General features: G+C 41.9%; 1 protein-coding gene and 1 pseudogene across 1 annotated transcript; both read right to left on the reverse strand.

Annotated features, from left to right (window-relative positions):
• Nucleotides 1-9,022: 9,022 nt before the first annotated feature.
• MCUR1 (mitochondrial calcium uniporter regulator 1) lies at nt 9,023-26,709 on the reverse strand. The gene is made up of 9 exons (XM_070457070.1): nt 26,139-26,709; nt 19,872-19,991; nt 16,677-16,780; nt 16,031-16,132; nt 14,997-15,038; nt 14,165-14,236; nt 11,558-11,611; nt 10,091-10,205; nt 9,023-9,122 (listed from the first exon to the last, which is right to left on the reverse strand). The coding sequence occupies exons 1-9, from the start codon at nt 26,575-26,577 to the stop codon at nt 9,067-9,069; spliced, it is 1,104 nt and encodes a 367-aa protein (XP_070313171.1). The 5' UTR covers nt 26,578-26,709; the 3' UTR covers nt 9,023-9,066.
• Nucleotides 26,710-30,356: 3,647 nt separating this feature from the next.
• On the reverse strand, nt 30,357-31,268 carry LOC139031528 (intraflagellar transport-associated protein pseudogene; annotated as a pseudogene).
• Nucleotides 31,269-65,222: the final 33,954 nt, after the last annotated feature.

Consider the following 65,222-nt stretch of genomic DNA (forward strand, 5'->3'; position numbering starts at 1 on the left):
ACCTGGGAAATCCCATGGACAGAGGAGCCTGGTGGGCTACAGTCCATGGGGTCACAAAGAGTCGGACAGGGCCGAGCGACTGAACAACAACCGGGCCGTGCTGGGCATTGTTTTGACCCTAGGAAAGGACACCAGTCAGGGACCAGTTCTTCGAAGATGTTTCTAAAAGGTCGCTGTGAGTCTGGAAAGGACAATAAAACCACCAGCTTCACCCTCTTTATTTTACAAAGAAACTAGAGCTCAAAGTGATTCTGTGGTGACCAGGCCAGCATGCCCCGGTCTCCTGATTCTCTGGGGGAATTATGAAACGTTTATCTTGTCTACCCAGGCCTGGGTTAGTCCAGATTTGGAGGCGTGAGGATGGAATCACCAAGTTCCCGTTAGAGCTGAGTGGTGAGGTCCACGAATGGCGGACTTCCTGCCTGGTATTGCGCCCCCTTCTGGCCACACGCTGACTCGCTCCCTAGAAGAGGCCTCTGTGGTCAGCATGGGCCGCTTCTCCACCGCCCACGTGGGTACCGCCTCTCTCCTGGCGTCCTGGGGATGACAGAGGAGCAAGTCCTGACGCTGACTCTGGAGTACTCAGTCCACGGGGTGGGCCCCAATGCCTTTGAGGAGACAAACTCACAGATGGCCACTTCGCTCCCTGGACTGACCGGGAGTTGGCTTTGCCCCTTGTAAAACATTACAAATAGAAGAAGGATGACTATGTGGCATCTAGTTCTCACTGAAACCTGATAAAAAGTAATTTAGGACTTAACAGCCACCAAAGCATCACCTCAGGAGACTAGTCAGGAGTCATGAGGCCACAGGAGGAGCTGGCCTCTCAGATCCCAGCCCGGCCGCCGGTCACGGCTGTGTGACTCATGCAGTCAAAGGGACAAGTCTCAGGCCTCAGGGCTTCATCTGTAAACCGGAGGTGTAGAATGGACATTAAAAAAGACCAAAGAGCAAACCAACAACACAGCTTTAATGGAGCTAGAAGGCAACTTACAATTTACCCATTTAAAATGTGCCATTCAGTGGTTCTCAGTACTTTCACCGAGCTGCACAACTGTCACCAAGATTGGTTTTTATTTTGTTTTTGCTTTTCCAACTTAATTTAGAAAAACAAATCCAGGTCTCAGTGCCCTTGTGCCCCCTGTCCCCCACCCCCAGCCTCTGAAATTTTTTTTTTCAAAATTGGATTTTAGAATATTTTCATCAGTCCAGAAAGAAAGCCTGTAGAATTAGCTCTCACACTTCATCTCCCCCCATCCTCAGCCTCCAGCCCTCAGCAACAATCAGTCTACTTTCTGTCTTTACGGATTTGCCTATTCTTGTGAGGTTGGGTATATGTGTGTACAATACATACATATTATTTACAAAATTTGACATATATAATTACATATATATAATTTTTTTAAATGCACAAGAGATTGGGTTGAAAGCATAGTGTGACCTGTAAGGGTACCAATTCTTTCTCCCTCATTTTTGAGATCTGAAATCTTGCTTGGCTTGAGACGAGGAGGAGACCCTCAGTTTCCAAGCAAGAAGGGTTTTATGCAAATAAGATAGAATTCAGATGAGATGTGAATTTCCCAGGGGGCCTGGGTCAGGATCTGGGGAGCCCAGTTTTCTGGGAAACTTTTGAAAAGAGGCTGAAATTTGTTTTATTTTCTCATGTAGTGGTTGATGTCGTTAAGAATGAAATATCCTAGTTAATGATCATGTCACAGAAAGAAGGGTGCTGAACTAAGCAGGAAGGAATTACCTAAGGCCTAAACGTCAGATGAAGCTAAGGCTTGGACAGTGGGCTCCATGCCAACAATAATTCTTTGGTAGAAAGACCTCCAAAGAGAAGTATGAACAGTCACAATTACCCTGGGATTTATATGAAGGGTTGGTGTAGTATAACACTTATTTCCTCTAGGTTATCTATATTCCTCTAATATCTACTGCAATCTTTATACCAGCCATTCAAAGGATGATGTTCTTTTGCTGGGATATGGCATGGTCTGTCTCGGTGCTCTGGGGTGGTTGCTAGGGAACATACTAAGGGGAATTTACTTGTTTGGGTGGTGGTGTAACTAATATGCCTAGTAATCACTAGCAAGTGATTTCAGTTATTACACATGGACTGCATTATGTTTTCCATGAATGTATGGTTTTACAGTTTACAGAACGTGTTCATGTGTTTGGCGTCACTTGATCCTCACCAACTGCTCTCTGTTGGCTGGGGTCTCTATTCCTTGGAGTTGGGCAGCTTGGGCTTGAATCTGGAGTCACCGCTTAGTAGCTGGGTGCTCTCAGACAAGTTTTTCCACTCTCTCTTTCTTGATTCCCTCAATATAAAACAGAGATCATTATAATATTTACTTCCTAGGGATGCAATGAAGATAAATGGCAACCCACTCCAGTATTCTTGCCTGGAGAATCTCATGGACATAGCCTGGTGGGCTATAGTCAATAGGGTCACAAAGCGTTGGACATGACTGAAGTGACTGGGCATGCCAAGGTTTTAGAACTGTGCCTCTAGGACAGTAAACGAATGCCCGATTATTATTCCCATTATCATTCTTGTTGTTGATGCTATTATTTTAGAAATGTGGGACTGAGGATCAGCAGTGTTAGGTGGCTTCCCCAGAGCAAAGCAAGGCTGGCGAGGCTGGAGGCTGAAACCAGGGCTCCTGACTCACCCTACTCGTGGTTGTGAAATGACCTGCCTGTAAAAACTGGTGTGTAGCGACCAGACCAAGATATTGTGCTGCCCTGACAAAATAATCATGGTTTTATTCATTGGAAGGAAGACGTTAGTAGACTTTTGTCTGTCTCTTTTTCCCTTAGAGTTTTCTTAAACTTTGTGGACCTGCAACTGCTTTGCTTCTCCCACTTGCTGGTGTTCATAGCCAAGTCAAGGCATTCACGTAAATATTTATGCAGAAAACCGAGAACTCAGTCCATGCTTGGTTCAACAGTCACTTTTTTTTTTTGTTCCATGAGCCCTGACCTTGTGATTTCATTGCATACATGCATCAGTAGACTTTCTTCAAGTACACCTATCCTGGGTCGCAAGAAGGAATTAGATACACCAATAATTTGCAGTATTTCACAAAGAACATATTGTCCCGTAGAGAGCAAGATGCCTTCCAGGTCCACCCATCCTGAACAAGCCTGAGGGCTGTTGTCTCAGTCATCCCTTCTTGACCTTGAATTATACCAAATATAAACTTATTTTTCACACTTCCTACGACCACTCGAATTTCAGATCAAGCTAGTCCTATGGCTGTCTTTACTGTGTAGCCTGTTTTATTAAATTTTCCCGAACATTGTAAACAACATTGTTGAATGTCAATCCAACAACCATTTCCAAACTCCTTCCTTGCCCACCTCCTACCAGAGGGGCTGGAAAGCTAAAACATTCCCTTTGGTAACTTGTCTTGCTGCAGATGGCCATGTGACCTAGTCCTGGGCTATGAGAATAAGGGAATTTCTGTGGGAGGGGTGGAAAATCTTTCTCCCTGATTAAAAGGTGGGAGACTTTTTATGAAAAGAACCCTTTTATGCATCTCTTTTTGTCTTGGATGCTCCTGTGTGAGGGTGTGATGCCTGGAGTTGTGGCAGTCATGTTGTGGTCAGCAATCCCATGACCGAAGTTGAAAGCTAATGTACAGAGACCCTGATGCTGGGAAAGAATGAAGTCAGGAGGAGAAGGGGACGGCAGAGGGTGAGATGGTTGGATGGCATCACTGACTCTATGGACATGAGTTTGAGCAAGCTCCGGGAGTTGGTGATGGACAGGGAAGCCTGGCGTGCTGCATTCCATGGGACCGCAAAGAATCAGACATGACTGAACGACTGAACTAAACTGTACAGAGGAAGGTAAGAGTGGAAAGATGAAGGGTTAAACTGCCAACCAGTCCTGAGGATCACCTATTTCTAGACTTGAGTAGTAAAAGTCATGAGGTATAAATCACTATTAGTTTTATGTTACTTAAAGTTGAAAGCATCCAACTGATACAAATGTGGAAAAAAAAACACCAACAATTCTAAGTGCTCTCTTAGATCACTGAGTATTTTGATTCCCCCAAGCTTCCATCTTTTCCCCACAAAGTTTTACCACTGTTTTCACAAGTAGCAGTTCTTGAGGTCTGAGCTAGACACTGCCTGATACAACACTTCCGGTTCATGCAGGCCATAAACTAGTATAAAAGTTAAGAGAACTAGTGAATAATATCTCTGTGCTAGGTAGACACTAGCTTTCATGCTGAGGGACAAGAAGCTGCTAAGCAGCAGTTTTTCTCCTAGGGGAATCGGTGTTGAGGAGTCGGAGATGGTCGAAGAGAAAAGTTTTTTAAAATGCCTTCCCTGAGAGATGGTAAGTGCAGAAACACCACGCTGACCTGAAGTTGTTGAGTGCAGCTCTTGGGCTTTATGTTAAGCTGACTTGAAACTTCAGAATCATGAACAATAGGTCAGGGTTTACTGAAACACAGATTGTGTGCGAAAAGAAAGAAAAAATAAACTGAAAGGGATAGTTAGGACCTTGTAAAATGTGAGCATGTATCAACTTCTTACTCCTGAGTGTTGGCCTAAAAATAGTTCTCCATGTTCCTGTGAAGTGCAAAAGAGTGGAAGTTCACTGCTCCGTATTTGAAACTTAAGAGATGCCTGAGCTCAGACCCTGTGGCTGACAGTGGCCACCGCGACCCCTTGCTGGGGTCCTAGTCTGGTCCCCCGTGGAAGCTGCAGATCTAGAGTAGAAACATTGCTGCCAGCACAACGAACAGTGAGACTGCTGTGGAACGCCAGGGGTTTAGAGTCCACAGATAAGGCTGTTTTTAGAAAATGCCATTCTTTAAAATAATTTTCTTAAAGAAATCAAAGAGCCGTGGTAAAAAGCAGGTTTTTAGTTAGTCTACAGGCCACAGATGTGGCAGGGGGACTGAGGTGAGAAGGCAGACAGAAGACTGACGTCTGGAACGTCAATGGCACGGTTTTCACAGGAAGGCTGCGTTTGTGGATCGTTTAGGGACTTTGAGACACCGGACAGCCCCCTCGAACCTAGTCAGTTCTTGGCGACTCCCTAACTGGAGGAAAAGGTTTCTGGTTGGAGAAAATGAAAGGGGCCCAAAATTAGTTTCCAGGCACTCTCTTGGTTACCCACTTCTTCAAGCCATTCCTCTGCTTCCCTCTAGAGCAGGCGTCTGTCACACAGAAGCTAAGCCTGGGCAGGTGACTCAGAATCTAAGCCCCACCTTTCACAGGGGGCGTTTGCGTGGAACAGGTGCGTCCTGTGGAAGGAGCGCGGAGAACCCTCCCAGGACCCCTCCTCTGGTTGCTCCTTCAGCCGCTTGCTTCGGTCCCTTCCTTCCAGGCCCTTTCATGGCGGAACTCTCCCATGCTAAGTCGCAGGGCGTGTGCTGACAGCTCCACCAGCGTGAAGCTGGTCTGAGAGAACTACCCACCCCGGTAAGAAGTGAAAGCGTGAGGTGCCGGGAGGTGAGTTCCCATGGTATCTCCGTCTCGCTTTTCCTGAATTTTGATCATGTAGGCCAAGGAAAGCAAACTCTTTGCTCAAGCTCATCTGATTCAGATTTCTATCACTTGTAACTTGATCTTCCAGCTCTTGTAGAAACTTGCATATAAACCACATTTGCCCTCAAACAAGGAGTTAAAACACTTCACCACAAGCATGCTAGTAAGAGTCTTTTGAATAAAAATTTATTTTTTAAATCAAATAACTACTTTCAAATACATCCTGTATGCAAATTCAAATATGTTTAGGTTTTAGATTTTTAAAATAATACATCATTATCATATACAACTGGAAGGAAAAACAGTAGAAACAGTGTGGGCAGAAGTTGTTCCAGCTTTTCATATTCAATGTGAACAAACAGAACAATATTCTAATCACATAAAATTAAATATTTTATTTTAGATCATAAGACTATTAGGGCCCCTCTATTATACAGTAAAATGTAACCGAACATTTGTTTAAGTAATGAAAGAGTTAAGAAACCATTTGGGTTATAATGAGAGGAACATAAGTTATAAATCCGCAGGAAGGTTGGTATTTTCCAAATGAAATCCTGATAAAAGGCTAAACAGGCTCAAACACTTTCTATAAAAAATAAATCACTCCTGATTAACATGTTTTTGCTTCAATGTCAGAAAAGTCACAACGCATGTGATGAACGCATGTTAAGAGCCAGTTTTCTAGACGTGAGTTCCATAGTGCCGTCTATACATTTGTTCAGGAATGAGGCCAAAATTCTCCGAACTCGGCGTATCGGGGGGAGAGGTCCCTGCCAGTGCTGACACAGCTAGTTAGCAGGAGAGCGGCAGAGGAGCCTGGGACGGAAGGGAGAGCTCGCCACTGCGGCAGCAGACACAGGGCCGGGCCACAGACACTGCGGCCCAGGAGTCTGGTTTTCAAAGAGCTCAGGGCAAGATGGCTGGTTCAAGCCTTTCTTCCTGAACTGGAGACTTCTCGACTGAGGTACTTGACATCCATAAGCGGAGAGACAAAGACCTTCAGATGTAGTTTTGTTAGCTACCCAGCTGGAAAAGTCCTTAGTGGAGGGCCGAGACCAGCATGGAAGTCAGAATTCACGTTTCCTCTAAAGGACCACACACACAAACAGGCTGGCTTGTGAAGGGAATAGGAGAGGAGTTGGGCTGGAGTGTAAGCTCTTTCAAAAAAGATAAAAAGCAGGGCAGTGGAGAGAAGGTATGGAGGAACCTTCCCAGCGGTTTGTGCATGAACAGGAAATAAGGACTCAGGCCACTTCACATTCAGGGTTAGGAACCTGTGCCTGGAGGGGTGATCTTCAGGACCTCGCTATGGCCAATTCCCCCACGTGCTAGACCCAGGGAGTTTCGTCAGGCATCTTCTCCCTTCCGAGTGCTAATGCTGAATTTCCTCTAAGCCAGGTGAGCTCAGGAGCTGTCACACGGCAGCCAGCCCCAGCCACTCACAGGCTCACAGATGTCCGGGAGAGCCGGGAAGGGTATGCTTGTTATTTCTGGCTCCTGTGCTTTCAAACAGAATATATTTGACTAAACAGAGAACACAGTCCCGAACTCTCCTGGTCTCCATCTGCGCCTGCAGTCCAGGCCACCAAGAGGAGAGTTCGTTGTTCCCGAGGCTGGGGAGGTGCGGGCTGGTACTTCGGAGGACTCCACTGCAGCCAGTGATGGCCCGGACCAAGTGACGGGCGGGTGCGGCCCACCCTTACTAGGAGGAATGTCACATGGAATGCTTTTGGCAGAGGACAGAAAGTCATCCAGCCGAATGTTATTTAAAAAATATTTTATCAGAATATAAGGTCACTTTGCGAATGTCAGTATTCGCTTTGAAACAGAACCGCGGACAGTGCTGTTTCCTTTTGTCGGAGCACGGGCGCTCCATCCTCCTCCTGGTTCTCCCTAACCAAAGTTATGCTGCAAAGGTGGGTGTAATGGGAGGTCACTTCCCTCACTCTTTAATACTGGGGGCAATTGTTAAATGAACAGTATTTCCTGGAGAACCTTCTCAGAAAGGGAAAGAATATATTGATGAAGTATCTTTTGAGGCAGTTAAGACAACTTTGGATCTAGTTGAAAAAAAGATTATTTTTCACTTTGAAACTGACACCACGAATGCCAAAGTACTTGATTTTCATACTTATCTGGAGCTCAGAATCTTTAAGCTACACAAATGTTCTCAAACAAGGTAATGACTTACAAAGTTTAGAAATGGCATCCGAAGGACAGAGGACAACTTAGTCACCACTGTGGATGGAAGAGTGATGATGGGTACCTTATTTACCAGTGTGATCCAAAGTCCCTATGTGGTTTTTTCACTGAACCAGGTATGCACAGATATGCACATGCACATGTGAGAAAGAGGAAGGAGACATCTGATGTCATCATTTCTTGAATGCTTATTCTCTTTATGTGCAGGTCATTCAAGTAAGACGAGAATGTGCATTTCCAAACACCGCCCCCCGCCAGTTGTATCTAGTAATCTGTTTTAAATGCAGAGGTAAGGTCGCTATGAGAATATCTTTAACAACCAAAGAAATCGACTCACATTAGGCTGATACCTGGGAGGACAGTTCTCTAATTTTCAAAGCCTATGACCTGAGCTTGTAATGGGTAAAGGCATCTTCATTAAAGATATTTCTGAGCAGTACATACACTATCTAACTATCTCAGTATTGCTACAGACATTATACCGTGTGCTTCCCTTGTATTGTGTAAAAAGTTGAAGGCCATTAGGGTGACGATCACACATACTGAAGTTGACTTTCATGCTGAGAGGGAGCATGTTTTCTAGGGAGACAATGTCATCCCTGGAGCATTATGAGAGCTCCATATCAGGAGGGAGAGGAGGAGGGGCTGAGTGAGGGGGAAGGAGGCAGAGGAAGTGGGCACAGCAGGAGGTTGAGACCGTCTCCATCCTAATCCTAATACTTCATTAGACAACAAGATTTTCCAGCTGGAAGGCACATAAACAATAAGCGGAATAATAACCAAGATAATGCAAACTAAAAGAAAAAAATCTCTCTCTGGTGTCAAGTACAGTGTAGCATGAGGCTATCGACTGACTGGACTTGAAACACAACCTCTAACACAGGGACTGGCTGACATCAGGATCTGGGTCAGCAGGTGAACAAGATGAGATGCTCTTGGTTTGGTTACCTTGATTCTTCAGCACTTAGTAAAGCTCCTGTGCTTTTACATGGAGACCCCAAATCCTTGATGAGACAGAAGATTTAAAATTGCAGAGGTATACACATACTTATTGTTGCTATGTCCTGCAAGTTAGACTGAGTTCACTGGTCCAGGGGAGTGGAGTCCTCCTTGCTTTTTCCACCACTCAAGAGTTATAAAGTTAACTAAATAGAAGAGATGAAAGAAGCAGTTATGAAATTTCTCACTTCTTTGCCTTGGTTATATGTCCGTCATTTGCATAAAATAAATAATGTGCATTAAATTTTAAAAATCAGCATTATAATTAGAAATGAGAAAAAAAAAGTACAGCAAGAATCTGGTATTCTTAAGGCAGAACAATAGAATGCTCTTTAAATAGACACTTTATTATATCCACAGGCGATAAAATCCCAGAGCTACTGTTAGGCACGTAAATACAGATCCTGGAAGAAAAAAAAAATTGTGCACAGTATTAGTTCTATTAAAAGTTACTTGCAGGAACATCATTTTACTAAAAAAAAAACAGGCATTTATCCTCCAAGAAAGTAAAACCAAACCCAAGAAACCTGGCTTGCTCACTGATGTGCCACACTCCACAAAACACCTTCCTATTAAAAAACCCCTCATCGGATATCATCATCTCCAAAGTACAAATGCGTTCAATATCCAAGGAAATTTCTCAATAAATGTAAAGAATCCCAAGAATTCTGTGGTCACAAAGTAAATGCACAGGTACCACAGAGGGACACATCCTTTAACTTCGTGAGCAAAATTCTACTTATAAATATTACTCTACTTCAATATACTGATCCAAAACGTTAAATTTGAGTTAAAATAATGGTTAAGTAATTTTTTTTTTTTTGATATGTGAATCTTTCCCTCTTTTGGCTCAAAAATTGCGAAAGCAAAAGAACTCCTTATAAGAAGTGTCACCCACTGAAGCAGAAAGATCACAACTCAACTGTGTGTGAAATATTCCATCTTGAATGTCACTGAAAATAATTCCCAATAACTACAGTCTGATGATAGCATCTCATCAAATTTAAGATGCCATGAGTAGTAGTAAATAAAGTCATGCGCTTTACAAGGAAAGAAAAAAAATGACATTAATAGTATGATACTTTATCTATTGGAAACTGTAAGATGCCTTCTAATTTCAGAAATGTTAAAGCATGAAAAACATGCGCTAGAATCAATGAAATGCAATATCTGTCTGTGACTTAATTTATCCATTTATCTTGGGAATTCCCTAGTGGTCCAGTGGTCAGGACTCTGCATTTCCACCTCAAGGCACATGGGTTTGATCCCTGGTCAGGGAACTAAGATCATGCATGGCTCGGCCAAAAAACTTTACAATTTTATTTATTTTACTTTCAGTTCATTTTAACTATCTAAATGTAAGATGGCTTACCTGCTAAATATTTAATATTATCAAGCTTGTGCGACTCAAGCATGGTTTTAAGGCCAGCAACCTCGGTGTCTATCTTCCTGTCTGTCTGCGTGACGGCCCGATCCTGCTGGGCATGCTTTTAAAACAAAGAGATTCACAGCATTAAACCATACTGGATTTGTTCCCTCTGCTGACAGTCCCCGAGTCCCTTCCTGGCAGAGTGCAGTCAAGGTACACCCATGGTCAGATTAAGGAGACCTGGGCTCTGGTCTTGAGTTCTACTAGCTTCACGCTATATTGTGTTAGCCAGGGCCTTACCTATCTCTAGGCCTGTTTCCTTCAGTTTGAAACAAAGATAAAAGTAACACTGGCTCTGTCTTCACAAAGGCTGTTTAGAGAATCAAGTGCGATTACTGATGGAAGGAACCTTTTATAAGTTATAGGCAGCTTTGCAAGTTTAGGAAGTTGGTGTGTTCTCAATAGCAATGAATATACCTCCTCCTTCTGAATTCCTCTCAATAAAAGGTATACAAAACATGCTTTAAAAAATGAATGGAGTCTTAGGTAGGTAATCTAAAGGCAACAGTGCTTGCTGGACACTATTTCTATTTACATTTTTAAAAAGTTTTCTTCTTTTATAATTCAAATACCACGTGTTTTATTATGAGGCTTGGCTATACCAAGGGCCTATATGAGTTCTTTCCCAAATATAATAGTTAAACCAGATACATAGCTAACACCCAAAGGGTAGTGAGTTTGGCTGACGTTATAAAGGGTTTGTAACATTTCATTAATGTGAATGCGTAAAAGCATAGGAAATACTTCACTAAAAATCCCAGGGCAAGTAAGTAGTCCCCTGTGGTGAATAGTTCAGGTAATGAATAAGTAAATAAATGCATGGAGGAGTAAAATATTCCAGAGGATGAGTTTAGTATTCTTTCATGGAAGTCTCTTCCAGGTTTCAGAGGTCCAAGGTAATAAGGATGGAAAAGAAGTTATGCATGCCATAAATTAAAAATATAGTAAAAAAAAACCCAACTCCATTCCTTATTTATTCTTCAATTAAAATAACTAAGTCCTTTGTTAAGTACCAAAAATATCCTGTGATACTCCACTTCTGGGCATGTATACCCAAAAGAATTAAAAACAGGGACTCCAACAGATATCCACCCGCCCACAGTTACAGCACTGTTCACAATGGCCATAATGATAATCAAAATGAGGTATGTCCATAAAGGGAGTATTATTCAGCCTTAAAAGGGAAGGGGATTCTGACATATGCTACAACATGGATGGACCCTGAGGACATTAAGCTAAGCAAGATAAGCCAGTTACAAAAGGACAAATACTGCATGATTCCACTTACATGAGGGACCGAGAGCGGTCAAATTCATAGAGGCAGAAAATAGAATGATGGTAGCCAGCGGGAGGAAGAAGGAGCTAGTGCGTTTAATGGTTCTGCTAGGTGAAAAGTGAATCTTTCCTTACCAGTGACACCATTTCTGTTTTTATTTCCAGCAGCTTCCTTTCGTTTAACGAATACTGAAACAAACATGTAACACAGGTCAGATTCTGATTTATTCCTTTATTTATTCCTCTCCTCCTTCTCTGGTGTCTTAAATATTCTGGTCTCAGGATTTCCAAGAATACGTACTATGAGTAGTCACCCTAGGATAAAGCAGCCTCCCTGCCTTCTCCTTTTGATCTTTTTTAAAATCTTGTTTATATTTATTCATTGCTTCAACATCTAGATTCCCTTTTGCCATCTTCTACCTCTCTCTCCACTGGTTTTCTTTTCATCTCTTTTCTGTGATGTCTCTAAGTCCCTCACACTACTGTAACAGCATTTCCTGGGACCAATTTAGACGGATGCTGAGTCACAGGCTTTTCAGCTTTGGGAGGCTTAAAAAAAGTAGGGTAACAATTCAATTTAGGAGCTATCCCATCTTAACTACAAACAAAATTGGCACTATTTGAAGCTTAGACAAAAGAGAAAAGATATAAAGTTGGGAAAAATAATTTCAAGGATTATTATTCTGTGACATAGATGTTGCCTTCTGATTATAAAACACTATGTAAATACACAGATTCAAGAAATACACTAAGCCATCACATGTTGGTTTTAACTGAAAAAAAACAAAATACAAATTCATGTGGGCATTGTCACAATCCAATGTTACTAATGGAATTGACTAGTTCTACTCAGAATTAAAATGATATCATGCTTTTTTTTGCTATTAATGACTGTGTAATTCTATCAACACTGAGACCAAAATCAGGCATGTTTCCTTAGGGGTAGGCATCTGGAGTTGCCTAAGCAAATAAAAATTAGTAACTTAGTTGAAGAATTAAAAAAATCCTCAATAAATTAACACTGTTGTTATAGGGGGAAAATTAATGCTTTTGAAGTCTCTAGAAACTTTCCAGGTATAAATGTCCCCCTATGACTGCCAGGGAGATAGAGTATAAAAACAGCATTGCTTAGGAGTTAAAAAAAACCAACCACCCAAACCCCAAATCAAGAACTACTTGCAGGACCAAAGAATGCTCACCTCCAGGGTTTCAGAGAGAGCTATGCACCAGATTACCACCAGAGGGCAGGGTGGAATGGGATTTTCTGCATCCCTTAAAATTCCAGCCTTCACTAATACTGACTCAGCCACAAGAGAAAAGACTAAATCTGGACACTGCCATGATTATAAAAGTAGCATCTATCTGGACCCACCTCCCTCTACCCCAAAGCAGTTTATAGGCTATTCTGCATTTGAAACTGGCTCTAAGTATCACCACAGTCAATGCTGCTGGAACAGTATTCTAAGTGCATTAAACAGAAGAATGAGAGGGTTGGTGCATCTTCCTCGGTGCATGTTAAACTCATGCTAGTTGCAGACTCGTATACTGCTGTCCTGCACTTCAGAGTAATCTGAATTTAGGATTACCTAAAAGGACTTCTCAGCTAGGTTAATAAGTCACATAAATTCACTGATTTTAATCCATGCTCACAGCCCACATCTCCCAATCTCTGAGATCTAGTTCTTCCTGACTTTGTTGCTACAGGCATCTTCCTACATCAAGTGGATTCAGAGTTCCTGCTAAGCCTATATACAACCATTAAGGGCAAAGGTAACCAAAGGAGTTTTTCGTCATCTAGAAACTAGTCATATGCCAGTGATCATTATATATTTTAGCGATACTAAGTGATTTCCTCTTCATGGTTAAAAGTGTTTCAAGACTAGAAAGGCAAGTAACACTGGCATAATAATTATTTTGTACATCATATGGGGGAGCTTCCCTGGTAGCTCAGTGGTAAAGAACCTGCCAGCCAATGCAGGAGATGCAGGTTCAATCCCTGGGTTGGGAAGATTCCATGCCTGGGAATTCCCATGGACAGAGAAGCCTGGCGGGCTATAGTCCCTGGGGTTGCAAAATAGTCATGCATGACTTAGTGAGTAAACAACAACAGATATATGTCATATATATATATATATATATCTCCCTTCTGCTTATTTACAACCCATACTTTGTGGTATCTTTTTGGTAATGAAAGTTTTACTTTTCAATTACTTTTCCTAACAGAAAATTTCAACTTAGCATAACTTAAAGAATCACTTAGAATTTGCATTTCAAAACAATGCAACAAAGTTCATTAAGATTTCTCTATTTAAAAAACATGCAAATACTTTTTAAACCTTCAATTTTTAATGTAGAATTTAACATTATTTAATATTTATAATTTAATATGATTCAAGTCAGATAATCAACTTAACTTCTGCAAAATCAGGACCAGTGGAGATTTAAGTTAACAGCAAAGAGATTAAGATAAAACTTAATTTATTCATGTCTAAGTGACAAATAGTTTAGTATCTCTGAAACAAACAAGATTCAAACTTGACTTGACCAAGATTTTAATTTTAATGTTACTTTTTAAAGTCCTAATCCGAAATACAGTTGAAATAAAGAAACACCATGTCTAACAATCACATACAGGTAAATATTTAACAGTACTTATGAATTGTAAATAACCTTAGACTTGACCAAATGTTCTGTCTTGCAAAGAAATTAATCCACATTCTATTTTTAAATAAAGAAACATACCAGTTCTTTCACTCTGCTCTTTTCTAGATTGAAGTCTAATTTGGTATCTGTTCGGACTTTGATCACTTCATCCTAGTAGGAGGGCAAACATCAAAGACAGAAAGAAATCCAAAGTGAGAGATCCAAAGCCTGTGCAGGTGTGAGCCTGGGTCCACTGCTCCACCGGAGGGGTCGAGGGTAGGGGCCGGGGTGTGCAGTGAAATGGAGCTGGAGATGAGGCAGGTCAAGAGACTGGTTAAGCCATGTCTGCAGGGACTTCCCGGTTATTTATAAAGATAATCCCCATTCATGTTTAAGTCAGATCACAGTGGGTTACTGTTGCTTTTTACATCAAGATTCCCAAATCAATCGCCTTGTGGAATTTATGAATCAAGCTGTTCTCTGGACAACTTTGGAAAGCAGAGATGGACTCAAGTGAAATATCAGATTCTGGTTCAAATAAAGCTTTCTGACACTCATCAAAACCTTTTTCTTATTTAACACCAATGTCTTTTCCACTTAAAAAATCAAGCAGCTGGCATTAATCAGCATTTTAAAGATAATCTCTCCTAAGAGAATGTAAGGATTCCATGTGGCTGTTTTAGAAAAATCTTATTTAAAAATGACTTCATTCCTTCTTGATCACAATTTTCTTAATGGATTTGGTTATAGACATCAGTAACTTATTCTTTGGTTATGTTCTTGGTTAAATCTTCCCGTGTGTACTTTTGAGACACATTGCACAAATATTTCAAACAGAAGTAATTTTTTAGGAACACATAAATATTTTGGACATTTATTACTGAATTTATGTAACTATAAACGAGCAAGCAAACAGGAATGAGGCTCTTACCATTACTTGCTGTTTTAACCGATGGAGCTCAAGTTTTATTTTCTAAAAAAAAAAAACATTAAAAAGAAGTCAGTCAAGGATATGGTTGGAAGGTTAGAAGAAAAACATAAAACTTGGTTATAAACAAATATTATAACATGTGTTTATGAGCAAGTTCTTCAAGTTCTTTCCTCAATTCTACATGAATTTAGCCACGTTTAGAACACAACCGCAACTGATTAGTCTCAGAGGCAGAAATGATCATTGGTCATGTCAGGATGGTACTATAGACATGGCGTGTCTTGAGGGGTTTCAATTCATGTTGAAGGCCACATACAATTAGTAACACAACTGTCTTCAACAGTCTCATTTCCCTCCAGAGATGCTTTAGTACCTCTTTCAAGTTTCCTTTTAACTAATTCTGCCCTCAAATAAATGACTTCAAGACAGTTTCAAACTTTATCTTTTTTTTCTAGCAAAAGAAGGAATCTTTTGCTAGATAGGTTCTTATAAAATCAAGAGCAACAGGTGATAAATGAACTTCCTTCATGGGACTGTAAATAGGACTGAAAACAAAAGGAAGACGTGAAGACAGCACCTATTTAAACACTGATCTCATATGCCCTCATTTTAAGTAAGACATAAAGAGACATTTTACAGCTGCACTTATTCATAATAACCCTAAACTGGACACAACTCGAATATGCATCACAGTAGAATAATGTGGCATGTTCCTACAATACCATGAACAATGAAAGACAATGATCTATTGCTGCAAGACACATTGTGATTCCATTGATAGAGTTCTGGAAGAGCAAAACCAGTTAACGGCCATGTAAGCTGGGAGAGTGCGAGGAGTGACTGTGGGAGGAGTGACCAGACGCTGGAGACAGCAGGTCTTGGGGTGCCAGGCAGGGACTGCCTCTTCATCTGATAGTCCATACTGAAAATTCACTGAGGTGTACACTTCTTTGTACACTTTTGTGCATGCACATTATATCTCCATATCCTAACAGAAAAGCACTTGATAAATATGAGTGGCTCTTTAGTTTTACCTCATTTTCTGATCTGAGGGCTGAAAATTCACTCTTCTCCAAAATAATCATATCTTTCTTCACGTTAGCTATCTGAGACATTATTTGCTGAAGAGTGATCTCCTGGGAAAAGAAAAATGAAACATATAACCTTGTCTGGCCTAGGAAGTCCTCCTACTTCCTACCATCTCAAGCTGGGATCATCTTAATGAGAAACCAGGACATGGGCACATAGAAAGAGGTTCAGCATGGTCCTCCTCTGTCTCGAAATGAGAAAAGAGTAAGAACTCAAGGCCAGTGTCAGCACCAGATGAATCAGTTAAGAGTGGCAGTCAGAGGACCACCAGCTATAATTCCGGCCACGTCTCCATTTATTAAAGCATTTTGTTGCTCAGTTGCTCAGTTGTCTGCTTCTCTGCGACCCCACGGACTGCAGCATGCCAGGCTTCCCATCTCCCGGAGTTTACTCAAACTCATGTCCACTGCATAGTTGACTAGAAGAATTAGTTTTCAAACTTAATGATTCTATAGAAGTTGAAAAAATAGCTCTGAATATATTTTATGCCACGCTAGCCATTTGCCTCTTGTCTATATTAAAATTGCTATATGCTGGGACTTCCCTGGTGGCCCACAAGCTCAGTCTACTCAAAAGCCCCAGCAGAGCTACCTGCTGCATCTTGGTGACCATATCTTTGTAGATGATATCCATGTTGGCCTCCACGATCTTGATCAAGGCAGATACAATGACCTCTGCTTGTTGAGTAGTGAACCCTAGGCAAACACAGACAATTACTCAGGAGGTGTAGTTGTCAGAATTAATGAAAAAAAAAAAATCCTTCATAGAAAGGGAGAAAATACAAAGTTACACATGCAGGTGAATGTCTGAATTCAGAAGCAGCTGGAAGTTTAGCACGGCAAGAGGGTGGAGCCTAGCCACAGGCTGTGATGTGTCTGTCCCTTGGGACAAGTAGGACATATGAGTGTGTACATGCGTGTTTCATCACGTAAAATGAGGGATGGGGCGGACTGAGCCCTGACATCCCTCCTAGGGGTCAAAAACCATGTTTTCCGGGAACGTCTAATGACAGGAGACACCTGCTGTGCAAGGTCAAGTGAAGAGATACAAGACTCAAAAATACAGACATTATACAAGCTATCGCTTTTGTAATTTATGAAAGAGTCTAGGTAGCTGTTATTTTCTTCTGTGCTGTCTTAATTTTCTACAATGGAGATAACTTCCTTAATTTTAAATTAGTATATATTAGTAAAAAATAATTACATTAAGTAGAGAAAGTGTGTTTATTTCTAGCACAAATTGGTCAAGTCAGTGGCTATATAACAATAATTTAGCTGTTAATTTATTTAATGTTAAAAGATAAAATCAGTTCTTATATTTTTTTCCTCCACAATCTTCCTCAGTCACTAGTGAGGAAAGCCCAAATTGGAAAGCATATATTCTTTTATATTCAATAAATGATGCTGAGCTGAATTACATGAAGACTCAACTTAGCACTGCTACTGTTTTTAATAACTTTAGGCACTAACATATTTCACATTGAAAATTCTAATTAAAATGCTTAATTTTAAATACTTATGATGCATAAGTACCTGGTATATAATTCTTTTTGTTAAATACTTTCATCTATAAGAACTTCAGAAGAACGTACTGATTCTTAATAGTCCATGGCATATTTGTCTGGATAAAGTTATACCTGATTCAATCTGGATGAATTAAGCATGGGACTATATGGAAAAAGAACAAAGAAACAAATTCAAAGAAGACAAAAAGACCTCCAAAAACCTATTCTTTTCACTTAATTCAAAATCTTTTTATTTTCAATGTGTGGGTCATGAACAGCTAGCAAAAAACATCACTCAAATGTTAACAGTTTAGCTCTGGCACTGGGATTCAGGGTAATTTTTCTTGGTTCTTTTCTGTTTTCCTAATTTTTAAGAAAATCAACAAGTCTTTTGCAATTTTTAAAATTTATTAATAAGAGTTCATAATTAAACATAATTAGGCTTGGGGATTATAAAGAAAAGAAAAAGAGAAACCAAAGTGGACTTAACGCTGGTAAGAAAAGAGATAAACTTTACAGCCTTATAATTTAGAACCACCTACAGGAGGAGAAAGGATAAGAATAAGAAGTTAAGCCTGACAACTTCTGGGATACCAGATGCAAATGAATTCTTTGTATTAATAGGAAAGAGAAGTGGGACAAAATCAGGGCCAGAGAGATTAAGGACAGAGGAAATTCTGTGCATCAGGAGACATAACTCCAGAGGGGGAAAAAAAGGATAAAGGACAGAACATTCCCCAAGGGATCCTTTCTGGTCTTACCCTAACCCAGCCATCATCCAGGTAAGCACTTTCACATCCTACACCCAGTGGGGTCCTTACATCACTTCTTTTGAAATAGGCAAATACAGGCCAGGGTTTTAAATCAAGAAAAGTAGGAAGTACATATGTTGAAACATTCAACATCTATTATTTTTAATTTGTCAAAAATAAATAAATGGATTCTGAAAGGTAGGAAGAGAAACAAACCCCACCTCTCATGGGAGAAAGGATTTGGGTCCACTGCAGCCACCCGGCCATCGTCACGGTTAACAAAATGAATGACGTTCTCTTAATATCATCAGACATCTAGTCCATGTAGAGATGCCCCTATTATCTCTGGAATGTCTTTTCTACAATTGGTTACTTCGAATACAAGAACAAAAGATCCATGAAAAAGAAAAAAGGAACGTAAAAGAAAAGTGAAAATTTTAGATGCCCCTCTTCTACTTTTCTTTTTAAATTCTGAGTAGAAAGAAGTCTGGTGGAAAAGGCTGACTGTTTCAAGTTTGAGAAGAAAAAAGCTGTAAAAATGATCACAGAGCATGTTGACAGTTTTCCCAACATGCATTCAAGGACATGACTTCACACTCACAAGGGCTCTCTGGAATCCTTAGTACACCCATGCTCCAAGCAGCTGGAAACTGAGAAGGGAGAAAGACTGTGAGGCCACACAGGTGGAAGCTGGCAGAGCCTGAACCCAGAGCTGCTAACTAACCCATGGATGCACAGAAGGACCCACCCCATCACCGTGTTCTGGGCAGGTAAAGAACATCAACACAGGGCAGCTTTTCATATATGAAGACGCACAACTGGATGGATGACTATACAATAGCACAGACTGATTATTTCAAAGGCATAAGCTATGGTATCTGAGATTCTGAATTTGGGAGTCTATGTGTTCATGGTATAAAGAATTATCAGTATAATACGTATTCAATTTGCATTTGTCTAGACAAGATTAAATATGAGACTGCTCCCTATATACTAAGTGTGCTTTCAATAGCTTCCATACATGTCGAAGTAATCTTTTATATTAGTTGGTTCAACAGCATGAAGAGAAAATGTCAGTCTGAATATTTTTTTAAAACCACAGTAAGCTGAAATGATCAATAACTGCTGCTCCGCAACATTTTAATTTCACGAAAAATTTTAGAGCACACGAGATGCACAGGAATAAAACTGTCCCTTCTGGCCTTAGACAGCTGTCTTAGAAATTATTCCTCAGTTTTGCTGGCTTGTGTCTAATTTTTAACCTGTAATACTATACTTCTGGAGTGATGTTATGAACATACACTTCACTTGGACAAAGAGAAAACGGAGGAGAAAAGTCTCAGTTGTACTGATGAAGCAAAAATGCCCTAAAACAGCAAAAGACAAGGACTTAAAAAAATGGAGATGGATCCAAAGGCGACCTTGTAGGCTTCAAAGTCAAAGAGAAATATAAGAAATTAGGTAAGACCATGAGGAAGCCGTGAGGTAGTGTTTCCCGATGGCACGGAGTGACGACTGGCAGAGGATTACCATTCTCCTCCAGCACACACACTAAGGCATGCGTGTCAAAGTAGCGCTTCCCGTTCCCGCAAGAGGTGAACTCTCTCCTTCTGCTGTCCAGCTGCAGGTTCCCAGCGCAGAGGCTCAGCTCTAGAAAGCAAAGGACACTGGGGTTCAAAACGGGACCTGACGGTAAACAAAAGCAGCTCAGCATCAGGAAAAAGCAAAAAACAAGGAACACCTCAAAAGCCTGTTTTTTAAACTAACAATGGCTTTATTGAGACACACCTCACATGCATACGACTCACCCATTTCCAATGCATACTTCAGTTGCTTTCAGTATATTTACAAAGCTGTGCAACTGACCCACAACTAACTTTAGAATACTTTCATCAATCCCAAAGAAATCCTAGACACTCTAGCCACCTTCTCTAATTCCCCTACTCCGTGCGCTCCCCCCAACCTCGGCAATCCCTCAATCTATTTTCTGTCTCTAAGAATTTGCCCACTCTGGACATCTCATTTGAACAGAATCATTAGGTATATGATATCTTATGGCTGGTTTCTTTCACATAGAGTGGTATTTTCGAGGTTCACCCCACCATGTTCTATGTCAGTATCTTATTTCCTTTTATTGTCAAATAATATTTCAATGTACAGATATACCAGTTTTTTTTTTAAACGGAGTCACCAGTTGAAAGACTAACTGTATGAAGGTTCTAATTTCTCCACATCCTCAACATTGTTATTATCTGTCTTTTTTTAAGATAATTATCCTAGTGGGTGTCAAGTAGTATCTCTCTGTAGTTTTGATTTGCATTTCCCTGACAGTTAATGATGCTGAACATCTTTTCAAGTGCTTACTGGCCATCTGTCTATCTTTGGAGAAATATAATTTCAGACCCTTTGCCCATTTTTTAAAAATTGGGCTATCTTTTCATTACTGAGAGGTTTTTTTTTTTTAATATATCTTAAGATACATATTCCTTATCAAATGTATAATTTGCAAATATTCTCATTCTGTGGATTGCCTTTTACTTCCTTGATGGTGCCTTTTGAAGCATAAAAAATTTTTCAAGTAAGTCCAATTAATCTTTTTCTGTTGGTCCTTTTGCTTTTGGTGTCACATCTAAGAAGCCACTGGCTGATGTGAGCACATAGATTTACATCTGTTTTCTAAGGGTTTTGCAGTTTTGGCGCTCACACTGAGGTCTTTGATCCATTTGAGACTTTTTGTATATGGTGTGAGATGGGGGTTCAACTCCATCCTTTCAACATGGGATGTCCAGTTGTCTCAGCGCTATTTTCTCCCTTAAATTGTCTTGTGACTCTCATCAAAGATTCAACCGATTTTAAGTGGGTGGGTTTATCTGTGGATCCTCCAGTCTATTCCATTGATCTATATGTCTGTCCATCCATTTTCTTGATTACTTGTAGCTCTGTAATAAGCTTTGACACCAGGAAGTGAGTTCTCTTTGTTCTTTTTCAAGATTGCCTCGGCTATTTTGAGCCCATTGCATTTCCACATGAATTTTAGGATTATATTGTATCAATTTCTGCAAAGAAGCTACTTGGAACTGTGATAGAGACTGTGTTAAATCTGTAGGTCAATTTGGGGAAGTAGTGCCATCTTAAAAATATTAGTCTTCCAACCATGAACATGGGATGCCTATTTATTTAGATCTTTAATTCCTTTAATAACATTATATAGAAATTTCAGAATATAACTTTTGTTGTTGTTAAATTTAAGGATTTTATTCTTTTTGATGCTACTGTTACGGAAATTGTTCTTTAGATTTTTCAGACTGTTTACTGCTAGTAAATAAAAATATGACTGAGTTTTGTTTTTGTACAATTTGTATGTTGGTCTTGTGTCCTGCAATCTTGCTAAATTTGTGTATAAGCTGTGAAAGTATTTTAATGAATTCCTTAGAGTTTTCCACGTACAAGGTCATGTCACCTGTGAATAGTGATAATTTACTTCTTTTACAATCTGGGTCCCTTTTAACTTTCTTGCTTAACTGCCCTGGCTAGAACGTCTGATACAGTGTTCAGTCGAATAGTGAGAGCAGACAGCCTTGTTCCTGACTTTGGGGGGGAGAACAATCTGTCTTTCACCATTAAGTATGAAGTTCACTACGGGTGTTTCGGATGCGCTTAATCAGGTGAGGCAGGTCCTTTTGACCCAAATTTGTCATGTGTTCTTTAACATGAACGGATTATGGATTTCATCAGATTCTTCGTCTTTTCCCATGATCGCGTGGTTTTTCTCCTTTCCACGGTGAATGTGGTGTACTGCATGAGTTGATTTTCTGATGATTACATGAACCTGCTGTTCTTGAGACGGAAGCCCACTTGGTCATGGTGTTGACTCCCTCTTACATATCGCTGGATTTGGTTTGCTAGTATTTTCGTAACAGATATTTGTAGTTTTCTTTCCTTGACTTTGTAAAAGTCTACCTTTGGGGAGACATGTTCTAACAATTCATATATTACCTGTTGTATGAATTTCTGTGTGTTTAACCACAGATCCAACCTGTTTTGCAAATTTGTTTCAAGAAGCTCATTTGTTTTTTTTAATTTTTTTGGCCACTCCTCATGATATGTGGGATGCTAGTTCCCTGATCAGGGATTGAACCTGCAGCCCCTCTACTTGAAGGGTGGAGTCCTAACCACTGGACCGCCCAGGAAGTCCCTCAAGGTGCTCATTGGAAGGAGGTAGCATAGTAATGGTTTCCTGGCCTTTGTATTCCACAAGCTACAAAAACAGTTTTAAAAAGACATGGAACAACTGCAAAATGAACTTGTAATTTTTGTCAAGAAATGCCATTTAAATGTAATAGTTTCTTCTTCTTACAAGCATGCTGAAATTGACAGCAAAAGAAAAAGATGGACAATATAAAATAAAAATTTTTCATTTAAATGTACTAAACATAGCTATATAAAAACCAGTCCATCCTAAAGGAAATCAGTCTTGAATATTCATTGGAAGGACTGATGCTGAAGCTGAAACCTCAATACTTTGGCCACCTGATTCGAAGAACTGACTCACTGAAAAGACCCTGATGTTGGGAATGATTGAAGGCAGGAGAAGGGGATGACAGAGGATGACAGAGGTTGGATGGCATCAACCAACTTGATGGACATGAGTTTGAGTAAGCTCTAGGAGTTGGTGATGGACAGAGAAGCCTGGCGTGCTGCAGTCCACGGGGTCACAAAGAGTCAGACACGACTTGAGTGACTGAACTGAACTGAATATGAAAACCTTACTACATCTTTGTTCTGACTTTTCTAAGATGCCAGGTGTTGTAGAAGAGTGAGAGAAGACCGAATAGTCATCTACTAATTCAGAGTTCAACGGTTTTCTCAGTAGCTCTCCTAAACATACTTCAGCTGATCAACTCTTATTCTCAACCCCTAAACAGTTAAAGGAAATTCCAAGTAATCAAAAATGTGACATGGACAGGACCCTACAGATCTGATGCTTTTCGTAAGAGGGCAGCAGTGGTTCCCAAGTTACTGGAAAGAGTTGGGTGGCTGCAGCCACAGTCTGTACCAAGATAAGGACCAGGGAACCAATAATCATTTTGTACCAAGCACTGTTTGCAGACCAACAAAACATAAAATGCAGCAACTGCTGTATGTATGTGTGTGTCAAAGAGTAAAAACAAAACAAAGAAACTTGAGAGTTGCTGAGATTCAAAGAAGCACTCGCCTACAGTATAAGGCCTTTGGTAAGGCACACAAAGCTCATCCTAATTTAGCCCACTCCCCCTTTCAGCTTTTGTTCTGGCCACCTAAGCTATTCTGATTCCTGCACTTTCAGACTCTGTACTCCATCCTTAAGCTTGGCTTGTCCCACTTTCTCAACTGGTAAATTTTAAGCACCCCTTTTACCTCTCTTCATCTAATCTGACAATGTGCTAAGCACCCATTATGTTCTGGGCAGGGCATTATGCTACCCTATAAGGTTCTCTCTGTTAACTGCCCCCAGGTAAGGGAGGAGCCTGTATTCCTTCCTTATCTGTGTTCTCAGCCCAGGACAGACAACCCCATCATAGCACTTAACTACATTTATTTTCATGTCTGTATATCATTCCAAGCTCCCCAAGAGTGTCCAGTCAGTTATTTTTGTATCACTAGCATTTAGCAGAGGTCCTGGTACATTGCAGGCTAGAAATAACTTAACAAAAAATCCAACTGTATGAATTTTAAGATCCAGATCTGTCCACATAGAAAGTTTGAGATGAACTAATCTCTTCTTCACCTACTGTTTTCCCTTTTCACATAAGTGAGGTCACTTAAATCTGGCACCTCTTTTTTCATCCTTTAGTTCCAGCTCTGGGCAAAAACCGGCCTCTATGAGAAAAGACCCCGACACAGAACAGCCCGAGCTGGATGGCAGGTGAATGAATGAATGCACCTCTTACAGGGCTCTTTACAGCACCCCCTCACCCATTTCAGAACCATGTTGGACTGTTCCATGGGTTAGAGAGCTTGAAAATATTTGTGACTAGAACTGGCTTGTGAAAAGTGATACAATTATTCTAGTCCCAAATTCCTTTTTCCTAATAACAGTAATCATTCATGTAATTTAAAACAATACTGCAAGCTTATTTTAAATAAATATTATCGGCTGAAAAATGGAGACAGCCTAGTCACGTGCCACTTCACCCTCCAACCCCGGCTGATGGAAGGTGAAGTCCATCTTGCCTTCATCACAGGGCAGGGCCTAGGGACATAGCAGTACTCTGGCACGAGAAGCAGCTCTGGGCCACCATTCCTTCTTTATTGTGACGACAAATTGAGGTCCGAGAACTATGAGTTCCCAGAATTAATAACCAGGAAACAAGGAAATTGAGCTATGATATGTAATTCTCCTTTGGGGACCTTCAGCACATCAAAGGATATTGAAACACATACACAAAAGAAGCCCAAAGTTAGCCCTGGACAGAGGAAGAAAGCAAGCACAAAGTTCCTATTCACAAACCATCCTTAGGTCTAAGTAGCTCTACGGAGAATCCTGGACACCAAACAGACCACTAGGCTGAAGACCAAGAAACAAAATTCTCATTAGCTGATGGGATCATGAGAGGAAAAGAAATCACAAGTTACTAGCTTGTCAAAAAAGGGCAACAAAAGGCAAAGTACAGAAATAAAGACACAATTACTGCAGCACACTGACAGCTGACCACTCATGTCCCAGTCTCCTACATAACTCGTCCTTCACGCTTTGCCCTACTAACCAGTTTCTTGCCCAGCCAAAGATATTCTTAAATTTCAGAAGCAACCAACACTTACTGAGCATTTCTGTTGAGGAAAACATTTTTTAAATAGCCATCAGTGTGGTTACGGAGAGCCACTGATGTGTGTGTATAGATTCCCCAAAGTTAGACTTTTGCTAATTAATAACGATTACCCCAAATGATTTTTTTTTTAATCAGCAGTTTTCAATCTAGTACACTGAGTCTGCTTAGACTTTCCTCAGCTCAAGCAGGGCAGTGATTGATCTCAGGTTTTCAAAGTATTTAATCAAATGCTAACTTCTCAATGAAGTTTATACCGAGGACTCCATTTAAATTAGTAACTGGAGGACCACTCCACTTCCCAACATTTACCCCCCTATGTATTTTCCGATAGCATTAATCAGATGTTATTATATATATAATTATACATAAAATATATATGAAAGTGAAAGTGAAGTCGCTCAGTCGTGTCCGACTCTCTGCAACCCCATGGACTGTAGCCTACCAGGCTCCTCGGTCCATGGGACTTTCAGGCATGAATACTGGAGTGGGTTGCCCTTTCCTTCTCCAGGGGATCTTCCCGACCCAGGGATCGGACCCGGGTCTCCCAAATTGTAGGCAGACTCTTTACTGTCTGAGCTAACGTTATTATATACATATAATCTCCTTTACTAGAATTAAGCTCCGAGAAGAAAAGAGTTTTCTAACCGATACACCCTAAGTACCTAGGAAAATGCCAGGCAGAGTAATGAACCCAAACGAGGGTCTAAAATTAAATTGCGAAGCAATCCCTTAGTCTCCCATCTTTCGCGCCTCCCATCACAAGCCTGCTGCACCCGACCCGGGTGATCTGCAGAGTTATGCACCCGCTCCCCGCAGCCATCAGTCTCTGCCTGCGCCCGACACTGGGCGCCCCCTCCCGGAGGGTACGGACCTTCCCGTCTGGGGAAGCCCAGGCTAGCCCCGCGGCCCAGACAGTCCCCACGCCCGGGAGGAGCCCGGCGACCTCGGCCGGCCCGCCCAGCTCCCGCCGCCCCGCCCCGGCCCTCACCTCTCCTGGAGGACGCCAGGGCGGCCACCCGGCCGAGGCACCGGGGGAGCGCGCCCGCCGCACCCGTGAGGCCCGGGGCCAGGCCCGGCTGGCTTCTCCACACGCCGCCGCGCCCGGCCGAGGGTCCCGGGGGTGCCGGAGGCCCGGCGCGCGGGCGCTCCCAGTCCGCTGGCGGCCGCCGCGGGGCCGCGGCCGCCCGGCGCGGGCAGGGCACCAGAAGGAGGAGGAGCAGCGGGGAGGCACGTGCCGCGCCGCCGCGGGCCGCCTGAGCGCCGGGGCGCAGCGCCCCCGGACCGCCGGGGAGCGCGGGCAGGAGGCGGCGCGCGGGGATTCCGCGGCCGCCCGGGCCTCCAGCGCGGCCGGCGGCCAGGAGGAGCAGGAGCCGCCGGCAGCCGGACGGGCGCTTCGGCCTCTCGGCCGCGACGGAGCCGCAGTCCATCCCCGACTCGGTCACTGGCCCGGGAGCGCGTTCATGCCGGTCACGCGCGGCCCCCGCCCGACACCTACGGCAGAAGCGAGCACCGCCTGCAGCGCCGAGCCCGCCCTCTCCTGCCCGCCGGGCGAGGCACGGGGCCCACGCCGGGGGCGGGGCTGGGCGGAGAGGCGGGGCTGGGGGGGGGGGGCCCGCTCCGGGGGGCGGGGCTGGGCGGGGAGGCGGAGCTCTGGGCGCCCCGGGGGCGGTTCTGGCCGGAGAGTCGGGGCTCCGGGAGCGCTGGGGGCGGGGCTGGGTGGGTAGGCGGGGCAGAGCAGGGGAGGGGGGGGCGCGGGCTCGTCTACCGGAGCCAGCACCCGAAGAGAGGCGAGTCTTCAGTTCAGTTCAGTCGCTCAGGCGTGTCCGACTCTGCGACCCCATGGACTGCAGCATGCCAGGCTTCCCTGTCCATCACCAACTCCCGGAGTTTACTCAAACTCATGCCCATTGAGTCGGTGATGCCATCCAACCATCTCATCCTCTGTCGTCCCCTTCTCCTGCCTTCAGTCATTCCCAGCATCAGGGTCTTTTCCAATGAGTCGGTTCTTCGCATCAGGTGGCCAAAGTATAGGAGTTTCAGCTTCAACATCAGTCCTTCCAATGAATATTCAGGACTGATTTCCTTTAGGATGGACTGGTTGGATCTGGTTGCTGTCCTAGGGACTCTCTAGAGCTTTCTCCAACACCACAGTTCAGAGCCTGGTACAGATCAAACCCGCATCCTGCTTCGTGATGGCGACCCGGGAGACCAGGAGGTGGTCGTGGGCCTTCACAGAGCTGGAAAGAGCTCGGAGCAGCCACGATTTGCATATTTATTACACTGATGTCCTTATAAAGACGTTAATTAGCCTGGGGCCCTTTAGAATCCCGTGGAAAGTCCACCGAGCTGCCCTGAGTTTTCCTGACTTTCCCGGTCCGAAGTCCCTCAGAGTGTAGCCGCCCGAGTGCATTTTAAAGATTATTAACAGGGTCGAGGTACACCCTCGGCACTTAACGTAGTCAACGCATTTAAATCTAAACTTTCAGAGCTTTTGTTTCCGGATTAGTGGATCGAGTGAGAAAGTCTCAATCTGGGAATTTAAAACGTGGGGGTTTGAGTGTTAAATGAAACTTACTGGTATAAAAGGATATCTGATACTGGCAGTGTTCAGTTCAGTGAGCTTTTTGAATGCCCGCTTCACCTGTCTCAGTTACTGGTCCATTGTGTGAACTCAGAGGTGTTCCTTGGACGAAGGAATGAAATGCCCAAGGCCCTAGCCTAGGAGATACAAAAAAAAAAAAAAAGAGAGAGAGAGATTGAAACCAACATTTTTATTTACATAAATCAATAAACTGTTTTTGTTTAAACCAGATAGAGTAAGGTTTCCTGTCTCTTATCCTAACACAGAAATCTTAATAAATGGATAGACTAGATACAGGGATTAAAAGGCCAAATGAAAAAGAAGTATCTACAAATTAAGGCTTCAGCCCGGGACCAGACAACCCTCAGGGCTCAGAACTTTCTGACAAAGTTGGATTGGAGAATATGTTTGGACATGGGGCCCTCCTTCTGTCTCCCCGCAACTGGACCTGGGGACTTCCATGAGCCAATTTGGGTTCACGGAGCAGATGCTCTGAGACCCACCAGCTGTGAGATCTCTAGGCAGGCCGCGCACACTCCGAGGTCACCGAGGGGAAAGGAGTGAAGGATGGCAGCGCTGTCCCTGGAGGCCCGGGGCCTGGCCAGTGTGTGGTTACCATGTAGTGACCTGAAGGTGACGTCTCTGTAATGTAACTACAGAGTAAAGGGGTAGGGATAAAGAGATCTTTGTTGTGGTGAGTTTTCTGCATTGCACTTGAAGTGCTAAAATACTGATTCTAAATAGATTTAGAAAAGTTAAAAAATAATCCCTAAAGTAATCTATAAACATATTATCTGAAGAGATATAGTCCAAACACACAATAGGTAAAATGTAATAATAAAAAATATTCAAATAACCCAAAAGTACAGCAAAGAAAAAATAGATAAAAAACCAGAGGAAACAAACTGTAAGCAAGAAGTAAAATGGTAGACTCAAATTCAAATATAGTAATCATCATATGAAATGTAAATGGTCTATACCAGAGAAAATAAAGATAATATACAGTTAAGTAAAATATGGTTTATCCCTTTTCCTTCTGAAGGGTAGCAAAATACGCTACCCCAAAATATACCACTTTGGCATGAAGGTTATATTGAACTGAAGGCTGTTGAAAAAAAGCTGATACAAGAAAATCTCTCTACTCTCCCTCATTTTGGCCTAAAAGCAGGACATAAGTTTGTAAAGGGTGTCCCCCTTCCTTCTCTACTGTGGAGGGCAGAACAGTTCTCCAGAGAGAACTGTTAGTAGCCCAGAGACAACGTCTGAGGAATCTATATGATCAACTCACTCAGACTAGCCCTTATCTACCATTACTTTCCATATATTGACCTTGCCACAATTTGCTGCCCTAGATGTTCAAAGTCCTTTTCTCTGCAAAATTATTGTTCTTTGCTAAGATGCTATGTAAGTCCAAGTTCTGACCACTCCTTAGTGGTACTCCTCTCTGAGTACTCCCATGTGTATGTTTTTCCTATGTGTTAAAAAGCTTGTCTGTTTTTCTCTTGTAAATCTATCTTTTTAATCAGCCTATGATTAGGGCTGATTAAATCAGGGCTCTAGCCTATGACTCTAAGATGGAAAAACAATTTTTCTTCCCTTACACTTGACAGATATACTTTCAGACTGGAAAAATAGAAAATGTGTAAAACTTCTGATTTTTCATGGTTTTGCACAGTTTTTACATAATTGAAACTTGGCAAAATATTAAAGATGATGAATGTAATTATCATTGGGCACATTTAAGTGTTCTGTTCCTGAACCAGTGATGTTTATATGAGTACTGAAACACTTTCCTACTCTATACATTTTTACCTACTCTATAAAATTAATTTTTCTCTCCTTCATTTCAACAAAATCAAATTATCTTGGTATAGTGGAGACTTTCTCATAGTTCGTTTTCTAGGATAGGAAAGATCTAAAGAATTAAAAAGCGAAATGTACTCAAACTGAACAAAAGTTGAATGATTTACATCAAAAACATAAGGTAATTGCAAAAAATGTAAAAGTAAATTGCTCTGATAATTTATATATTTTTTTCGAAAATACTGGAATTGCTCTTTTAAAAGAAAAATAATTACAATTAAAAATCAAAATTTTATTTCAAAGTTAAAGTTGACAGTTTATTTACTTTGTATACATTTGAATACAATCACGTAAATCTTTTTGTATTGAAAAACTATTTGCAGTTTTAGTTTTTTATGTACACATAGTTACCAGTGTAAAGAATTAGAATCATGCCTCACATATGTTGTATCTTGTGTGTATGTGTGTATACACTTAACAATAATGTGTGAGTTGTTTACTATTGCAAAATAGTAAATTCCTTAGACACCATGTGCAACAGTTGTGAATAATGTCAATCAAAAATGAAAAAACCCAGAAAGCTTGCATCTACATCTGACACCATGTAATGTCAACCAAAAAAACTGAGAAAGGCTGGAAATGAAAGGCTTTTTTTTTTTTTTGCTATATTCAAAATTGCAATTTGGGAGACACTTTTTAAGGTAACACCAAATGAGTGTTCCAAGGAAGAGAGTCAGAGGCTTATAAAGGCAAGAGCCACAAGGCTGTATGCTAATACAAGAAAGGAAATATTTGCCTGAAGTTATTTTTTTTTAAAGGGGATTGCAATAGGTTTATCTTTTAATTTCATGTTACTTGAGCAAGAACAAAATAAAAATAAATGTAAAGAGGTCTGGGTGGATCAGTCATGGGGCTCCTCTAAGTCTGCGCTCTTTGTCTTCTGCTTGGATAGCTCTTTGATAGCATTCAGCTCTGCAGGAGTGAACTTGGGGGTTAGCACCACTGCATCGTAATCGAATTCTTCATCAAGCGAGAAGGGCTGAACTTCATCTCCAACGATCTCTTCCCTTTGTTTGTCTGCTCCTTTTACGGTGGGCCCGGGCTTCGTTCCAGGGGTGAGAGGCTGGCCGGCCACAGAAGGAATGTAAGAGGGAACACTCAAGCTCACTTCCTGCTCCACTTGTCCTGGAAGCAGCAGCATGTCCTTGCTCAGTTGGGGATTAATCTCTTCATCCAGGTCCAAATCTATATCAAGGAAACTGTCTACCTTCACCTCCCCTGCTCGATTCAGATCACCTTGAAAGCAACTGCCAGCTTTTTGGCCGTCACCTATCGTTATCTGCTCCTCTTCCGAACATTGTGATGAAGTACGAAGAAACATGGCTTTATTGCTAAGATGGTCATCATTTGGTTCATTTCTCTGAGTAAATTTTATTGAAGTAAAATTGTTTTCTGAAGAATTAGTTCCAAAGGCTTCTCTTTTGGTCACATTATCTTTTGAAAGATGAGTGAACGTTCTCAGAAATTCTTCATATGTTTGCTCATGACAATTAACAAATTTATCCAAGACTTCTTCAATTAGCCAATCTTCATCCATCATCTCCAATTCTGGTGTCTGGGCAGGCATTCCTATTCATGAGGCCACTTTATCTCCCATTCCCTAGTTTTCCGTCTTGGCTCCCAGCTAGTCACTTCGCATTTTTGGCGTCTTTATTCAGAGAGACTTGTCTCCTCGAGCAGCCTGCCTGAAGTTATTTTAAGGTCGGGCTTCCCTGGTGGTTCAGATGGTAAAGAATCCACCCTCAATGCAGGAGACCAGGATTCCATCTCTGGGCTTGAAAGATCCCCAGGAGAAGGAAATGGCAACACACTCCAGTATTCTTTTCTGAAGAATCCCGTGGACAGAGGAACCTGGTGGGCTACAGTTCATGGGGCCGCAAAGAGTCGGACATGACTGAAGCGACTTAGCATTCACACACACATACTTAATGTAGGCAGCCCTAACCAGACCTTCAGTTTGCTTGTATGGTCTCGCCTTACATCTTTACTGATTTTCCTGTGAGACCTGTTTGTCTTGATGTCTGCACTGCAGTTTGAGAGTGTAGTTCTTGGGCTCTATATACTTGGCCATAGCCTGAAGCTGTAACACTTATGGGAGAGAGTCCAGCTGCTATTGCCTCCTGCCTTTCTTAGAGATATTGTACTCTCAAATCTTTCTGAGATCTTTTTAAGTATCTTGCAATAGACTTTATGTCACCGTAATGGGCTAGATGATGAGGAAGAGGTACAGAGGAGCAATTCTATTTCCATTAGAAGCAAAAATTTCCCGGAGTGTATGTTTCTGTTAGAATGAGTCAGTCACACCTGGCTATGCAAGCTCTCATTTTACCTGCCTTCCCTCAATAGCTGGAAAATAGCATTTTTGGAAGATTAGTTTTGCATCAGTAGTCAAGATGGATTGGAATGGAGGAGACAGGACTCAGGGAGATTAAAGAAATAACTCTTATGGTAATGTTGGGAAGAAGTGAATTAGGTTGAAGTGCTGAGTATATATAAAGAGTAATATATATATGTTATTCTAGAAGCACATGTATTAAAATATTTAACAATGATTATTTCTGAAAGGGGGTTTATAGATGCATTTATTTTTCTTTGTACTTTGTTTTTTAGATTTTCTATAAATGAACATGTATTGCTTTTATAATAGAGAAGAACCTGCAAAAAGGAAATATTATAGCATACAATATTATCTTTTATTCAAATTGCCACGAAAAATTATTAAAAAGTTCCATTTTAAATCTTGACCAGAGGAACTTCAGTGATTTGTGCATTTCACATGTGGCTGGTCCAAACTGAGAAGAGCTGTAAGTGTAAAATATAAAATGAATTTCAAAGACTTACTGCAAAAAAAAAAAAAGAATACAAAATACCTCCTGTATTTTTAGACATTGATTACATGTTGAAATGATAATTTTGGATATAGTAAGTTAAATGAAATATATTATTAAAGTTAACTTCATGTATTTCTTTTTTAAAAAAATATGCCTACTAAAAAAAGCCTTTAAATTACATGTGTGGTTAGCATTTGTGACTATGCTTTTATGGGACATAAAAGCTGGTCTGTATTTTATCCAATTTTTAACAAACCAGTGAAAACCAATTGACTTAAGATGCTCTATTTTTCCAGTGTCACCCATTCAATAAATGGCATTATCCTCTATGAGCCATTTTTACTCACATTTCTGACATCACGGGGGTGGGGATATTTTCCACAACAACCACTTTCTCCAACTCTCCAGATACCAACTGGATGTCTTAGAATTCAGTTCAACAACTCTGGGAAGTTGGTGTCAGACAACATGCATTTCAGAGCTCAGTCCCACAAGCCAATTTCAAGTCTCAGGTCGTCACTTGTTTGTACTGCTCCATTTTATACAAGGGACTTGAGCATCCATGGATCTGGTTAGCCACAGAGGTTTCAGAACCAGTCCCCTGTGGATACCAGGGGACGAATGTACTTCTGACTAAATAAGTGGCTATGTTCACCAACCCAGATCCTGTCTGAATTCTGTCATTTAAGGGTTTTTATGGAGATTTTATTACTTAAGCATGATTGATGAATTCATTGGCCACTGTTGATTTTTCTCAACCTCTAGCCCTGCTCCCTTCTCTGGAGACCAGAGGGTGGGGCTGCAAGTTCCATGCCTTGGTCTTTCTGGAAACCAGCCCCCGACCCAAAGCTATGCAGGGGCCCCCAGCCTCCAGTCAGCTCAATGCACAAAAGACACTCATCACTTCGGAGATTCCAAGGGTTTTAGGTGCCAAGAATTGGGGACAAAGAACAAATCTACTTATTTCTTATTGTATCACACCCTCTGTTCTATCTGCTGATAGCATCTAGTTCTCTCTGTCCCTTCCAAAGGTCTCCTGGATTTGGAACACACACAGAATTATTCCACGGTTCAGGCGGGTTTGCTGCTGAAACTTGTCATCTCATCATTGATGGGAACAGCATTCATTTTGCTGTTGGGTCACTTCTACCCACCCTTCCATTTCTTCTCCAAAACCGTGCTGATATGAGGCTATTTTGACTAACAGATGTTTGTGAAGTTTGAGGATAAATATAGCAAATGTAGAAAAGGACTTCAAATGATGTCGCTCTCTCTGTAAGTTTTCCCAGCACTCTCACGAGAGAGTTTCTCCATCAGCAGGCTCTGTCCACATGTGCATACCCCCACTGGCCACCCCCCTCCTCTTTCTTCTGGAGTCCATTTCCCTTTTGTAGCCCTGGCTGACAACCCCAAATTTTCTTGATATTTTATTGTGTAGAGTGAGCTTCTCAGGTGGAGTTAGGGGTAAAGAGTCCTCCGGCCAACACAGGAGATGGGTGCTTGATCCCCAAGTCGGGAAGATCCCCTGGAACCCACTCCAGTATCCTTGCCTGAGAAATCCCAGGGACAGGGGAGCCTGGCGGGCTACAGTCCATGGGGTCACAAACGGTCAGACACAACCGAGTGTCTGAGCACAATTGTGTATCTTGTCTAAACGTTTTCCACAGAGACTCAGCTTGGGCAATTTTGCATTTCAAAACCAGATGGGCCCCTTTGGGGTTTTCCCAAGGATTAAACTGCTCAAATTTTCATGAACTCTTTACAGTAACCCCATTTTATTTTGTTATGTAGTTTTGTTTGTGGAGAGACAGGTGGTGTAACTCTCAGTATAAGCCAAGCTCTGTTGTATTAACATTTCTCAGGTGACAGATAGTCTTTTGTCCTGGAATGTTATCTGCCTTCCAAAAATTGAGATCTAATCACTAGTATTCCAAAAATTGAGAGCTATTTGCAAAATAGCACAGTGGTTAAGATTGTGGGTGTCCAAGCTGACATTTATTAACTGTGTGACCTTAGGTGATTTCTTTCTTGTTCTCACACTGAATTATCCCGTTCTTAAAGAGAATTCTGTCATAATAATACCATATACCTCTTAGGTGAGGATTAAAATGAAAGGTCAAAACATACTATCGTGCCTGGTCTGTAGTATGTGATTAATAAATAAAACTTACTTTGTTTATTAATATTAAAGCAAGCTAGCATAGCATTTAATTGTTCTGCAAGCACGCAATGGGATGGGTGCCATCAGGAGCCCCGCTTGGCAGCAGCTGTGGTGTTACCTGCAGGGCGACAGAAAGTTTGCAGAAGTACTGCTTGTAGACTCACCCTGCAGGGACCAGCAGGGAAGGGTCCTGGTGGTTAAGGAAAGGGGCACATTGATCGAAACCCCTGGGAGACTCCTGGCTAGACGGCTGAGGACGTTCTATGAGCTCTGATCCAGCCCTGCAAAGTGACTCATTCAGGGAAGCAGCTGGGGTGTGAGTTCAGAGGTGAAAAGGAGAAGGTATCCTGAAGATCAGAAAATAGGCTTTCCTTTCTTCTTTTTGTTTACATTTTCCCTCCCATTATTCCCTTGAGAGTAACGCTCCTAGGAAATGAAAATCTAATGTGCAGACTTTGTGCAAACCAAAGCGGAAATGTCTTATCCCAGAAGAAGTTGACCCCGGCTAAAGAACGTTCTTTTATACGTGTGGGGATTTGTCCCAGGGACGTCAGGACTTGACATAGGCGTCCTTGGCATGTGTACCCACTCGAGATGACTGAGGCAGTAAGTGGTTCCTACTTGCAGAGAAGGAAACAGCAAACCACTCCAGTATTCTTGCCTGGAGAATCCCATGGACAGAGGAGCCTCGTGGGCTACAGTCCATGGGGTTGCAAAGAGTTGGACATGACTGAGTGACTAACACACACACACACACACACACACACACACACACACACACTTACAGAGAACAATTCTGGGAGCTGCATGGGAGAACTTTCTGGTATAGCAAGGGCATGAAATATGAAATGACAGGGCATTCAGTGTCCAAGGAGAATTGAATGGAGGCTTGGGATTGGTTTAAAATTGAGAAGAACACTGGGGCTACTTCTGCCATTTTTCCTTATGCGTCTCAATCCTACGTGTGTCAGGTTGTTCCACAAAACTCGGGATTCATGGATTTAGAGCTAGGCTTAATCACGGTCCTTTGAAGGTGAGCAATGTCGTAGAAGGTGGGGTTTCTGATGCCTTTCACATACTGCCTTACATCCTCTCAGCCCCCTCTGATCTCAGTAATGGATAGGACAAATAGTTCCCTCTGGGCTGGGGCTCATTTCTTGCTGAGAGCATCTCACTTTGAGCACGAACTGCGTGTCTTTTATTTTCTGCCTAGGGCTTCTCCAATGCAATGGTCCATGGTGGCCATGGGTCTTTTGCTCTGCACGCATGCTTGGGAAACCCACCAGATGGAAGGAGCAGGCTTCCTGGGTTACTATGTGAAGGGCTGCCTGCTTGAATGCATGGTTGGTCTGTGGTATGAGTAGGAAGCGACACCTCTAATATGAAAAGCCTGTGGGATTTGGGGGATCCTGGGATATATGTAAGCATACTCTGACTAATACACCCACTGTACAGCTCCTGGACTTTCCCCAGTTACATATTTCCAGCCAAAAATGGGGTGGGGGACAGTGAGGTCCCAAGGGAAAAAGAGCTCACAGACAACATATTTTGCAAGCTGCCCTTGTCAAGGAGTTAATTGGTGCTCACCAAAAGTCCATGGGCTCATTTATCATGTTCCAGCTTTCCTGGCAGTTGGGTTGGGGCCATGTGACTTGTTCTGGCTAATGGAGTATGAGTTCTCCATGGCACTTTGGCTACTGTTTTTATGACTTACAGTGAAGACCTCCAAGATGGTGGGGTTGCAGTGTGGAAGCAGCCTGGGTCACAGTCTGAGAAAAGCAGCTAAAGTTGCCTGTGAGTGAGAAATAAAGCTTCGTGTATATTAGTTGCTGAAATGTCCAGTATCACGTATTACTGCAGCACATTCTACACTATGCTCTCTCTCTCTAGTTGCTAAGTCATGTCCAACTCTTGCGACCGCATGGACTGTAGCCTGCCAGATTCTTCTGTCCATGGGATTCTCCAGGCAAGAATACTGGAGTGGGTTGCCATTTCCTGCTCCAGGGGATTTTCCTGACCCAGGGATCGAACCCAGGTATCCTGCACTGGATGCAGATTCTTTACTGACTGAGCTACAAGGAAAGCCCATAGGAATTGAAAAAAATTGATCAAAAATTTAAAATAAGAGAGAATATTTGGTAAATGAAATAGGAATGAGAGGTTACAAAGGAGAATCTACTGGATATAATGATTATATTTTAAAAATGGCTAAAACATCCAATTTGAGAGCTAGGATACACAATAGAAAATATATAGCCAAAGAACAAATTAGTGAAGGGCCGTAACAGATCCAGAAACACCCCCAGAGAGCAAATTAAATTATAGTGAGGATAGAAAGTAAAAGGGAAAAATAAAATAAAACAAGAGGGGTAGGCAACACTGATAATTGATGATAATCAACTATAAATGGAGGACTATAAGTAACTTGAATCTGCAACTGTTTTTTTTTTTTAAGTGAAATAATTGTAAGACAGGCATCAGGAAATTTGGATTCTGGCCCCAACTCTAACTTGCTACGTACCCTGGATAAATCATTCAGTCTTCTGAAGCCTCAGTTCTCTAACCTACAAAATCTTAAAGAGAAAGAGTCAGATGGCCTGGAACTGAATCCTAGCTTAGTTGCTACCTTGGCCGACTTTCTTACCTTCTTTATATATTCATTTCTTTATGCATCAAATAAAGGTAATGATATCTAATATTATCCTTGAGCCCAAAAGGTACTTCCTATTCCTTCCATTTTTTTTTCATTTATTTTTATTAGTTGGAGGCTAATTACTTTATAGTATTGTAGTGGTTTTTGTCATACATTGACATGAATCAGCCATGGATTTACATGTATTCCCCATCCCGATCCCCCCTCCCACCTCCCTCTCCACCCGATTCCTCTGGGTCTTCCCAGTGCACCAGGCCCGAGCACTTGTCTCATGCATCCAACCTGGGCTGGTGATCTATTTCACCCTAGATAATATACATGTTTCGATGCTCTTCTCTTGAAACATCCCACCCTCGCCTTCTCCCACAGAGTCCACAAGTCTGTTCTGTACATCTGTGTCTCTTTTTCTGTTTTGCATATAGGGTTATCATTACCATCTTTCTAAATTCCATATATATGTGTTAGTATACTGTAATGGTCTTTATCTTTCTGGCTTACTTCACTTTGTATAATGGGCTCCAGTTTCATCCATCTCATTAGAACTGATTCAAATGAATTCTTTTTAATGGCTGAGTAATATTCCATGGTGTATATGTACCACAGCTTCCTTATCCATTCGTCTGCCTATGGGCATTTAGGTTGCTTCCATGTCCTGGCTATTATAAACAGTGCTGCGATGAACATTGGGGTGCACATGTCTCTTTCAGATCTGATTTCCTCAGTGTGTATGCCCAGAAGTGGGATTGCTGGGTCATATGGCAGTCCTATTTCCAGTTTTTAAAGAAATATCCACACTGTTCTCCATACTGTACTGTACTAGTTTGCATGCCCACCAACAGTGTAGGAGGGTTCCCTTTTCTCCACACCCTCCCCAGCATTTATTGCTTGTAGACTTTTGGATAGCAGCCATCCTGACTGGCGTGTAATGGTACCTCATTGAGGTTTTGATTTGCATTTCTCTGATAATGAGTGATGTTGAGCATCTTTTCATGTGTTTGTTAGCCATCTGTATGTCTATTTTGGAGAAATGTCTGTTGAGTTCTTTGGCCCATTTTTTGATTGGGTCATTTATTTTTCTGGAGTTGAGCTGGAGGAGTTGCTTGTATATTTTTGAGATTAATCCTTTGTCTGTTGCTTCGTTTGCTATTATTTTCTCCCAATCTGAGGGCTGTCTTTTCACCTTGCTTATAGTTTCCTTTGTTGTGCAAAAGCTTTTAAGTTTCATTAGGTCCCATTTGTTTATTTTTGCTTTTATTTCCAATATTCTGGGAGGTGGGTCATAGAGGATCCTGCTGTGATTTATGTCAGAGAGTGTTTTGCCTACGTTCTCCTCTAGGAGTTTTATAGTTTCTGGTCTTACATTTAGATCTTTAATCCATTTTGAGCTTATTTTTGTGTATGGTGTTAGAAAGTGTTCTAGTTTCATTCTTTTATAAGTGGTTTACCAGTTTTCCCAGCACCACTTGTTAAAGAGGTTGTCTTTTTTCCATTGTATATCCTTGCCTCCTTTGTCGAAGATAAGGTGACCATAGGTTCGTGGATTTATCTCTGGGCTTTCTATTCTGTTCCATTGATCTCTATTTTTGTCTTTGTGCCAGTACCATACTGTCTTGATGACTGTGGCTTTGTAGTATAGTCTGAAGTCAGGCAGGTTGATTCCTCCAGTTCCATTCTTCTTTCTCAAGATTACTTTGGCTATTTGAGTTTTTTTTTGAATTTCCGTACAAATTGTGAAATTATTTGTTCTAGTTCTGTGAAAAATACCATTGGTAGTTTGATAGGGATTGCATTGAATCTATAGATTGCTTTGGGTAGTATAGCCATTTTGACAATATTGATTCTTCCAATCTGTGAACACGATATATTTCTCCATCTGTTTGTGTCCTCTTTGATTTCTTTCATCGGTGTTTTATAGTTTTCTATGTATAGGTCTTTTGTTTCTTTAGGTAGATATACTCCTAAGTATTTTATTCTTCTTGTTGCAATGGTGAATGGCATTGTTTCCTTAATTTCTCTTTCTGTTCTCTCATTGTTAGTGTATAGGAATGCAAGGGATTTCTGTGTGTTAATTTTATATCCTGCAACTTTACTATATTTGTTGATTAGCTCTAGTAGTTTTCTGGTAGAGTCTTTAGGGTTTTCTATGTAGAGGATCATGTCATCTGCAAACAGAGAGAGTTTCACTTCTTCTTTTCCTATCTGAATTCCTTTTACTTCTTTTTCTGCCCTGATTGCTGTGGCCAACACTTCCAAAACTATGTTGAATAGTAGTGGTGAGAGTGGGCACCCTTGTCTTGTTCCTGATTTCAGGGGAAATGCTTTCAATTTTTCACTATTGAGGGTAATGCTTGCTGTGGGTTTGTCATATATAGCTTTTATTATGTTGAGGTATGTTCCTTCTATTCCTGCTTTCTGGAGAGTTTTAATCATAAATGGATGTTGAATTCTGTCAAAGGCTTTTTCTGCATCTATTGAGATAATCAAATGGTTTTTATCTTTCAATTTGTTAATGTGGTGTATTACATTGATTGATTTGCAGATATTAAAGAATCCTTGCATTCCTGGGATAAAGCCCACTTGGTCATGGTGTATGATTTTTTTAATATGTTGTTGGATTCTGTTTGCTAGAATTTTGTTAAGGATTTTTGCATCTATGTTCATCAGTGATATTGGCCTGTAGTTTTCTTTTTTTGTGGCATCTTTGTCTGGTTTTGGAATTAGGGTGATGGTGGCCTCATAGAATGAGTTTGTAAATTTACCTTCTTCTGCAATTTTCTGGAAGAGTTTGAGTAAGATAGGTGTTAGCTCTTCTCTCAATTTTTGGTAGAATTCAGCTGTGAAGCCATCTGGTCCTGGGCTTTTGTTTGCTGGAAGATTTCTGATTACAGTTTTGATTTCCTTGCTTGTGATGGGACTGTTAAGATCTTCTATTTCTTTCTGGTTCAGTTTTGGAAAGTTATACTTTTCTAAGAACTTGTCCATTTCTTCCAAGCTGTCCATTTTATTGGCATAGAACTGCAGGTAGTAGTCTCTTATGATCCTTTGTATTTCAGTGTTGTCTGTTGTGATCTCTTCACTTTCATTTCTAATTTTGTTAATTTTGTTTTTCTCTCTTTGTTTCTTAATGAGGCTTGCTAATGGTTTGTCAATTTTGTTTATTTTTTCAAAAAACCAGCTTTTAGCTTTGTTGATTTTTGCTATGGTCTCTTTAGTTTCTTTTGCATTTATTTCTGCCCTAATTTTTAAGATTTCTTTCCTTCTATTAACCCTGAGGTTCTTCATTTCTTCCTTCTCTAGTTGCTTTAGGTGTAGAGTTAGGTTATTTATTTGACTTTTTTCTTGTTTCTTGAGGTAAGCCTGTAATGCTATGAACCTTCCCCTTAGCACGGCTTTTACAGTGTCCCATAGGTTTTGGGTTGTTGTGTTTTCATTTTCATTCATTTCTATGCATATTTTGATTTCTTTTTTGATTTCTTCTATGATTTGTTGGTTATTCAGAAGCGTGTTATTTAGCCTCCATATGTTTGAATTTTTAACAATTTTTTTCCTGTAATTGAGATCTAATCTTACTGCACTGTGGTCAGAAAAGATGACTGGAATGATTTCAATTTTTTTGAATTTACCAAGACCGGATTTATGGCCCAGGATGATCTATTCTGGAGAAGGTTCTGTGTGCACTTGAGAAAAAGGTGAAGTTGATTGTTTTGGGGTGAAATGTCCTATAGATATCAATTAGGTCTAGCTGGTCCATTGTGTCATTTAAAGTTTGTGTTTCCTTGTTAATTTCTGTTTAGTTGATCTATCCATAGTTGTGAGTGGGGTATTAAAGTCTCCCACTATTATTGTGTTACTATTAATTTCCTGTTTCATACTCATTAGCGTTTGCCTTACATATTGCGGTGCTCCTATGTTGGGTGCATATATATTTATAATTGTTATATCTTCTTCTTGGATTGATCCTTTGACCATTATGTAGTGTCCTTCTTTGTCTCTTTTCACAGCCTTTATTTGAAAGTTTATTTTATCTGATATGAGTATTGCGACTCCTGCTTTCTTTTGGTCTCCGTTTGCGTGAAATATTTTTTTCCAGCCCTTCACTTTTAGTCTGTATGTGTCCCTTGTTTTGAGGTGGGTCTCTTGTAGACAGCATATATAGGGGTCTTGTTTTTGTATCCATTCAGCCAGTCTTTGTCTTTTGGTTGGGGCATTCAACCCATTTACATTTAAGGTAATTATTGATAGGTATGGTCCCGTTGCCATTTACTTTGTTGTTTTGGGTTCACGTTTATACAACCTTTCTGTGTTTCCTGTCTAGAGAAGATCCTTTAGCATTTGTTGAAGAGCTGGTTTGGTGGTGCTGAATTCTCTCAGCTTTTGCTTGTCTGTAAAGCTTTTGAGTTCTCCTTCGTATCTGAATGAGATCCTTGCTGGGTTCAGTAATCTAGGTTGTAGGTTATTCTCTTTCATTACTTTAAGTATGTCCTGCCATTCCCTTCTGGCCTGAAGGGTTTCTATTGATAGATCCGCTGTTATCCTTATGGGAATCCCTTTGTGTGTTATTTGTTGTTTCTCCCTTGCTGCTTTTAATATTTGTTCTTTGTGTTAGATCTTTGTTAATTTGATTAATATGTGTCTTGGGGTGTTTCACCTTGGGTTTATCCTGTTTAGGACTCTCTGGGTTTCTTGGACTTGGGTGGCTATTTCCTTCCCCATTTTAGGGAAGTTTTCAGCTATTATCTCCTTGAGTATCTTTTCATGGCCTTTCTTTTTGTCTTCTTCTGGGACTCCTATGATTTGAATATTGGGGCGTTTCACATTGTCCCAGAAGTCCCTGAGGTTGTCCTCATTTCTTTTGATTCTTTTTTCTTTTTTCCTCTCTGCTTCATTTATTTTCACCATTTTATCTTCTACCTCACTTATCCGATTTTCTGTCTCCGTTATTCTACTCTTGGTTCCCTCCAGAGTGTTTTTTATCTCATTTATTGCATTATTCATTTTTAATTGACTCTTTTATTTCTTCTAGTTCCTCATTAAACATTTCTTGCATCTTCTCAATCTTTGTCTCCAGGCTATTTATCTGTAACTCCATTTTGTTTTCAAGATTTTGGATCATTTTTATTATCATTATTCTAAACTCTTTTTCAGGTAGATTCCCTATCTCCTCCTCTTTTGTTTGACTTGGTGGGCATTTTTCATGTTCCTTTACCTGTTGGGTATTTCTCTGCCTTTTCATCTTGTTTAGATTGCTGTGTCTGGAGTGGGCTTTCTGTATTCTGGTGGTCTGTGGTTCCTTTTTATTGTGGAGGTTTCACCCAGTGGGTGGGGTTGGATGATTGGCTTGTCAAGGTTTCCTGGTTAGAGAAGCTTGCATAGGTGTTCCGGTGCATGGAACTGGATTTCTTCTCTCTGGAGTGCAATGGAGTGTCCAGTAATGAGTTTTGAGATGGGTCTGTGTGTTAGGTGTTACTTTGGGCAGCCTGTATGTTGACACTCAGGGCTATGTTCCTGTGTTGCTGGAGAATTTGCGTGGTATGTCTTGCTCTGGAATTTATTGGCTCTTGGGTGGTGGTTGGTTTCAGTGTAGGTATGGAGGCTTTTGGATGGTCTCTTTATTACTTAATGTTCCATGTAGTCAGGAGTTTTCTGGTGTTCTCAGGTTTTGGGCTTAAGTCTCCTGCCTCTGGATTTCAGTTTTACTCTTCCACTAGTCTCAAGACTTTTCCAACTACACAGCACTGATAATAAAACTTCTAGGTTAATGGTGAAAAGATTCTCCACCATGAGGGACACCCAGAGAGGTTCACAGAGTTACATGAAGAAGAGGAGAGGGAGGAGGGAGATAGAGATGAGCAGGAGGAGAAAAAGGGGGACTCAAGAGGAGAGAGACAGATCTACGCAGTTGTCTGTTCCCAGAGTGTTCTCCGTAGCCCAGACACCCACAGAGATTCACAGAATTGGATTGGGAAGAGAAGGGGAAAGGAGGAAATAGAGGTGTTCTGAGGTAGAAAACGGAGAGTCAAAAGTGGGAGAGAGTAATCAACACACTCTTGAATAAAAATGGGAGTTGAATATTGGATTCTTAAATGTCCAAAATTTATATCACATACTGAAAAACAAATATTAAAAATCTAGAGTAGAGATTAGACTCTTAAAAATACAATATTAAAAACAAAAACACAAAAATTTTAGAAATATATATGAAGTTCGGTTTAAAAATAGGGCTTCTCTTTTTTTTTTGCAAGGTTATAGTAAAATGAACATGAAAATTAAGGAGTAATAGAGGAGTAATAGAGGACTTTAAAAGAAAATAAGAGAAAAAAACAAGAAAAAAAATTATTTTTTCTAATTAAAAAAATCATAAAAATATATGAAAATGAAAGTTAAGGAGTAATGGGGGAGTAATAGGGAATTTTAAAAGAAAATAAAAGAGGAAAAATAAAAAAGAAAAGAAAAAAATTTTAATAAAAAAAAAAAGGTGAAAATATATCTAGGAATTTCTCTGGAGCTGTTGGGGTCAGCGTAGGTTCAGTTCAATTTCAGATAGCTCCTATTTCCAACTTACACTTCTCGATATCTATAAGCCCCTTCTGGTGTAGTCGGTGTTACCTTCAGGGATTTTAATCTGTTGCACCGGTCCTTTCTGAAGCGGTTCCCTTTGTTTATTTGGCTTCTGTTTGCTCTCTTTGGTGTTTAATTTCTGCCCTGATACAGGTGGGCGGAGGTGATCTCTTATTTAGTTCGCTACTACGGGGAGGGCGGGGCGCTGCAGACAGATACCGCTCTGTGTGGATAGCACTCAGCGTGTTCCGGCCACACTGGGTTTGCCCCGCTCACAGGTGTCAGTGCTTTCCCCGTCTACACTGCTCAGGCTCCCGGCTGCTCTATATGGAGCGGGCCCTGCGTTGAGTGCGGTTCCAGTTTTCGGGTACTCCACAAAAGTGCGGACTCGGTTGGGCCTGCGTTTTGTGCCTTCCCCAGCCCGAGCAGCTCAGGCAGCCAGGAGCTTGATGGGCGCACTCTCCCCGGGTGCGGTGCACCTTCTCCCCTCCGCGGCCCCAGCCTCAGTTTCCGCCGCGCCAGTCGGGTGCGTGCGCCTTGTGTTTAGCCGCGACCCTCCCGGCGGATGTCGACCATCCAGAATCTCAGGAAGTCTTTGGTTAGAAACTGGAGGCCTGTTTGCAGTGTGGTAGGGGGTGCCGTCTCTGGGGCCGAGTTTGCCCCTTTCCCCTCCCCCCTGCCTCCTGCCTCCAGCAGGGATGGGCCGGTCCGCCGCCGGCTAGCTCTTCTCTGGAGTTGCTCACTCCCTTTGTTCTGTGAACAGCCGGCAGTGTGTTCGGGCTGGTTAATTTTCTTTCTCTCTCTTGCTAGCCCACAGTTTAAGTTGCTATCTCCTGAAAGCTCCTTCCAATTGCCCTCAGGGCATTCGGGCCCGGTCCTTACCCTAAGCAATGCCGGTTCCTCTCCGTTCCGCCCCCACTTGCTGGTGGCGGATGCGGGCATCTGGGGTACTTTTCTGCTGAGAGTTGCTTTTAGGCATGTAATCTGTGGGTTTTATTTTTCCTCCCAGTTGGGTTGCCCTCCGAGATGCGAAAACTTCCCCCAGACCCGCCAGTGCGAGGTTTTCCTGGAGTTTGGAAACTTCCTCTATTAAGACTCCCTTCCCGGGATGGGTCTCCGTCCCTAGCTCTTTTGTCTCTCTTTTTATCTTTTATATTTTGTCCTACCTCCTTTCGAAGACAATGGCTGCTTTTCTGGGAGCCTGATGTCCTCTAATAGCGATCAGAAGTTGTTTTGTGAAGTTTGCTCAGCATTCAATTGTTCTTTCGATGAATTTGTAGGGGAGAAAGTGGTCTCCCCGTCCTATTCGTCTGCCATCTTGGCTCCTCCCCTGTTCCTTCCATTTTAGAAAAAGGCTGCATTTAAAATTCAGATTGTAGTTCAACACAATTATTGCACACGTGTAAAAGTTGAAACATGGAGTCTTTAGAAAACAGGAAGAATACTCGCCGAGTGTCCGAACTGTAACTGGAGCTCAGTTGTCCTGACGTGGGACTGTCAATCTCTCTAGCAGTCACTGGTTGCTCACGTGTGATGCTGTTTAATCATTAGAGGAAACGACCTCCTTTTGTGGGAATTTCATCTTTCATAAACTATTCAGTTTCTCATTGAGCCTGATGGCGTGGTCTAATTTCACAGTTTAAGGAGCAAAGAGGTTGGGGAGGGTTTGCATCAGAACATGGGGGAAGCCAGGGCCAACCATAGCGTGCGAACTCGCTTTTCCTTCAGATGAACCTGACAGTTGAGTAAAAGAAAAAAAGTGAGTGAATTTCTCAACCAAACCAGTAATAAGGATGCTGCTGTTTCTTTAATTTCCTATCAACAGCACTGATGGCATTATTTTCCATGATACGGGCAGTAAGAGGTAATTGAAAAATTGGGAACTATGAAAATGTGCAAGGAAGAAAAATAAACACAAGCACCGCCATTCAAAACAACATTATTCTCAGCTCTGGTAAATTTCTTTCTAGTTCATTTTCCATTGAGACATCAGACTGAACACATTTGAATGTATAATTTTATATCTTGCATTTACCCTTCATACTATAATGTAAGGATTTCATGTTATTTCATAGTCTTCTAATACTTCTTATTAAAAGGTTCACAATACCTTGAGAATGGCATTTTATTTCACTGTTTTTTTTCTGGTAACCGCTTGAGTTGTTTGCAGCTTTCTGCTAATACAACAGAACTGTAATAGACATCTATATAGATGAAGGTTTTCTGTATTAAAGATTACTGGACCAAAGAGCATGAACAATGCTTGAAGCACAAGGTAACTCTCTAGAAGGATCATGCTCTGCAGACATATAAACTGTCACTGAAAACTTCCAGTTTATTAATTTTAAATTTATTATACCTATTTATATTTAAAATGAGACAGAAGCATTAAAAAACTACATAAGCAATAGGTATTGCTTATAAAAGTTTACAAGATATAGAGATGAATAAGGTCAAAAATGAAATTATCCCATAATGTCATTTCCTAGAGTCATTACTCTCTATAGTTCGTTGCATATTCTTCCAGATTTTGTGATCTGCACATACTAACCTTTATTGCTGTTATCATTAGTATTAGAGATGTGCATAGTGTTTTGCATTTCACTTTTTTCATTTATCGGTAGATGTTAAATATTGTCACCTTGGCACATGTAGATCGACTTCATCCTTTTTAATAGCTTCATGGTTGGAACATAACACAATCTCTTTATCTCATTTCCTTTGATAGACTTGTGGGTTATCTTCAAGTTTTCTCCTCTGGCAAACAAAGCTGCCATGAGAGTTCTTGTCTATATGGTTTATTTTTAAAGAGCATTTACTGCTGTGCTAATGTGACTTTGAAAACAATGGTTGGCAAGATAATTCTCGCTGTGTGTGGAACATACAATATGTAAACGTCATTTAAATTTTAAAACTAGAATTGAGTCATTTCCATTAAAACCAGGTTAAAATCATAGCGATCTCTTTCTCTCACGTACGAATGAATCCTCTTGCTCCAGATGGGACATAAAACTCCTTAAATTGAAATTCAGTGCATGGAGGCTCTGATGGCCCTTAACAGATGGAAGGACAATCTCATCTGGATGGTTATGTAACTCAGTGATTCTCATGAATGCCTTCGGAGAGCCTCAGACAGCAGCTGGACTGAGTTAGGCTCGGGGCAGAGGCAGGTGAAGAGTCACTAGTTTCTTTGTGTGTGTTTATTTGCTAGTGTCAATAAGACTGGGGTCTAAGATCTGAGCAGTATAACACAGTCTGGTCGAATGACTTATGTTGGGACCTCAGAAATCTCCCATTTGGATACGATTTGAGTTGGAAAAGACCCTTGCTAGGAAAAGATTGAAGGCAGGAGGAGAAGTGGACGACAGAAGATGAGATGGTTGGATGGCATCACCAACTCGATGGACATGAGTTTGAGTAAGTTCTGGGAGCTGGTAATAGACAGGGAAGCCTGGTGTGCTGCAGTTCATGGGGTCACAAAGAGTTGGACACAACTGAGCGACTGAACTGAACTGATAGGTGTTTATTCAGTTGTATGGCTTCTAAGAGCTAGAGATACAGTCGTAAACAAAAGAGATAATCTATTTTCTTTTTCCCCTAAAGGGGAGGTTGTTGCCTTCTTCATCTGGAAGTAATCAGCTAATCTGCTTGAATTTTGTCAACAAACCCACTGAAGTTTAGCCTTCACGTGTTACCTCTTCTTGGTATTGTAGGCTGATGGTGAAAGCATTAGTTGCTCAGTCATGTCTGACTCTCTGTGATCCCATGGACTGTAACCCTCCAGGCTCCTTTGTCCATGGGATTCTCCAGGCAAGAAGACTGGAGTGGGTAGCCATTCCCTTTTCCCGGGGATCTTCCTGACCCGGGAGGGGATCAAACCCAAGTCTCCTGCAATGCAGGCAGATTCTTTACCACCTGAGCCGCCGGGGAAGCAGCAAGGCAGGCTAAACTGCGGCAAACTTATTAGCCAAATCAAGCGAACTTGTCTGAACCTATCCGTTCAACAAGATGCTATTTCTCCTGCTTTGCATCATGCCTGCATTGCTGAAGTCAGCACTCTTCCTTTCTTTAAAAAAACAGATTTATTTATTTATGGCTGCCATCGGTCTTTTTTTTGCGGCACATGGGCTTTCTCTAGTGGCAGCGGGTGAGGGTTACTCTCTTGCTGTGGAACACGGGTTCCGGGCATATGAGCTTCAGTAGCTGTGGTGCAAAGGTCTCGCTGCACCCTCAGGCCTAGCTGTGCCCGCAGATCGAAAGCATCAGTTCTTCGGCGCTCAGCCTTCTATGGTCCAACTCTCACATCCATACATGACTACTGGAAAAACAATAGCTTTGACTATGTGGACCTTTGTTGCAAAGTGATGCCTCTGCTTTTAAATACACTGTCTAGGTTTGTCATAGCGATTCTTCAAAGAGCAAGTGTCTTTTCGTTTCATGGCTGCAGTCACCATCCACAGCGATTTTGGAGCTCAAGAAAATAAAACCTGTCATTGTTTACACTTTGCCCCCTTCTGTGGGACTGGATCCATGATCTTAGTTTTTTGAATGTTGAGTTTCAAGCCAGCCTTTACTCTCTCCTCTTTCACCCTCATCAAGAAGCTCTTTAGTTCTGCCATTAGAATGGTATCTGCCTTTCTGAGGTTGTTGCTATTTCTCCTGGCAACCTTGATTCTAGCTTGTGATTCATCTGGCCCAGCATTTTGCATGATATATTTTTCATACGTACCCTGTTAAATTAGCAGGGTGACAATATACAGCCTTGATGTACTCCTTTCCCAGTTTTGAACCAGTCCCTTGTTCCATGTTTGGTTCTAACTGTTTCTTGACCTGCATACAGGTTTCTCAGGAGACAGATAAGGTGGTCTGGTATTCCCATCTCTTTGAGTATTTCCCACAATTTGTTGTGACCCACACAGTCAAAGACTTTAGTGTAGTCAGTGAAGCGGATGTTTTCTGGAATTCCCTTGCTTTTTCTATGATCCAACAGATGTTGGCAGTTTGATCTCTCCTTCCTCTGCCTTTTCTAAATCAAGCTTGTACCTCTGGTACATAGTATGTGGGAAATAAATTTTGGGAGGCTAGATATCTAAAAATATTTATTGTCTAAACTTTAGGCACTCAGAATACCTTTGGTGGATATAAGTATGAAATACTACTTCTGCTTTCAAATATCTCATATCTGCTTAGGAGATAGGCACATTAACCAGAAATATGGATGCTTTAAGATTGTGTGCAGTGTCTTCCTCCATCGCCCCAATTAAAGTCACCATTTTCCGATTTCTTGTTCTAGTCACCTACCCTATACTTTTTAATTTGCCTAAAATTCAGACCAGATAAGCCAAAACATATTTTTGTTTCTGTTTTTGGTGAATCAGAGGTTACATTTCCCATCTTTTTCAAGGATATCTTTGGAGGCAGAACTCTTAAATGTTTTATACTTATTTGAAAAGCTGGTATAAATATTTCAGGACACAATTGAGCTTTTCTCATTAAAGCCAATTCTTCCCTTTCTGTATGCAGAAGTTTCTGGCTGTGGAGTGTAAGTACTATTTTCAAATAATTGTGAAGAGCCTAATTCCATGGTAACCATGACAAACGGACTTTTGCTATAATAGGTTTTGATGAGCTAATTTTAAATCAGAACAATGACAGTTTTTTAACCTAATTTGATCTGTGTTTTTCAACTTGCTCTCAGTTAAAGGCTGTGGTGGGCTAGACAAGTCAGAATCAAATCTATTTTTCAAACCAATAGCATAATCTGTGAGTCACTGCTCTCAGGAAGGTTTGGTGACATTTGTTGTAGAGTTGGTAGCTATCTTTAATCTCTTTTCTTTTGTTTCTGCATAATATAAAAATCAACAAATAAGCAAAAAATCTTCCTTGGTACTTTCTGTAGAATTACATTTAAATGCACAGTAAGGGATGAGAAAAATTTCCATTTCCCCTTGGGTCACTTTTAATGTCCTACCCATAGGTGGCAGCAAGTGCCTACTCTGCTAGACCACTGGGCCTTTGTTGTTCAGAAGCTGAATTGTGTCTGACTCTGCAGCCCCATGGACTGCCGCACACCGAGCTCCTCTGTCCTTCACTATCTCCCGTCGTTTACTCAAACTCGTGTCCACTGAGATGGTGATGCTATCTAACTTGATGATGCTATCTATCTATCTCATCCTCTGCCGCCCCCTTTTCCTTTCGCCTTCAATCTTTTCCAGCATCAGGGTCTTTTCTAATGAGGCAGCTCTTTGCATCAATTGGCCAAGGTATTGAAGCTTCAGCTTCACCATTAGTCCTTTCAATGACTATTCAGGGTTGATTTCCTTTAGGATTGACTGGCTTGATCTCCTTGCAGTCCAAGGGACTCTTAAGAGTCTTCTCCAACACCACAGTTCAAAAGCGTCAATTCTTTGGCTCTCAGACTTCTTTGTGGTCCAACTCTCACATCCATACATTACTACTGGATAAACCATGGCTTTGACTATACGGACCTTTGTTGGCAAAGTGATGTCTCTGCTTTTAAATATGCTGCCTAGTTTTGTCAAAGCTTTCCTTCCAAGGAGAAAGAGTCTTTTAATTTCATGGCTGCACTCACTGTCTGCAGGGCCTTCTAGTCTCTTCCTATCAGCCCCATGTTGTAAAACTCTGGTAAAGGAAAGAACAGGGAAGATGACAGATTATATCTCTGATGGATGCTTCATTTTGTTTTCTGAGATGTGGCCCTTGTCTTCAGAGCTGGAGAATTCTGTTCTGTTTTGATTCTTCTTCTGTGGCTTTGGAGAAGAACCCCAGTAGCACTGAAGTAGCCGTCAAGGTCAAATACAGAGGATCAGGCTAGACGGGGAGGGCCAAGGTCATCCAGGGGGAGCATGTGGTTGAGGCCTTCCTTGGATTGCCCAGGGCCTCTGCCTCCTGCCTTGACTCACTCCGGTCAAGGCTTATGACTTGGAAGTGCCTCTGACAATTCAGCATCATCTATTGGCCCCTGGGGATCTGGAGACTCTCTCTTTTTTTTCTCAGCCTCTCAGCAAATTGTGTTCTTGGGCAGCCCCTGACTTGAGTCCTAATGTGTATCACTGGCCCCCGGAGACTGGAGAGCCAGCATGCACATGATTTTAGACAGAATAATTTAAAGTCGGCATAAATGGATTTGTAGGTATATTCCTTTTATTCTGTGCTTATTATTTAGTTAGCACTGTGCCAAATACTATATATACAACTTCTTACTATCCACAAGAGCTCTATAAATTAGAAATTATGAATCTCATTTGACCAGTGTGGAAATGGACATGCATTAACTTGTTGAAGTTTATAAATCTGGTTTAAACTGCTTTGGCTGGCTTAAGGAGGCCCTTTCTTGAGATGTGGGAAGACTTTGACCTTCTCATTCAGTACATACAGATTACTTCCATGTGCATCATGAAATATGTAAATGTTCCGTATCCTTGAAGACTTTACAGTGGGAGGGCTTACACACATCAAAAAGATATCAAGGCAGCAGAATGTGAGAAAACCCAAATTATGGTAAGTGGAATCTTTGGGAGATACTGAAATAAAAGAGTTTTCATAGAAACAGAAGAGGCCTGGGTAGAAATGTTAGCTTACTAGGAGACACATTGAACACAGATGAACTTGTCCTATTCTTTCAGTTTCTTTTGATTGGTATAACGTTTAAAAACATGGCTAGTATTCTCACCTGGCAAGGGCCAAGTTGTATGAGTAATCTGGATCATTTCAAACTCTCAAGAGAACGCAGGAGCTGGATCTGCTCTCAGAATATCTCTTGTAATGTAAGTTTTCTGAAGCATCAACAAGAGATATTTTGTAAGAACTCATAGCTTACCAGTGGCCAATAAGCACATGCAAAAATGCTCAACATCATTAGTTATTCAGTTCAGCTCAGTCACTAAATCGTGTCTGACTCTTTGCAACCCCATGGAGTGCAGCATGCAAGGCCTCCCTGTCCATCACCAACTCCTGGAGTTTACTCAAACTCATGTCCATTGAGTCGGTGATGACATCCAACCATCTGGAAATGCAAATCAAAGAGATACCATTTCCCACCCATTAAGGATGGCTAGAGACCAAAAGTCAGAAAACAGCAAATGTTGGTAGAGATGTGGAGAAATTGGAATGCTTATGCATTACAAATGAGAATGAAAAACGATGCTACCACTTTGGAAAACAGTCTGGCAGTTTGATTAAATTTAGAGCTACAAAATGACCTAACGATTCCACTCCTGGGTTTATACCCAAAGGAAGTGAAAATGTACATCCACACAAAAACTTGTACATGCATATTTATACCAGCATTTTTTCATAATAGTGAAAATGTGGAAATAACACAAATGTTCATTAATTGACAAATGAAGATATCCATAAAATGGGATATTGTTTAGCAATGACAAGGAATGAGGCACTGACATATGTTACAACATAGATGGACCTTGAAAACACTATGCTGCATGTGAAAGAAGCCAGTCATAAAAGACCACATATTGTGTGGTTCCATCTATATGAGATGTGCAGAACAGGTAGATCTATATGGACAGAAGCAGATTAGTGATTGCCCTGGGCTGGGAGTGGGATGTGAGGGGACAGGGTGATAACTAAAGAGCATGGTGTTTCTGGGTGATAAAAATGTTCTAAAATTGAGTGTCATGATAGTTGCATAACTCCGTAAATACACTGATTCATACAATGGGTGAACTGGGTGAATTGTGTATATGTGAATTACACCTTAATAAAGCTGTTAAAGAGGGGAAAAAAAAAAGAATCCATAGTCCCCTATAGTTACTTATATAAAACTTTAAATCATTTTCATATGTTAATTTTTGTGATCTTCTCAACAACCTCAAGAGGTGGAAACTTTTCATCTTCCTTACAGGTGTGTGTTAGTTGCTCAGTCGTGTCCGACTCTTTTTGAGTCCGTGGACTGTAGCTCCCAGACTCCTCTGTTCATGGGATTTTCCAGGCAAGAATACTGGAGTTGGTTGCCATTTCTTCCTCCAGGGGATCTCTCCAACCCAGGGATCAAACCCAGGTCTCTAGCATTGTAGGCAGATTCTTTACTGTCCGAGCTTAACTGTAGACACAGAGGGAGGAAGGATACTGACCAAGGTTACTCAGCTTTCGAGAGGCTGAGCTAGAGACGCGTGGGTAGAATGGGAGGCTCTGAATGTCCGCTCTTCACGGCAGGTCTCACTGTCTGTGAGGGGGAAGTCTTCGGGTGTGATCACACCCAAAGGGGTTAAACCCTTTCACGTGCTGTGTGTGGTTAGTTGCTCAGTCCTGTCCGATTCTTTGCGACCCTATGGCCTGTAGCCCACCAGGCTCCTCTGTCCATGGGGATTCTCCAGGCAAGAATACTGGAGTGGGTTGCCAGGCCCTCCTCCAGGGGATCTCCCCCAACCTAGGGATCGAACCCAGGTCTCCCGCATTGCAGGGGGATTCTTTCCCATCTGGGCCATGAGGGAAGCCCATGAATACTGGAGAGGGTAGCCTATCCCTTCTCCAGGGGATCTTCCTGACCCAGGAATTGAACCTGGGTCTCCTGCATTGCAGGTGGATTCTTTACCAGCTGAGCTAATATACAGGAAACAAAGGCACACTTAGGGTGCAGCTGCCACATATGCCCCAGCTGGGACTCTCCACTGAATCCCGTCACCCAGCCACAGAAGGCCTAGCAAGGACAAAGTCTGAGCCATCTGCATACACAGGAAGACAGTTATTTCTTCAATTCTATATTTATTACTTTTGAATCTAGGGGGAGAGGTAGGTCAGACTGCATAGATGGTGTTGGAGGAGTATTAAATAGAAGAAAATGATGGAGTAGGCAATAAAATTGGTTGGGGATTTGGGAATTTATGAGAGAGAAAGTGAAATAATATGCAAGCATGTCCATGAAATAGTGCCTGTCTCATTCTTCATTATGTATTATCAGAGGATTTCAAGGCAACTAAATTTGCAGAGAGATTTTGCCTGAAGTTAGAGGGATTCTTTTTTATAGGAGAAACTCAGGTATTCCACATGCCACTTCTGCCTCACTGTTAAATCTAGTTAGGAAGAGGGTGGGTAGCAGCAGGCTATGGAGAGAGATGGGAGAGCAGGGATAAACCTTAATATCCTATTAAGTGACTTATAGGCATGTGTGCATGCTCAGTTGCTTCAGTCATGTTCGACTCTTTGTAACCCCATGGACTGTAGCCCACCAGGCTCCTCTGTCCGTGGGATTCTCCAGGCAAGAATACTGGAGTGGGTTGCCATGCCCTCCTCCAGGGGATCTTCCAGACCCAGAAATTGAACCCATGTCTCTTATATCTCCTCCATTGGCAGGTGGATTCTTTACCATAGCACCGCCTGGGAAGTCTGATTTAAAGGCAGAGGACCAGTAAAAGCCTTCAGAATTAGCGTATGGTCAAATTCGCCATCACTATTCCTCCTGCTAGCTATCTTTCTCTTATTTACTAGCCCAGCCTCCTAGAACAGACCTCCGACAGCTCTTAGGTTACCCTGTCTTCTTTACAATAAGGGCAGTCATCTGGGCCAAGGTCTTCTGAGTTTCCGCCGAGCCTGAACTATCTTTCTGTTCCCTGGCATTTTCATCCTCCTTGAATTGTTCAGCTGCTCTGTCTGTTCCATCGCTGTTTCTTGAAAGGTTCAAAGTGGAGCACAGCTTTAAATAAGACTCTGGTTTTCGTAGTCTTACATTGGAATTGTAACCCTGACGGCTTCCCTTGGGGGAATGTCTGTGTCTGTGGGCAACGTTAGGTTGCACTGTGTTCAGAAGAACATGGCAGTGAATGCAGGATGCAAAGGAAGAGCCACCCACGCAAAAGGAAATAAATTTGAGGTGAGACAGAACCAGTGAGGAAGAAAGGCTAGCAGGAAGTGTCCCGGGAAGCAGTGATAAAAGGTAAATGGCAGCTGTAGTTGGACCAGCAGGAAGTGTCAAAGTTTGGGTGACTCAGTTTGAATGAAAGCTCACAGTGACACACAGATGGAGAAGAATTTTCCCAAAGGTTGGGATAAGCCTCCAGGCCCAGTAATTTAAGCCACTATTTAATTTAGCAATTGATGTGAAAAGAATAAATAGTGATAGCCTCTCAGCTTAATTCAAGAAAACATAAGATAAATGTTTTCAGTAACCCTGTATAAAAATACCCAGGACAATAAAACAAACTATAGCTTAAATCGGGAAGACAGTCTTGGTCTTTTAGATTCTCTTCTTTATCATCATCCTGTTTGATGATGCTGATAATTATAACAACAGTAAAAATAACAGTGGGTTATTATTAATATTTGATTTGGAGTAATGGGAAGTCCTTTCACTCTTATTAGTATTGATTGATTATCCACAAAAAATACCTTCTTGATTTTGAACAAGATGAAGAGCCATGTACAGCACTTGGCAGGTAAAATGGGCTGCCTATTCAATAACCATGCCCTGTTTTTCTTGCTCTCAGAACCCATTTCTTTTTTATCTGACAAGGTGCCCAGCTCCTGCAAATGATGTTATTGGCCTACACCAATCATGACTTCAGGGTTTCCCTTTAACAGTGATTGGTCCAGGGATGAGCATGTGACCCAATTCAGTCCAGCAAGACAAGCTACTGAAGAATTCTGGGAAAAATGTTCCTCTCTGATGAAAAGCAGCAGCAGGATGAGAAAGGCCTTTTGTCACACCCCATTTCTTCCTGTTTGGATGTGGTTGTGTGAAGACGTGGTACTTGCAGTCATGCCAGTCATTTGGGGACCCTGCTAATTACTGGGAGAGGAGAGCAAGGAGATAGCAAGAGCCCTATCCTTTGCTGATGCTACAACTACCTTCCTGCAGGACTGCCTTCCTTTAGATGTCTTGTTTGATGAAATAAACACAATTATTTGGACTACTTTTATTTAAAAAAATGTTTTTTTGACCATGCCCCACCATGGCATGTGGGATCTTGGCCCCCTGACCAGGGGTCAAACCTGTGTCCCTTGCATTGGAAGCACGGATTCTTAGCTGCTGGACTGCCAGAGTAGTCCCAGGACGACATTTAATCAGTTATTTCCCTCCTGTTAGTTGGAGGTGTCTTACCTGCTCTAAGTTGCTGTGATCTGAATGCTTGTGCCCTTTCCCTCCCCCTCCCCCGCCAAATTCTTACATTGAAACCTTCTGCCCCCATGTGATGGTATTAGGAGCTGGGGCCTTCAGGAGATGCTGAGATCATGAGGGTGAACCCTTCATGAATGGGATTGGTGCTCTTATAAAAGAGACCCCAGAGATAGCCCTTCTCCTTCTGCCATGTGAGGTTAGCACAAACAGATGTTTGTCTATGAACTGGGGAGTGGGACCTCATCAAGAGCAATCTGCTGGCACCTTGATCTTGAACTTTTCAGCTTCCAGAACTGCAAGAAACAAATGTTTGTTGTTGAAGCCACTCAGTATGTGGTATTTTTGTTATAGCAGCCTGAAAGGACTTAGATACAGGTACTGTAATCATTGAATGTTTTGCCGCCGCAAATGTGCAGTCAAGATGAACATCTGTATGCCGCTAGTTCGTCTCAGTGTCCCCTGAGACTGAGCTGTCTTTCTGCTCTCTGGCATTTCAAGCACTTTAATCATCTGATTTTGCACACACACATTTCATTTTTTACAAATAAAGTCCCTGAAGAGAAAACAAAACCAAATTAAAAGTTTGCCTAAGCAAATTGATCCTATAAAATCCTTTCGGAGTAAAAGCTGACAAAACAAATGTGTTGCTAGCGCTAGGGGGTTCTGGGCTGTTAAACAGGGCAAAGGTCCAAGATGGAAAAAACCTCCAACAAAGGAGCCCACATGAGTAATTAGGGACGCAGGAAAGGAAGCTCAGATTGCAGTGCCAAAGCTGGGCTTCTGTGCCAGTAACAGCCCCTTCAGGGCAGGGGTTTAGTTGATTTCCAGGCCACGTTTAACAAATGGGCACCTCTTCAGTTTGCCTTCGCCCCAAACCCCCAACAGCCAACTACCACCTCCCGCACAAAACAGAAAAATGAAACAAACCCTGGATGGGCACTCTTGTCTGACAACTAAACACAATGCCACATGAAGCTACGCCTGGGCTGGGAGTTCTATGTGGTATCAAATACTTACGTCCTTAAAAAATCAACAGACACACTGCCAGTGAGGGCAAGACACTAGGCTAGGGAGAGAGAAGCCATGCTAGGGGCTATGAGGGATTCAAAGAGAAGACACACACTTTGTGGTTTGGGAGTTTTTATTCCTGACATTTGCAAATACTGGGCTTCCCTTGTGGCTTAGCGGTACAGAATCCTCCCGTCAATGCAGGGGATGTGGGTTTGATCCCTAGATTGGGAAGATTCTCTGGAGGAGGAAATGGCAAGCCACTCCAGTACTCTTGCCTGGGAAGTCCCACGGACAGAGGAGCCTGATGGGCCAGAATCTATCGGGTTGCAAATGAGTAGGACACGCCTTAGTGACTGAGCACGCTCACGCACCCATACACACACATACACACACACAGGCACTCACGCAGATACCACTCTGGCACAAAATGCAAGGTGATTAGCTCTATAAGAGAGATGTGAAGTCACAGGCTATGGGAGCTACCAGCTGAGTCCATCCCACCAAAAGGATGAGAGATTGCTTCAGGGAACTGTGGGCATCTGAAGTCAGCATTGAAGGGTGGGGAAAGTTGGAGAAAAGGGCACTTTAAGCTGAATAAACCTGTCACTGTGAGGCGAGCAGAAGTAACGCCATGGCAGGCAGTTTAGATTAGGAGTAGGCCTTCCTACTTCTGGGTGGTAAGATTATCAGGCCACCTGGATACAACCAATCAGCTTAACACTGACCGCTGTTTGCCAGTTAGGAACGGGGCGGAAACCCCCAGGAAAGTCCCGCGCGCACGCGCGAAAGTTTTGAGTGTGTTTGACCAATGAAATTGCTTTGCAAACTTGTAACCAATCCGCTTAAACCAACTACCAATGGCGTGTGCTCACCCTATAAATCTGTGTAACAGCTTGGGGTCGGGGCTCTCTGACCCCGCACCACTGCGTTGGATGCGGCAGGAGCCCTGACTCGAGTCAGCAATAAACTTCCCTTTTTGCGAGTTGCATTGTCTTGGAGGCCTTCTCTCTTCCCGCTCGGGGATTCGGACATCGGGCGTAACACACTACAGAAGGACAGAATGTTTTATTTCAGCTGCTGCATGAAGACAAAGCAGTAGGCATTACAGTGGGAAAGGTGAGTTACTGCCAGAGCGCAGAGAGTGAAAGAGTTGGGCAAGGATGTCCTTCTGTAGACAACGGGGAGTTACAGAGTGTTCAGGGGCAGAACATGGCATGTTCAAAGCTCTGCTTTAGAAGGATGGAGCCAGAAACAATGAGTCCGATGATGAGTGATGGTCAGGGGAGACTGACACACGTGACCCGTTAAAAAGCTATTATGATATTTCAGATAAAAATATACTAAAGTCCTTACTACAATTATGAGAATGAAAGTGAGCAGGAGGATGGGTTTGAAATTTAAATAAAAAGATGGAATTGACAGAGTGTGGCAAATCGCCAGAAAGCAGAGGAAAAAGTTTACCCCAGGTTTCCTCTCTAATGTTTCTGAGAGTACAGAGTACCTCCCAGGCAACAGGTTTTGTTTTCATGAAAATCAAACTGTTCTAATGAATGTCTTTCCAGTTAAAGGAGTGAACTGAAGCCCCTTGTGATGCTTTGATCCCCGTCAGCCTCCACAACAGGCAGCTCAGGAGGATTCCTGGCTCGCCGCCTCCCTCTGGCAGGCTGTCGTTGAGGAGGGTGATAATGGCGCTGGTCTTGGCGACACTGGATATGCGTCCATGGGAACCTGGACTGGGACCAGCCGGCCTCTTAACTTCCAATGCACTTCATTATTAATCACACGCCGCTTTAATATTTGCTCAGCGCTTTTGAAGGCAGTCTCATGGAGAATGTCAAACAGCATTCAAGAAAGGATGTGTATGTGTGTATGTGTGTGTGGTCACCTAGAAAATACAGTCCCAGCTCTCCAGCTTGGAAGAACAAGGGTCCCCCTGAGGCTTGTTAGTATTGAGAGTCACCAGGAGGTGGGAAAGATCCAGGAGGGAACAGAGGCTTTGTGAGTTCCTGTTTACCAGGCAAGACTTTTTTTCAGAACTAGATTTTACTGTCTTGGGTTTTATTTACTAAAGAAAATGATTTTTCCTTACAAAAGTCCATCTAGTCTGGTCTGTGCTACTGTCTCAGTATCATTTCTGTCACTGACCCTTAAACATCCTGAATTCTGGCCACACTAAATCAAGGGCTCAGAACTTGATACCCTGGCTCAGCATCTCTAGCGCCTCACATCTGCTGTTTCCTCTACCTGGAATGACCTCCTTCCTTCATTATCTCAAGATAATGGGAAACTTACCTCCATGGTGGCTATCAGTACCCGAAGCCTGATCTGCAGACTGCTATGGAAGGCTCACCACCTGTTCTACCATTGTGCTTAGTGGTGTCTGACTTTGGGACCCCATGCACTGTAGCCTGCCTGGCTCCTCTGTCCATGGGATTTTCCCAGGCAAGGAGACTGGAGCAGGTTGCTATGGTGGGTTGCTATTTCCTACTCCAGGGGATCTTCCCAACCCAGGGATGGAAATCAAGTCTCTTGTGCCTCCTGCATGGGCAAGCACGTTCTTTACCACTAGTGCCACCTGGGAATCTCCCATGCTACCATCACTGAGACTCCTATCTGCCCTCTGCATGCTGCCTTCCCTCACAGCTGGGCTGCCCATTCTTCATCTCTGGATCCCTGGCCTTGCTCAGAGATTGCACATGGAAGGAATAAAACCTTTGAATTAGCTAATATTCGTCAGCAGTAAGACAGGCTAGTGTCTTACTTAGTGGAGTATTCTTCCCTTGATGTGTCTGTCCTAATTTTTTATTTCAAAAAAAGCTATGGCTTTTCTTTTTATTAGAGGTTGTTCTTTCGGGCACCTTTCCTGGTCTTTGTCCAGCCCCTCTACTGATTTAGATTTCTATGTGTATTCTGGTACAGACCTTTTGTTGGTAAGGTCAAGAAGTCACTCAAATAAGATCAAGGAAAAGAAAAGATTATTATGAGGATGTGGCGATTTTACAGCTGCCAAGGGTAGAAAGCAATTTATGGCTGGATCTCTGTGAACTAGAACCTGAAACTGGGAAGCCGGCCAGATCAGAACCGACTCACCAGGTGTTTACTGAGTGTCTGACCATGTTGGGTACTGTTCTGAGGGTGGAGGGTGGTCAGCCTGAAAGGGCCAGGCCAGTCCCTGTGGTCTGGAAGCTTGCATTCTAGAGGCAGAGGTGGTGGGCGACACACATATGAATGAATGACAATTTTAGAAGATGGCGTTTTGAAAATATTAAAAGAGGATGCTGATAGGATAATGAGAAACTGGGTGTTCTTACAGATTGGTCGGGAAAGGCGTCTTTGAGTGGGTGACATTTTAGTGGGTGGCCGAAAGACACTTTGAGGGAGGGAGATCTGGGAGGGGGACTCAGACAGGAATATACTTGATGTATTTAGACAACAGAAAGCAAGCCCATGAGGCTTTAGGTCTCTTAGTGGGTCACACAGATCTGGTGTCTGTTTCTGTTTGTAGTTGCTTGTCCTCCTCCGGCCCTGGGATGAACATGGCGGTCCACACTGGCTGTGCATCATGTATCCCATCTTTGTCCACTTCCACCCACGTGTCCCCCTCTCTTCTTTCAAGAGAGAGACTCTAACTGGCTCAGGTGACCTCCCTCAGCACAGAACCCTTCACGGCAGGCCAGAAACCTAGAAGGCATTCTTGGCACAATCCTCTCCTCCATAACCTGGAGGAAACCTTCTGAAGAGGTTTCTGTTCTTCCTCCAAAATGCCTCTTTAATCTTTTTACTTTTCTCCATTTCATCTGCCACCACCCACCCAGTCCAACTCAAAATCATTTGCCACTTGATCTACTAAATTGATACACATGTGGATTTCCCTGTTTTCATCTTGCTCACCACAAATCCATTCCCCATCAACCAGAGTGATTTTCAAAAAACAGCTAATTGGGGAGATAGCCTCGTTCACAGTTAGAAGCTGAAGGGTGGCTTTTTTAAGACTCTATCTCCTGCTGGGAAATTTGATACACCTCTGGGTTCTCTGGACTGTCTGGTTCTGGGAATGGTATGGAGGCAGAAACATGGAGAACCACACTTGCCGCCCACTATTTTGGAACTCTCAGTCAGCTCCCTCTTGTTAGTGTAGCCGTGATGTTGTTCCCTGTTCTAATAACTGCCTTCTTCCTCTCCATGAGTGCCATCACATCAGCCCTCACTTCCTTCGTGGACGACTCACGGGCACCACCAATAGTAGTCACTGACCATGGTGTCACTGGGAGATATTGCTTTGCCCACTAGAATAGATTCTTTCCCAGAGCTGCTCCTGTACCTGATAATGCCTGATTTAGCAATAAAGATAGAGGACATCTGTTTAGATTTGAACTTCAGATAAACACATCAAAATGTTTTAGTATCTGTTCAGTTCAGTTCAGTCGCTCAGTCGTGTCTGACTCTTTGCGACCCCACAGACTGTAGCACGCCAGGCCTCCCTGTCCATCACCAACTCCTGGAGTTTACCCAAACTCATGTCCATTGAGTCGGTGATGCCATCCAACCATCTTATCCTCTGTTGCCCTCTTCTCCTCCTGCCTTCAATCCTTCCCAGCATCAGGGTCTTTTCAAATGAGTCAGTTCTTCACATCGGGTGGCCAAAGTATTGGAGTTTTACCTTCAACATCAGTCCTTCCAATGAATATTCAGGACTGATTTCCTTTAGGATGGACTGGTTGGATCTCCTTGTTTGTCCAAGGGACTCTCAAGAGTCTTCTCCAACACCACAGTTCAAAAGCATCAATTCTTCGGTGCTCAGCTTTCTTTATGGTCCAACTCTCACATCCATACATGACTACTGGAAAAACCATAGCCTTGACTAGATGGACCTTCGTTGGCAAAGTAATGTCTCTGCTTTTTAGTATGCTGTCTAGGCTAGTCATAACTTTCCTTCCAAGGAGTAAAGTATTGGTATGTCCCCCAAATTTCGGGTCCTGTATTTTAGCTGGTCACTCTGTTCTGCCCTTTGCCTGGAGTCCTCCCACTCTACTGAGCAGGGTTTGTGTCTCTCCTCTCTGCTTGAGCTGCCCCATCTGGCCACAGTAAACAAGTCTACATGTGGGTACTTCCGGTCATCTGTGCCTGTCTAGCAGAGCAAGGTAAGCTCTCAGAGTGATGGTGAGGAGTCAGTGGAAGGGTCCCGGGCCATCTTTCCTTCCCTGTGTTGTGTGTCTCATCCACGGAGAGCCTGTCTGGTCACAATATCCATGGCTTTGATGGCACAGAGTTCTTCGTTGATAATGTTCAAAACACCTAGTCACAAAGAAGGCCTTTCAAATCATTTTACTATGATAATGATGTGTACAGCACGTGGTTTCCTTTTGACACCAATTCTAGTCTTTCACTTCAAAAGTGTCACAGCACTAGAGTTGCACAGAACCTTTGATCAATGAGCTTTACTGAACGATCTAATTCAGACTTAGGAAATCCTTTGCTGGCAACAAGAGCAGCCTTCAGTACCCTCGTTTTATAGGTGAGAAAGCGAGAAACAAATCATTTCCAGTCTGCTGAGAGCTATGTCAGGGATCAATAAGTAAATGACCTATGAATTTAAAACATCATGTTGAACTGGTTAATATTCTGACACACTTTTTGCCACTGGAATGAGATAAGCTATGAGTGTGGGGAAAGTCTGACACCGGGGACCCCTGAAAAGAGGTGTGAGGTTCTATTAATGACTCAAGGAAAGGAAGCAACATCTTTATATTGTTTGAAAATGACATTTTTGAATATAGCCCCAAATTAATTGATTTAAAACAAAACTTATTTAAACCAGATTAAAGCACATCAAAAGTTAACTTTAATGGGTTCTGGTCGATATCAAATTATACTTTTGGCTGAGATATCATGTGGAATCTCTCCATAGTGAGCTCTTGGCAAAGAACTGCAATGTATCTGTTTTTTTAACTCTCTGTTTCCCTGCCATTTTCCCCAATGGCACATAATAGGTATATATTTTTAATTGGGCTGCACACTACACACCAGCGGCTAAGAAATGATAAAATGGACAGCACCTCTCAATCCTATCTACTTTTGCCTGTATCCTCCAGGATTTTTACAGGATACATTCCTCTAAGTGGCAGCCAATTTCTCACACTGAGGTTGATATGTCAGATAGCTCAGTAAATACATTGCTACTTTCAATTACTGACAATATTTTTCTCAATATCTGAATAAAGAGCGAGATAATTTCAAAATTCATCTTATCTTTGTGGAATGGATTGCAATGAAAAATTAGTCCTCCATCAGCCCTATAAGCAGTTATGGATCTGTTTGGCATTTGATGGGCTTCCCTGGTGGCTCAGATGATAAAGAATCTGCCTGTAGTGTGGGACACCCAAGTTCAATCCCTGGGTTAGGAAGATCCCCTGGAGAAGGGAATCTTCTCCCTCTCCAGTATTCTTGCCTGGAGAATTCCATGGACACAGGAGCCTGGCGAGCTACAGTTCATGGGTCGTAAAGAGTTGGATACGACTAAGTGACTAATATTTTCACTTTGGCATTGGTAGGAAAGCTGACTGGAGCCATTTGGGGATGCATAGTCTTTTGTCAACCAACACTTTACACAATAAGCTCATTTCAAGCTGGGTGACATTCCTGTTGCTTGCTGGATTTTTTTTTATGTCTCCAAAAGATTCACAATGATGAAGGAATTGATGCACAGAGCTCATTTCAAGTTAGGTGACATTCTTGTCATCTGGCTGGATCTTTCTTTCTCCAAGAGATTCACTCTGATAAAGGAATTGAGAATGTTAATTGAGCATCTTTTGGAGACTCTGAAACATATGACTGATAATGTAACTGAAAATTTTTGTTTTTTTTTAAATGGTTGAAATATCTCCTTGATTTTGACAGTAATTTTATAACCAGTTTAGGGGTGAGGAGAGTTAAATTTCATGTCTCAGTCACAGTGCCAATCAGCTAACTTAAAGGAAGATGAAAAGATTTGTTATGACTAACTAGACAAATTTAGACTAACCAGAATTGAAGATTAATAGAATAAATGACAGATCTGACAAAGTATAATAAAAATAATAGTTAAAATTTATTCAGCATTGTATATGATTAGACAGCATAATTAGAGTGTTTCACACATTCATTTATCTCATTCTCAAAATAACTCAATGAGGTAAGTACTATTATGGGACCCATTTAACAAATGTGGAAACTGAGGACCAGATATATTAAACCGCTTGCCTGGGTCATGTAGCTGATACATAGTAGAGCTGGGATTCAGGCCCAGGTAATTGAACTTTGGTGCTTGTGGTAAAATCTTTCTAAAATATAAACAAATGAGCTACTTTAATCTCTAACATTTGTCTATGTTTAACATTTTCAATAAGTAAAAAATATTTAACATAAATTGCTGTATTATGACGCATGTATGAAAACATTAATGTGATAATTATCTCTTATTTTAACTAAAAGTTAACTTTGGATTTCCTGATTTTTAGCATAAACACTAGCTCTAAAACAGAGCAGTCCAATATGCCACTTACATAATTTAAAATTTTTTAGTAAGCGTGTTAAAGTGAAAAGAAACTGTACTAATTTTATTAATATATTTTATTTGACCCCATATATTAAAAACATGATTTCACCATGTGATCAATATAAGGATTATTAATGAGATATTATACTTTTTTGGGGTTATTGTTCCAAATGTTTGGAATCTGGTGAGCATTTTGCACTTACTGAACATGTCAGTTTGGACTGCATAGTATTACACGGTATGAGTGTGCCAAACTTATTTTCCTGATGGACAGACAAGTAGTTTCAATTTTTTCCTAATAAATAATTGCTGGAATGCACATCCTTGTACATGTATCATTGTACACTTGTTTATTTCCGCATGACAAATTTCTGAGAATTGAGCTAGTCGGGAGAAAGGAATGTACATTTAAAATTTTGACAAATACTGTCAGACTGCTTAACAGCCTGTGAGAAGACCTTGTCTCTGGACTTCGTCTGGAAGCACCAATGTTCCCAGTACAGGAAAGCGGCCAGTTGTTCTGAGGAACAGGCTGTTTCTATTCACCCTAAAATGAATCTTCTGTTTTCATTAATTAAAATGCGTGGCTTTCATTGGTAATAACCTTGTTTTGCTTTATGACTTCTCAGATAGGGAGCAAATCCAGAAAACACCAGCTACCCTGAGGTTTTATTACGTTATTGACATTCCTTTGGTGATTCACAAGTGCCAGAAAATAAATGCCACGTTCCCCGGGGTCTAAATGAAGACATTGTAGGTCCTGGGTTCAATCATTGATCTTTCAAG

Source organism: Odocoileus virginianus, chromosome 27, assembly GCF_023699985.2.
Source record: "Odocoileus virginianus isolate 20LAN1187 ecotype Illinois chromosome 27, Ovbor_1.2, whole genome shotgun sequence".
NCBI lineage: Eukaryota > Metazoa > Chordata > Mammalia > Artiodactyla > Cervidae > Odocoileus > Odocoileus virginianus.

What these genes read in the sequence shown, in the direction of transcription:
- MCUR1 (XM_070457070.1), bottom strand. Translation starts at nt 26,577, where the DNA reads ATGGACTGCGGCTCCGTCGCGGCCGAGAGGCCGAAGCGCCCGTCCGGC. An exon ending in GTGTGTGCTGGAGGAGAATG is followed by an intron (nt 16,781 to 19,871) that starts GTAATCCTCTGC and finishes GTGTTTGCCTAG; the next exon opens with GGTTCACTACTCAACAAGCA. An exon ending in GGTTAAAACAGCAAGTAATG is followed by an intron (nt 14,237 to 14,996) that starts GTAAGAGCCTCA and finishes CCCTCCTACTAG; the next exon opens with GATGAAGTGATCAAAGTCCG.